Source organism: Lygodium microphyllum, chromosome 17, assembly GCF_053477565.2.
Source record: "Lygodium microphyllum isolate KBCC chromosome 17, Lygodium_microphyllum_v1.1.10, whole genome shotgun sequence".
Taxonomy (NCBI): Eukaryota; Viridiplantae; Streptophyta; class Polypodiopsida; order Schizaeales; family Lygodiaceae; genus Lygodium; species Lygodium microphyllum.
In genome coordinates, this window is record NC_141151.1 from 2,299,609 (window position 1) to 2,371,697 (window position 72,089).

The window sequence follows — 72,089 nt, forward strand, 5'->3', positions numbered from 1 at the left end:
TTTCCCAATGTCTAGTATTTTGCAATGAAATATAATGCAAAGTTGTTTTTGAATCATAATTTAGTTTTAAATGCAATCTCCTTGTTTCAAAGCTAATTAATAATTTTTACAGCTCATCTAAATAAGATTATATAATTGCTACAACTTATTTGATCTATTTGTTTGTCATGATGGAAAAATCCTTTAAATAACAATGGATCGAAAGTCCATCCAAATTGATTGTGTCTCATCACTGTCACGATGGCTTGTTGGACCTAAAAAATTGCCCCAGACTAGTAGGCAAGAAAACCCTTTTGATTGGACCTCTATCTAGAGTACTAAATATTGATGACCAAACATATTGGGTGGGTATATCAACAATCAAAGAAGTCAAGCTAGATCTATCTATTATATGGCAGTTATACACATGATACTGATACATCAACAATTAAAGGAATTGAGATAAGTCTATCTATTCATGCCATGATCATAAAGGGCATGAAAATGCCTAAATAGTGTTACTGTCAATTCCAAATGATTTTAATGAGACGAATACTCATCACTAGATAAATTGTTCAAAAGCTAAGATAAGAAGCCAAAAACCTTCAAGGACAGGTTAAAAATTTTCAAATAATATTTGGCCACAATTTGTAGGATATTCAAGGAAAATTATAGATAAAATTCACCACAAATTCCAAGGCTATTAGATATTTAAAGTATATTTCAAAGGATCTTTGAAGTATCTTCTATATGTAGATACAAGTAAAGATGTTAAAATGTTCCTCGAGTGAGTTGTTGCAACTTTGATACCTCTATAATCTAGAGTGATTCAAGATTTGATATATCTATAGATTCTATTCCTTATATGTTTTTAATATATCTATATCTTGTATACCTTACATGTTCTTGATACCTCTACATCTTCTATACCTTATATCTAAATCCAATCACAAAGGATTTATGGTTTTGAAAAATGGAAAGATGTTAAAGTTATCTTGCAAGTGTTACTTGTAGGTTTGTTCAACTAATCCTTGAGCAAGGGTGTTCTTGATCTTAGGAGATCCCAAGAAGGCAAATCAGTTGTTGATTGTTGTTGGATGAAAATCTAGCATGTGTGTTAATAATATATACCACATGGTAAACAAAATGTTATTATGGTTTTTGCACTCATTTGCCAACCCTATGGGTTGACATATCATGGATCCTCAACCATAGGAGTATCTATCTGTTGATATGACGCTTAGTATATGTTTGTAGGTATACACAAAAATAGTATACATCTTCACTCTTGCTATGCTTACTATAGTTTCACGATATCTATAGGTATACAAAACGTAACATACATATTTTGTCTTGCTATGATTGTATTTTCGTCTAATACAAAACTAATAATATACATATTTATTCTTGCTATGATTATACTTTCAAGATGTTTCTTGGTTCACACAACCAATACCACTCATCTAAATTATTTTTATGAGGACATAATGATTAAAATAGCTACTAACAATAGTTAGGCTAATAGTAGCTAACTTAATATTCAATTCTACTTGGTCTAATAGTTAGGCTAATGACTAGCTTAATATGTGGTTTTTAAAATAATTGAGTTAATACCTAGCTAATGTCTAGATCAATCATCACTAATAAAAGTTAACAAATTCCCTTGGGGATGTGATTGTTTTATTAGTTGGCATTTAACTATGCAAAAGGCAAAAGTCCAAAGTTGATATTAAAAGCTTGATGTTAGCTCTACTATAGATGATAACGTATATTTTACTATTTTGGTTTATAGTTACTATTGGCTATTAAGAATTATTACATAACATTATTGTGGTAGTAGATCATCAAGCTTTCTTATTACCCAACTTTCTAGAATTAGTTCAATAGATTGGCACATCTCACCCCTACCAACATGAATGGTAAGTAGATCCCTAACTAAGGAAAGTATTGCAAAACATTATGAGCTTTAAGTATTTACTAGTGATGCTAATTTTTCCTTGCTTTTTCATAGCGTATTGTGTGTGCGTGCACGCGCGTGCGTGCGTGCGTGCGTGCGTGCGTGCGTGCGTGCGTGCGTGTGTGTGTGTGTGTGTGTGTGTGTGTGTGTGTGTGTGTGTGTGTGTGTGTGTGTGTGTGTGTACCCAACCCCTATTCACATTGATAGAAAGTGGTCCCAAACTTACTTGAGCATTGAAAACCATTATGAGTTATACCCTTAACTAGTGATGCTACTACTTCCTTACTTTAGTGCACCTTGTCGTTACTTTTTTGGTAGAAGAAAACTAGCACCAATATTATTGTTAGTAATCAGTAGCTTGATTAGAATAAGTATAAGGCGTTTAAATTGGTCCCATGAAGGACTAGATGAAAAGATAGATGAACTAGTCAATGATAATCAAACAAATGCCCACATGCAGTCAGTCAAAGTAAAGAAAGATCTTGATATTGATCCTCCCAAGATTGAGGATATTTCATCAAATTGCCCAACATGTCACTAGTTCCAAACTTTTGTAGGATCAAAAATTTATCATTCTTGACCTTAATGGGCTACTTATCAAAAGAGAATTTTCAAGAAAAAATGAAAAAAAAAAGGCAAATTACAAATTCAGCACCTTTGGTTATAGATGCATTGAATTTATAAGACTAACAAAGTGGTTGTGCATTTAACTTTGCAAGATGCTTAGCAATTTCTTTGGGATCTCAAGTAAATAATAGATGTCATGATTTGAAGCTCTTGCTCTATACACAATATTAACTTCATCATGAAGTCATGCTAGCCAAAGGTTTTCATGATAGGGCTTATTATTTTCCAAATATTTTCTCTGATTGGAAATGTGAGAAGACTATAGATAGGCTACTGTTATTTAAGCCTCTTTTTCAAGTCTAGAGCAAGTTCTCTCAACACAATGCTAGTCACAATTGCTAGTTGATAACTATAGGTATAAAACCCTATGTAACAACTAGGAAAACCATTAAAAATCTACCTGCTTCTGATCCCTTGGACAAGGAGCAAGACATATTGCCTCACAGACACACTTTTTCCATGGTTGTGCCAATGGGCAGTAGCCCCAAATTCCCTACAGTACACAACCCCAAAGGTGCATTTGTCTACTTTGGTATATAAATTATCACAGGATGGTGAATGAAATGTACTATGACCTAGACTAGAGAGCCTGTAGTACACTTCTCTGTAAATATATATACTTTTCTCATTACATATTTTTGCATTCTCCATGTTCCTTGAAACATAAATGTTTAGAACCACTTTTGGGTGGTTCTACACAAGTTTTAAGTGATGTGTTGGTAATTTAAAAGCTTTAATATTTTTTTACCACTTGAAGTGATATAGCACCACTTTTCAGTGGTACAATACTAATTCTATATGGTACTACACTATTGAAAAATTGTACCATTGTATTTTTTACCAATTTTTGGTGGTGTGGTATAAGTTTTAGATTCTAGACTTAATCAAAGTATCCAAGAGACAAATTCTCAATCATCTAAGTCCATGGTTTGCCATAGCTAGCTAAACCAAAATATCTAAAGCTGGTTTCAACTCCAAACAGACTTGAATGTGTCATATATATTCTTGAAAGTCTAAATAGGATATTTAGCAACTCCTAAGATTTAGTCAAGGCTAGGGTTTAGTATGTGCATTGTTTGTGTAGAGAGGAACCTATATGCATAAACTAGAGGTGATAAGAGTGTGATGTGTATCTACTACCGCAAATGTGAACTTCTAGTCAAAGTGGTTGTCCCTAGTGTCTGGACACTTTTCAGGGACACTTTTCGGGTACAAGTACCTTGAAATCCCTTCCAAAAATACTTATTAGAATGGGACGATATGTGATATAGAGAATATCTATAACTATGAGGCTACATGAGTGGACTAAAGGTGTTGTAATTACAATATACATCTAGTACTTCAAATGTCCACTTGAGGTGTATCTCCACTCATAGTGTTTGTTTCAAGGTGATGGGCTAATCACCTTAACTAGGCTCTTGGAGTGAATTTGGAATGTCATTTAAGGTGTTTTAACCACCTTGAGTAAGTTTTTTAGTCAATGTGTCCTATGTGGACTACGTTTAGATCACCTTAAGTGAGAAAAACTCAATCAAGGTGATGCTCACTTTGATCTCTAAGTGATCAAATTCTAGGAAAGGTGATTCGTTAGGACCACCATAAATGGTTGAGATGTAGTCCAAGTGTTGAGGTGAAGTAAGTTGATGGATTCTAGTCAAGGTCATACCCACCTTGAGTGGGTTTAGTCAATCAAGGTAATGGATCACCTTGATCAATTTGATCAAATGCAATAGAGGTGGTCCAATCAAGGTGATGATTACCTTGAGTGGGAGTAAGGCAATGCAAATATTATGAGTTCTAATCTAAATGAATGCATTCAAGATGAACTTTTAATTTGGAGATGGTGTTAGTTCACCTTGATCAAGGTGATGGATCATATCGATTGAGGTGATGAGGTGGTAGTGAAGATCAAAGTCACTCAAGATGAAGACCATCTGGAGTATAGGTGATGATTAGTGTGCATTGTATAGGCAATTAAAGTGCCACCTTGATTAGGATGCTTCAATCAAGATGAAGGATCGCCTTAAGTGGTGATCCCAAATTTTTTGTGATAGATACCAAATTCTCTGCCACCAAATTTTTAATATAACAATGACTTCAAAAGAGGCAGGGATATTCTTCCCTCTAGCCTAATAGATCTTTCTTATATATGAACCAATCATGTAACTCAGGTGTCTCTCCAAAGTTTTTGCTACATCTACATACCCAAAACAAATGATAAGTGTCATCATCCATCCAACATATACATTAAATTTTTGAAAATCATTGACCTTCCAGCTAGCCATGATTAGATATCTTAGCTTCTTAACAATTATGGTTTGTTGCATCCACTTCAAAGAACTAGCCCTTTTGCATAGGACAATACAAAGTTTTAAATTTTCGAGATATGAATGCCTTTGTAACTAAAAAATCAATCTAAATTAAATGATCACATTGGGTAAGAACATCAATATTCTTTAGTTTTTTTTAAAATCCTAGGTAACTAGTCTACCTCTTCCAAAGTCCATGATAATGTGTGTTGTATTTCTTGAGTCAAATACCACTATATAAGCATGCCATCCTAGATGTTGCTCTAGGTCTTAAGTCCCTTATAATAGATTATATAGGACATTCTAGGATTGATGAAAATCAAAGAAACACCATCATTAGTAATCGCACAATTGAGTTTGATTAAATAGACAAGTGAAGGATCACCCTTCCCTTTTGCACCTAACTATTCCAACTAGCTAACCAAATAGTCCCATCATTCACAAAAAGATTTATTTTAGAGTTTTCGATCCCAATATGAAAGGCATTAATACCAACATATCAAACAAGTGTACTTCTTCCAAGCTCCTCCCTTTATAGGAAGCTTCCAAGATCTAAATCTCGAGAAGAACAAATCAAATTATATATTTATCAACTACTTCAAGCTAAGCTTTAGGCCCTTAAACAAAGATTTCTCACCCCTAAACCTCCATCATTTTACTTACTATCATCTACTTCCGTCCAATGGAATGCCAAGAATGATGCTCATTGTACTTCCATAGAATGTCCCTAAATATTTTTGTGCCTTTATCAAATGAAGCTTTAGAGAAGACAAAGATATTAGAGACAAAGACTATGTGTGATTGTAATACATGCTTCAAAAATCCAACTTCCTTGAAGAGGAAAGTTTAACAAACTCCCAACTCCCCATTTGGTATTGATATTCTAAAATAGCCATTCAAATCTCTTTTTGAGTATCACAGCTATCCCTAGGCGATAGCCAAGATACTTGAATGCTTTTCTAAAGCCAATATCTCTAAGTCTAGGATTGGATGCAACAATAAACTAAGTATTTGTTGAAATTTCGAGAGTTTAAATTTTACCATTACTCACCATCCAAAACCTATCATAAACTTTGAAGATATCCTCTATGTTTTCAACATGTTCCTAATAATGTTTGCTCTGCCGTTCACAAACAAGGCTCTAATATATTGGGATGCCACCAATTTGTCCAAATTCCTCAACAAAGGGATGAATTACAATAGCAAAAGAACAAAGGGATAAAGGAAATTTGTGTCTTATGAATCTCCAAAATTGGAGGGATTCATGCAAATGTCCATCGATGGACACTCTAGTAGAGGCATTGGTGAAAAGAGAATTAACCATCTTATAGTTAACCTTCTTAAAGCCCATTCTTTCAAGGGTCAAGACTTTAAAATCCCATCTAATGTTATTGGATATTTTATCTAAGTGGAGTATGTGTAATCAAAGTTTGATCTTCTAAGAAGATGAAGTTCAACATAACCTCATGAACATTTCTTCATGTACAAAACCAATTAATTTTGGATTGAGTTTTTTAGTGAAAGATGTATTTAATCCTACTAGCCAAAGCCTTCTCAAGGTCTTTGTAGAATCATTGAGCATGGTGAGGCCCTTTAATTCTTGTAGACTTGTTTATTGGGATTCATTGGAATGAGCTTTATTACCCCATCATTCAAATCCAACGATAGTCTTCCACCATTCCTAGTTTCATTTAGTTCATTGCCAAAGCTCTTGACCACGCACATCCTACATCTCTCTAGAAAACACTATTGGAAGACCATCAAGCCCAAAAGTTCTATTCTTTTTCATGTAGAAAACTACATGGTTTACCTCATCCATAGAGAAGGGACTCGTGCAACCGTTCATCTCTAATTGGCTTCATTGCTGAACTCTAAAATAAGTTTTCCATTTTGTACCATTTGTACAATGTAATTATACTCATAGCAAAATACTAACATGTTAGTTTGTATTTCTTGAAAGTTGTGGATGAATCATTGGCACTTAACGTACCATAACATGAGGAATTCCTTTCAATGGCCTTGATAGTTCCAAAGTAACTTTAGTAAGTAAGAATTTTTAACTTTAGAAGACAAACCACATTACAATAATTGTTTTTAAAAGGAAATTGTTGAGACCTAAGAGAAATCATTGGAATCTCTCAACATTCTACTTCCTTATTATATACTCCTACATGTTATAACACTATTGGTGTTTAGTGAATATATGCCTCTAGAATGAAAGCAAGAAGCAATGTGAAAACTAGCTCATACTATTTCCACATTGTAAATGTAGCACTAGGACAAAGGACTAGTATCAGCTCCAGTTTCCCCTACAATGAAGGCATGAAGCAATGCGAAAAAGAGCTCATACTACTTCCACCTTGTAAATGCAATACAAGGACAATGCACAACAATTAAACATTTCCATAATATTGAGCTTCATTTTTCTCCCTATTTTGATCATTCAATCACTTAACATTTCCTTGAATGATTCTTTCACTTTACATCAACATTTGATTTTGGCTTGCCCTTGTCATTACACCACTTGTTAAAATCAGTAATGATGATTGAAGGTGCACATTATCTCCTCTTTTGTCAAGGTAGGAAGTTGAGATTAGTTCTTATCATTGGAGTAACATTTGGCCTATCATCATTATACGACAACATTTGTATAATAAATGCTTATACAAAAGCTAAGAAGTGGGGCCCTAATCCAAACTTGTACATAGGTAAATGTGTTTGGAAAGATAAGAATGATTCATTGTTTTCATTAGAGAACAATCTAACATTCGTTGCATGAATGTTTAATAACTTTGTAGCAACTTATATGAGTTGATTCTCTCAAAGATGTCAATATTTGGTATTAGATAGCTACCATTCAACACTCCTTGAGCAATAAAGTGACAAAAGGATTCAACTGGATGTATGGAGTCCCATATAATATGGGATGAAGGATCATCACAACGCTTTGCTTCTATGTAACTATCGTTCACATATTGAGGGCCTTTACCACACTCGGCATCTTTCATGTAGTTATACTCCCCACCAGCTCCACAACATGCTTGAAATGGATACTTCACCCCTATGACAAAAATAATAGAAGAAAATATTCCATCAAAAAAAACCAAGAACAAATTAGCACATACAATTGCCAAATTACGTAAATATTATTGCTTGTGGTGACCTAGAGAGGCACAAAACATGCTTTTGATAAGAACCTATTGTAATATTGAATTCACATTATCTTCATTACCACAAACTTGGTTACTTCATAAAGTTATTTCCTAATGGAAAACAAAGATGTGGAGAATGAGATCAAGATCAATTACCATATTTAGAGGGATTGTGATAAGCATCCAACATGATACTATAAGCATCAAATAAAATCCATTCAGCAAGTGGATACTCCTCTTGTAGTTCATTCAAGAGATCCACCACATGTTCATTATGCATGTTCACCAAGTCTAAGTAATCCACTTTACACCCATATTCATCCCTATTTTCAGTCCGATATGGGTTACTCAATATAGAAGGAGCACACCCCAATGGTGTGACATTCATGACCAAAAATGTCCTTGCACCCAATGTGTACAAAACCTATATAGCATAAAAAATAAATTGATTAAGTGAGGTAGCCTCATTGGTTATACAAACAACAATGAAGAGAGATGGTTTACTTACTTCTAATGCTTTTCTCATCGAGGCAATTGTCTCCACTACGGTTGTAAGAGGATCAAAGTCCATTGACTTGAATGCCACCTTGAGATAATCATTATGGGCAGTCTCTAAGAAGTATATAGAGCTTTCAAAGTGATGCATCAATTCTGATTCGTTTGAAGAATCTACAAAAGAAATTAGTAAGCATCATACTCTAGTTCAAAAATGGAAGAGACTCATTGCTAAGCTCAAGATTGAGTCCAGAAAATGTTTATCCCAATTCAATGAAGTCTTCAAAAGTTTTTAAAAGGTTTCAAACCCCATGTCATTGTTGGTAATATCACTCTTATATGTTTCATAATAGAACATGTACTTGTCGATATCATTAATGTGTTTCTCCATGGAACATATAAGCTTTATTTGCTAGAAAAGGGAGTTTTGGTAATAATAATGAACCTTCAAAAACATGTGATAATCTTTCCTAACGTTCACAAATAAAAGCCTTATTAACAAGCTTTTGGGTTTTGGCCATTGAGTTCACTCTTAGGTTCCTTACTCTTGCTTAAGTGTGCAAGCTAAATGAGAATATTTTTAAAAATTATATGGGTTAAATGTTTAAGATATTTATAAAGAGCAATGATGTTTTTCAATTTGATTTTTGGTTTGTCTATAGGCAAGGCTACAATGTTTGTTGTTAGGTTTCATGTGTCTCCATACATGCAAGGTTTTCATAGCAATTAATGATATCTTCAATATCTTATTGGTTAGATGGTATAAACATCCAATATAGAGTGAAGAGATCATATACACTTGTCAAGTTTATGGTGCTCTCAAATATTACCTCTTATCTATAAGCTCACTAATCTCTATTTTATTGTGTACATCTTTTAACTAAATGGTTCTCTCTCTCTCTCTCTCTCTCTCTCTCTCTCTCTCTCTCTCTCTCTCTCTCTCTCTCTCTCTCTCTCTCTCTCTCTCTCTCTCTCTCTCTCTCTCTCTCTCTCTCTCTCTCTCTCTCTCTCTCTCTCTCTCTCTCTCTCTAACATGTTTCCATTCTCATAGGCTCCATCACTTATGGCCTAGAAATGTACAAAACTATATCTAAATATTGTGTAGATTGTTTTGCTTACACATTTTCAAACTATATTGTATATGCACTTTTATGTATGTTTAAATTCAAGACTATAGGAAGTATTGCTTTTTTTTAAACCTAGTTGAAAGGCTAACTAACATACTCAAATAGGGCATGTTTTCCACATCCTAAGAGGCAAGGCATAGACCACCACCATGGGTATTTCCATGCCATCATTGTTGGATTGATGCTCAAGTGTAAGCACACACACTCACACGGAACGGTGAACGACAATAGAGAGAGTTACTACTAGAATGTCATCTCCACTAATGTGAGAATGAAGGAATGAAGGTAAAACTCGAAGCTACTACAATACCACACTGTAATGGGTGTTCACACCAATGAAAAAACCCTTCTTTAGCAAGAAGGTAGAAATTGCTAATTAATGGAGTCCAACCCTAACTATATTGGTGCCATCAAATGCTCACTCTATAAAGCATCCCCAAAAGGGATAGGTTCTTCATTGCAAGAAGTAGCTACAAGTGCATGCACAACAAAGTGACCTTGCACATGGCAAGTGCTGCTTTGGTTCTACTAGGGGAGTGGAATGGTTTTTTGCTATCTTGGAATGTGTCCAACAACCATCTAGAGTCTATTTTTTACTCTCAAATATTACTCCTCTCAGTGGCCACTACCTTATTAATAGTACCCTAATCAATGGGCTAAAAATAAAGTTGTTGGCTAGTATGTAAATATTGCTAGTTTTGTTGCTATATCAACTAAGTAGGCTATTGAAACTAACCAAAACTAGGTGCACCTTACTGAAACAAAAGTAACAAACTATCAAACATGTCCATCATGCCCACAAATGACTGACTTTTGTAGTCTATTGAGGACTAACCTAGATTTTTAGCAAATGTCGTATGTCTATCCACACCCAAAAAAAAAAAACCGTGAAGGGTTTGCACAAATGATACCATTTACTTTCTATGTTATATTAAATGCAAATGCATTTGATATATTTATCTTATAGCGTGTGTCAGCATGCATGGGAATCTCTCTCGTTCCATCTAAAATGATCAACAATGGAATGAGCATTTGGAGGTGAAATAGATGAGCCACTAGTAAGAAAGGACAAAGTGGATGAATACACAACTCTCTAAACAACATGGGTTGTTGGCCTAACTTTGATGCCACATACATCTCCTAATAATTGTTTTGCAACTAGCACATGTAGCATCATATACGCCCCCATTGGTAGTTGGTACGATCCAACTTGTCATTGCCCCAACATGTTAAGAAGGTCACTTTGAGCTATCATTTTGTTACTACGTGTGTTGGACAAATACAACCATCTAATGCCCAAAAATTTTGAATAGATAGAGCACAAGAGACATATAATGCAAAATGCAAAAAATTATTGATTTTTTGCCGAAACTAAAGATGAAAGAACTGAGTGTCAAGAAAGATGCTGCCATATGAATGTGGAGAAAATTTGCTACCAATAATGGTGACATCTAGATGTCACGTAAAAGGCTAAAGTATGCCTCACTCAACTCAATGAATTCCAGCAAATTTCACAAGAAGCATTGAGTATAGAGAGGAAATCTGGAGAGATTTGGCTGATAATTGAAATGCCCCAATTTCTGGGATAGATTTTTGGGATTTGAGCAAAAAGCCCAAAAATTTTTGAATGTGCAAAATTCAAGGTGGAGAGTGAAAACCCCCAAATGTTGTAGGAGCTAAATAGTTTGAGTAGCAATGGCGAAGGTTGAGGAGATGACTAAGGTTGGGGGACCCTAGTGTGGCAATGGTGAAGGTTGACGAGCTGACTAGGTTGGAGATCCTAGTGTGGCAGGTAGTGTATGAGAAGGCGGTGAGATCTTAGAAGCAGGCAGATTGGGCAGAATCAGTAGGTGGAGTAAAGGTGGCAACAGCTGACTAGAGCTATTAGTAGCGATGCAGCCGGCAGAGGCGGCGCTGTGCAAGCGAACGTGCAGGAGGAGCATCAACCAGGTGTTAGAGGGGAGGCAAAGAGCAGCAGCAAGGCGGTGGCATGGCAGGCGGTGGCGATGTTGTAGGAAGAAGAAAGGCGGGGGCAGCAGCGGTGGCTACCTAAGCTGACTACCCTTCCTATATCGGAGGTAGGCTCGACAGCAGGTGATGCTGAGGAGAAGAAGAAGCCCAGCTTGAAGCTCAATGGCGATGGTGGCAACGGCCCACGGCGATAGCGTCTCTGATACCATTGTCGCATGGCGACAGTGGCTCTGATATGGCATTGCTGGATGAAGGTCGATGCACGTCGGCACACTCGCAGCCATCAATGACGATACCATCAATGATACCACACTCTAATGGGTGTTCACACCAAAATACCCCCCCCCCAAAACAAGAAGGTAGAAAATGCTCATGTGCATAGGGAATGTTCCCACCAGAACATAAGACATCCTATGCTTTGGAGTGTAACACCACTTGTGTCATGAGTGAGGATGACATATTTGCCATGCTTGAGTGACCCATCTACTCGAGTCAATTTCTCCCTAAGAGTACTTTTTTTCCCTTACACCATTATGCTCTGTCATGAGGTATCTATATGCTCTATTGCTACCTATCATGATTGTTAATCCACCGTTCTTTTAGCCTACTTTTATTGGTTTTGACGCTTTCGCTTTCACTTAGTAACTTTTCCTTTCTTTTGTCATGGTGTTGTATGTATCAAAATTATGGCATTATATTTGTTGGGTTTTATATGCCACTTTGGCCTCTCTAACCACACACACACACACACACACACACACACACACACACATATATATCCCCAAGGTTTATGCATTTTAAAAGACTTTAACAAAAAAAGAGTGACTTCTGATGTTCAATCAATGCTATCCAAACACACGCATGCGTGCGCACACACGCACACATTTAAGCACCTACATGCACATGCACACAGATATATACACACATACATTCGCATGCCTATACACACATACACACACAAAGTAAACATACATGTGACTCGCATACAACAGCATCTCTATGTATGCATTTAGGTCATGGAGTTGTACTCTTTTTCCTTGGCCAAACTTATATTATCAACACATACTAATGGAGCAAATACTAATCGTTCATTACAATGTCTTCAAAGGTTAACATTAGATAGGATACAATGACTTCTATCAAGGTTTTGTGCTTATCCGCATTAAACTTCATTTAATCTCTAGCACAATTTGTAAATTGTGATGTATTTTTTAAAACCTAGTATGCACACAATGTGCTTCAAAATTTAAAGTTGAATCCCAATTTCACTTTTTTTTCTTCTAAATTTTTCTGAATAGACTTACTTGGGATGTTGCTTCCTCGAGATGGATCATTTAGGCAAGCCTTTGGGATTTGATTACCTTGTCTCGATCATTTAGGCAAGCCTTTGGGATTTGATTACCTTGTATTCTATATACCTCTGTGTGTGTGTGTGTGTGTGTGTGTGTGTGTGTGTGTGTGTGTGTGTGTGTGTGTGTGTGTGTGTGTGTGTGTGTGTGTGTGTGTGTGTGTGTGTGTGTGTGTGTGTGTGTGTGTGTGTGTGTGTGTGTGTGTGTGTGTGTGTGTGTGTGTGTGTGTGTGTGTGTGTGTGTGTGTGTGTGTGTGTGTGTGTGTGTGTGTGTGTGTGTGTGTGTGTGTGTGTGTGTGTGTGTGTGTGTTAAAATGCCATAATGCTCAAAATGGTAACATTCAAGGCCTAAAGTTCATTCCCATTGCGTTCTTTCTTTTTAAATATGTCTTGTATTTATTCCCATTACATTTCATCTAAGCACGCCCTTGTGGTCTGGTTACCTTCTCCTAAAACTCATTCAAAACATGCCCAAAAGAAAATACCTGATGATAAGAGAGATTCTTGATACTCTCGAAATTGGTCAACTTGAACAAGCAAAGAGAACAAGCCACCACTATCATCTCCTGTAGCTGAAGTGTTTTGAGCTGTAGAGCCAGACGAGGCAAAGTTCACACCAAAGGTGAAATTGGAACCAAGGGATTTGAGGTAGGGAGACAAGAGGCCATATCCCAATCCTTGACCTGCAAAAGCAACAATACACTTGCATATTCAACATCTATTACGACATGAAAACAAATAGAATCATATCCTCTTTTAATCCAGTTTAAGGAGCATAGATGAATATAGAGTGAATGTGAAATTTAGACCAAATTCTACTTCATTAAGGTAGCAATAAGAAATAATTTATTTCATAATTTCTCTTGTCTCAGAGAAAAATGGCTCCACATTCTCCATTCTCACCGAGGAAATGCGGTATGTTTCTCTGTCTTAGTTATAGATTGGAGAAAGATATATTCATAGACAGTGGTACATGTCACTTCTATTATTTTGCAAAAGGCAAGTTTTGACGATTCTACCAAGAGTTCTTGAAAAACACTTTTGTGAATGGGTACAAAAGCCTTCAACTTTAACTTTATAGGTTCTCTCTAAGACTAAGGTCAGAATCTTCCAAAAAGTAAGTGGGATAAGTGGAATTTTCCCGATTTTATCGATTGGAAATCTCGTCTTCCAATATTAAAAGCACCTCAAATTTATTAATTTTAAAAGATCATCGAAAAAATGTAAAAATTCTTTCTCAACTTTTATAATTTTCTTAACGACCAACCTTGATTTCTCTACCTACTTAATAATCAACAATGATTTTCAATGAACATGTCGTTTATCTTTATAAAAGAGATGAGCATCTTTCCATTTTTATAAAGGTGATGGGAAAGAGACAAAGTAGAGAGGTGTCATCGTCCAATAATGGAGAAAAATGCTAGGAGCTCTTTCATGCAAAACCAAGGTTGGAACATTACAACTTAGTGTAACTATCAATCATTCTTAAAGTTCTTTGTGAGTTCTAGAGCACACAATTAGAGTAGGGCCACTTTATAGCCTACTAGACTTTCTAAAAGTAGAACTATCTCGAGTTTAGTGAGTGGGACAAAGTATATCACCTCCCTATGTCTAATGAAGATGATTACCTTTACTTTGAAAGACTAGTCAAGTAGTTAGGACGGTTATATATTGAGTGATGGATGCCCAACCCTTGCCCAAAGTGTGGCACTTTTTGAAGGTAGGCATGGATATGGATACGATACATTTACACATCAATAGGGCACATTTTGCCCAAAAAAATAATAATAATAATAAACATATAACTGTTTTGGTTGGTTGCACGCGCCAAAAGTGCACCCTTTTTTATTGCTCTAGAAAGTGGGTAGGGGAGACTCTTTATCCAAAAGTAGGCAAGGAGTTTACCAATTTAACGGGTACACATTAGGTCACCTCCTCTCCAATGCATAAAGAGAGATGGATACCCAACTACTAAATATACACTTTGATTGGTTAACAACTATAAGTGGGCATCTATCACTTAGTGTGCAGCTAGCCTTAGATGTGGCATTACATTTAGGTAGCATTGCACCTAGAGACTTGACTAGACTTTCAAAGTAAAGGTGGCCATATTTTTGGTAAGCAAAGAGGCTCAAGGACCTGTTGCACCATGCTCACTTTACTTGCAAGGCTCCCACAAAACATCCTTACAATACGTTAAGAGCTTTATGGTACACAATTAGAGTAGGGCCACTGTCTCAACATGCTAGACTTTCAACAAGTTTAGGTGGCAGAACAAGGTATTTTGCTTCCTTAGAGTGGTCACCTTTGTTTTTAAATGCAAAAGGCAATATGTTACCAAATGACGGAAAAAGATTTTGAGCTTTGGTACATATTGTGAGAAAAGTGATTGGCTTTACCTCTAGTTTGGCACACCATTTGAGTAGTTAGTTTAAAGTTAGGTGAGGGAGCAAGAGAGGAGACTATTTGTATTGGCTAGGAAGTGAAACCCAAGGTTGGAAGCTCACACACCCGGGGTATTCAACCCACACTCAAACCACTACGCTAGGAACCTAGTAACATGGAACGGCACTCTTACATGGCTACAACCATAATGCTATACAACATACAACCCTATTGGCATGTATCACCACTCTTACATTGGCATGACAAAGTTACCAGCACCTCTTACACTGATTGGCACGACAAATCGTGGTAATTGCTTCCTTAGTCTGTTGTTTTGGAAGCCATAGCCCGGGAGAGAGAGAGAGAGAGAGAGACACACACACAGAGGAGAGAGAGAGAGAGAGAGGGACTGACTGATGAGGTCCATGAAGGTGCGGCCATTGCTCCATCGGCCCACTGGCTTCGAGAAGTAGTCCATGCCGTAAGGCCGGAACTCGGCCTGCGACCTCAGCGGCATCGCCACCGCGTTCTCTCCCGCGTCCACCATCGACGCCCCTATCACGTACAGCCCCGGCACAGGCCGCCGCACTCCCTCTCCATCCTCACACCTCACCATCATCATCATCATCATGCTGCACTGCAGGCACAGCAGAATAGCCGCCATACGCGCCGGCGCACGCACTGATCCAACTTTCGGGGACGCCATAGCCATGAATCGCAGGAGATAAGGCTCCCTCTCTCTCTCTCTCTCTCTCACAGATTGTAAATACAACCATCCCGCAAGTTTTGATCCTGTCTATCCTTTTTATTCGATATTCCGAATAGACCTTATGGTCTCCATAAGCATCGTGGATCGCTAGAATACGTCTTTTAAATGCTACACCCCCACTATTTCCATCTTAGATGCATCTCTCGATTGAAATCGGGAGCCTGCATACAATATACACCGCATTATTAGAAGAATTACCCGCATGACACAAATTGTAATCTTCCATAAACTATTCTCTTTTGATAACCACCTTAACGTCAATACCTACCTCTCTCTCTCTCTCTCTCTCCACACATAGACCCCCATAGTCCAATTATTGTCACATCACATATCAATCAATCCTTCTATGCGCTTCAACCCCCTATACACTTCCATGCTACTTTTTGTTTTTTCTTCGGTGCTTTGTGTTTCTTGTTTCTTACTTTTCCTTTACAAAATGCTAGGAAAAGGACATTGTCAAGGGGAAAATGACAACATGCTTGCATGGGATTAATCAAGTCTCATGACTAGTGTTAATACATTAAAATCAATCACACACACTCTCTCTCTCTCTCTCTCTCTCTCTCTCTCTCTCTCTCCATTGTACCACCCTTACAGTTGCTTTAAAATGCAAAGTCATACGTATTAATAAATATTTAGAAGATCATCCTTTTACTCATTTGTCTCTAAGGCTTCCTGGTCACTTGCCTCTAAAGCCACATGATATTGCTTTGCAAGCTCATCTTTTTACCCATTTGTTTTGCACACTTATTTATTAAATACCTAAACTAGTTGCCTATCTTGTTCTTAGCAACTTGGCAATTATATGCCTTTATACATGTGCTAGTTCATGCCTTCACCCATTCATTCCAAACATTAACTAATAAAAGACCAATCATTAGTTTTATATCTTGTTCTAATGACTTGCAATTCTACGCATTATCCATGTGCCTATTTCAATGTTCCCTAAGAAATTTTAGAGTCTTTCTCGCTCCCTTTCAATGCCTATCAATGTTACAAACAAAATAACTTATTTGTATATACTCAAAGAACAACCTACATGATTACCTACCTAAACTCAATAAAAACTTTTTGAGCATGTTGATGAATCATACATTTGTATATCTTTCAATGCAAAAGATATAAATGGATGAATTTAAGGTCCAAATGGTCTTATCAAAGTTCATGTAGTGTAAGCAAATTGAACCTTGACAAAGTCCAAAGAAGTCATCATAAGAGTAAACTTCAAAATATGACTTTGATACCTAGATCGATCCTTCCAAAATGTAATACTTTTGAGCACGTTGATGAATCATACATTTGTATATCTTTCATTGCGAACGATATTTAAGGTCCAAATGGTCTTATCAAAGTTCTTCTAGTGTAAACAAATTGAACCTTGACCAAGTGCAAAGAAATCTATCATAAGAGTAAATTTCAAAACATGATTTTGATATCTAGATTGATCCTTCCAAAATGTAATACCATAGTAATTCAACGCACACAAACATACATATCTTTCATCAAGCTAACCAAAATAATATGTACATTCATGAGAAGTTAACCTCACTTTTTAATTCAATTTCTACAAGCGTCAAAATGTTCACATTCATAACATTAGTTGACTAGTAAGCTTGGCAAGCCAATGCATGGTGGGCCATAAGATCAACTTATTTAAACATGTAACCCAAGAATCATGACATGTCAATACTCGTGTAAATAGAAATGCATCAAAATATTTATTGATAATTAATTCACTATCAAAGCTTGTGGATGATTATGATGAAAAAAGGAATATATGTATATAATTGAATAAGTAAGAATGTAAGTAAATGTAGAAGCTAATTTTTTGTCTTAAATTTTGGCAACTCCATTCGCTTATGTGTTTATAATTGAATAATTATAGATATAGATGTCATTACACTCAAATGTACAAGCTAATTTTCTTGTTTGTGAAGAATTGCACAACTTCATGATGCAAGTAAGTTCACAAACAACTAGCACACTCCTTTAGACAAGTGTGCTAGCCAACCACTTCAATATATCCACTAATATTGCCTTCTTGTATGCATATACACTCTTAGTTGGGCATTATTCATTAGGGTGAGGCAAATTGTGAAATGGATGACAGAGGAAAAACACCTCCAAGCTAATAATGTTCCAAAACGAAGGGCAAATGCTAAGAATCTTGCTTAAGTGTCACTCTTTGATTTGCCAAAAAAGTGTTCCATCATTAGTTCTTTAAGTGTACCACTACCTCCCAAATTTGTATTTTTAAATTGTCTAGAATATTTTAAAAATAAAAAATTCAAGATTAGATTCATTGAATTCCTCTTGATATCCCCTATATGCTCTTATATTGGCTCTAAAGCATTCATTATTGGCACTCAAAAGTATACCACTACCTCCCAAATTTGTATTTTTAAATAGCATAAAAGATTCTATAGACAAAAATTTCAGTACTAAACTAGCTCAATTCCTCTTGATATCCCTTACATGCTCATATATTCACAATCTCAAAAAAACTACAAAATGTGAAATCCCCCCCCCCCCACCCCCCAAAATCCCCGAAAGGATATCTTTTTCCTTGGGTGTTCTATAGTTGATTCCCCTTACCCTACTAGGACTCTTTATTTTCTTTAGAGTGGATCCTTTGGTCTAGCAGAGTTCTTGCCCCAAGGATTAAGGGTCTGGTGTGAAAAAATGCATGCCAAAAATTGGGTGCATGCTTTCATCCAATTCGCAAGCTGGAAGCAAAGATACCAATCGTCACATCATGCATTCGATGCTCATATCACACCTACGACATGAGCCACATCGTGATAAATTGATAGCCAGCATGCCACAGCCATCCGAGCAGCCTCTCTTGTGCACCCACCTTTTGAACCTGAGTCATTGGGTTTGGGACATTCTATCCCTGACAGCCCCGTACAAAGCACAGTAGTTTGCTGACAGAAACCCACCAAACAGACATGTGCGTAGAAGAATTGTAGAACTCTGTTTATCTTATCCAGAAGGGCCAGGAATGGCTGAGCGGTAGTTCTGAACTTGTGATCCCTTTCTTGCGTCCTATCAGCAAAAAAATGTTTCAGCCAGGCACCCTGCACATAAGACAGGTATGTATTAGTGCCTCTTCACAACAGCAGAACTGCAAGTTCATTCTCGGTGATCTACTCTTCACTAGAGATTTAGATTTTAACATCGATCACACATCCCTTCTAGCACAAAACCAGGATCCTGCTATAGACTTGTACTCACTGCCGTATGATCCAACTGCTGCTGCAAAATCGCATTGCAGTCCTTATCGGCTTGCTTCTGGGCTGCTAGAGATTTCAGCAACGACATCTGAAAATCATTGTGAATTTGCATGGTTTGCAAGATGAGACTACAGTGCAGTAACAATGACTTGAATTTACATAGTTTGCAAGATGAGACTACAATGCAGTAACAATGGCTTCTCAATTAGTTTGAACACTTTTAACAACTTTATTCACCCTCTGAAATATAAAGAGCTCTATCAAGATAATAAGTAACAAACTAGAAGCAGATATCTGTGGAGTTAATACCTGAAGTCGTACTAGTGTGTCCCGTTTTTGTAAAAACAACTCAATGGAAGCCAGAATATCATCAAGACCCTCATTGTCACTGCTAGCTGCCCCCTGAGCAGAGAGCCATGCATTGTAATCAGGTGCAATCAATGTGTTGACCAACCGTATCATCTGAAGGGGAAGGCCCCTTGCTGTACAATGCACACAAGCACTCACTACACGTGCATGACAAGCCTCGGACTCCTTGTCATGCAGGGCTACTTGTGTATGTGCGCACAAAGGATATGATGGAATATTCAAATCCTCTGATAATGCCTCTGCACAATGCATCAAAACTAACTGTTCTCGGCAGCGCAACAAAACAGCCTCATTCACCAGTAATTTGTCCGAGCAGAACACTTGGCACATACCACCACAGTGATGACAGCTGCCTTCCATCTGACATTTTGGGAGCAGCTCTTCTGAGCCAGGCAATTCTCTTTCTGGATCACTCGTGGGTCTGGCTGCCACCATATGACAAGAGCATTTGTTGGGAACTGCCAAACACTGCAACACACAATCAAAACTCAATTAAAAATCCCTCCCTTCCTCCACCTCCCATGTCTCTTTCTGGATCACTGATGGGTCCACAATCCAAACTCTCAACAAATAATCCCTCCCTACCTCTCCCTCCCATGTCTCTTTCTGGATCATTCATGGGAAATTTAAGCTCACAACAAATAATCCCTCCCTCCCACCTCAAAGCATAGAGCTTTGATTGGGTCTCCTCTTCATCTCAGACTTGAAGGAACCTGATATTGCCTACAGTGTTTATATATGCAGTTTCTTCAACAGGTACATGTGAAGCATTGGCTTGCTGCTTTACAATTCCTTTGCTATTTTTTGAGGGTACAGCGAGTTTCAGCATCAGTTACATGCAAGGAATTCAACTATTTGAATCTGCACATATCAATTGGGGCATAAATATTGATTCAATAAGTCTATCATCAGTGATTATTGGTTCACTTTTCAATGAGTCCTCACTTATAAATCCATCCACTAGGGGAGCTTGCCCCTTAACACCTGGATGCGTGATTGGTCTAGGATCAAGAAACCTGGATCACTGGAGCCTCAATGCCCACTTTGATATGCCAAAAAAAAAAAAAAATCATCCTTATAAACAAGAATGACCCACTTAGACTGCATGAATGAACACACACACACACAGAAAAGAGACCAGCACACCAGCAGGCATTAAGCTTTGTGGCTATCCCAACTTTTCGGAGAGATCACGGCTGCATTTCAGAGGTATTCAAGACTTTTCAGTGTGCCTTCCAGACCTATCACGACTGCATCTCATGGAATTACAACTGTCAGAATCAGTGACTGCTGGTTCAAGGTTAGCATCTGCTCTTCTAGAGTTTGGGAGTGCTGTTCTATGCTTTGCAGGGCTTGGCTTCCCCTCTGTTGAGTTTGTGGGTTTGCAGCAGCTGGTCTCTGCAGTTTACTTTCGCCCTGCCCTGGAATGTCCATACCAGCATCCTGTGTGGCCAGCTTGTGAACTGCTGCAGCTGTGCACGAATTTCTCAGGGGTTGGTTCTGCATGCAGCCATGCTCTCTACTGAACTTTCTTGCTGTTTGCTGTCATCCTGCATTGCAGGTCATAGTATGCAGGGCAGTACATAGATTCTCTCTGCAGTACACCGGCAATATGTTTCCCAAGGTTTCTTGTAGGTAAATCTGACACACTTGGAGTTTGGACTGGTTGTGTGGCTGAAAGGCAAAGTTTGGAGGTATAGATATGGAGTTCTTGGACTCAAATGGAAAAAGATCCACTGGATTCATATGTCAAGTCCCGTGCAGGGGGGATGGTGAAGATGTCGGCTAGTGGTAGCCCTCTTATGGGATGTGTTGCAATAAATCATCACATCCCATAAGAGGGCTACCATCTTTCATCTCACAAGACAGACCCCCTTGGTTGCACGGCACACACATCCAACCCGGATTGAAGGCTCTGGTTTAAAACAGCACTACTAGAAACAAAAACGTGCACACTTAAAATTTTACTATGGCCTTACAAGCTACTTCAAGGTCTTGTTTCGTAGGTTGCAAACTTCTTCTTGGGTATCACAGCAAGTTCTTTGTTGCTTGATGATCAGCTAGTGCATACTGTTCCTCTGGAAGAATTTCAGGAGGCACTTCAACAAGCAACAAGCCTGCCCAACTAGGTAAAGGTGGTGAATTTCCCAACCCATCGTGCCACCATCTTCCACTAGCTTTGTGTTCACTTGGACAGGTTTTGGTGAAGCCAAGATCGTCTTTCAAGAACAGACACAGAGCTTGCCAGATACGGGATACATGCAAGCCTCATCCTACAAAGCTATGTTTTAGGTTTCTTGGATTGCAACCCTTGGTACATGACTTGAAGTGGGGCACATTTGTACCAGCTGGGTTACTTTATTTCTGAACGTCCCCAAGATGTGTCACCACAGATATCTTCAGAGCATACTGACCCTCCTGCACATACTCGGCATGCTGTTTTACAAGACTTAAGAACATGCCTTGAAAGAAGCTCCTTGGGTGTTTGTAGTGAAGCATTGTGGCCACCAAGACCCCTGTTCTGATGACGCTAGCAAGACTTAAGAACATGCTTCGAAAGAAGCTCCTTGGGTGTTTGTAGTGAAGCATTGTGGTTGCCAAGTCTGCTGTGCTGGTCCATTGCAGCCTCCTGCAACAAGTACTGTCACACAGATGTCTCACCAGAGGCAAGGGATTTACTCTAGGCCCCAAAATCTAGGTTGCAACTACTTAAGTTGGCCAATATAAGTCAATCTACTTTCCCTTTGAAGTTGGATGCATGGGATGGACTGGTAACTTCCAGTGACACTTTCTTTTCTCACAAGCAAGCATATCCCTCTCACATGAATGTTATGGGTATGCAATGGGCTGATCTTGTAGATGTGATTGGATTTCAAGCGGAGATGTTTCAAGCGAACAAGTTTGCTTCCACAAAAGGCAAGGCCATGAGAGAAAAAGGGAGTTTCACCCTGTATTAAGCAATACAAGATGTGGCAAACAACCTTTTAGAAGATCTTTCGTGTCAAAACCCCAAAATGGCTATAAATTTACCACTTGTACACACACTCCCATTAAACATATACAAGCACAAAAAGGACACTCCACATATGCAATTAAGGTTGCGTACATTCATATAGCCTCTTATTACTCACAGATTCACGGTAGCTCAAGAATAGTCAAACTGTCTTTTCTCCCATCCAACATAAACATCATGGGAAACACCAAAGTACCCAATGAGCAAGACAGTTTTGCAAAGTTACAAATAGAGCCACATACATGAACAGATAGGCTCATTGATCCATCACGGAGCTCTAAGGTGGTTGTCTGTACACCATTTATTAATCCTTCACTTTGAAGGAATGGAAGTTGAGCATATTGGAAGTTTGGTTCATGCTTCTCTTGATTGTATTTCAGACAATCAGAATCTTCATTCAGAATTGTTTCTTTTGTGGTGACAGGAACTTCAATACAGTCTTTTACAAGAACCTGTATTTTTATCTATTAGCAATTATCCCAAAACTCAAATATGTATGAGTGCATGAGAGAGCTTTCACTGACCTTTTGGACCAATTGAATCTGAGCATGAACAGCTGATGCACAACCAGAATGACCGACATGTGCCACAAGCACCCGCCTTACCTGCTCGTTACCTCATAAATTTTCCTACAAATTATTTTACTAAGTTCTAACAAGGACCCAAAACAAGACACAGACCATAGCAGTTGGAAGGGCTAAAGCAGGTGGGAAACCCAAAAATCGACGCACTTGTTCCTCCAAAGGGTTGTTTAACTTACAACTTTCGCAAGCCAGCCTAATCACAACAAGACAAAGGACAAATAGAGTTAGAAATTCTACATGTAATACCTTTATATTTTGCATAATCTCCCAATCAAAAAGAGCCAAAATCTAAGATAGACAATAAATATGAATCAATAAAGAATTTTGATAACCCCTTTGCGTTGTTGATGCCAACAAACATTCAGTCCTAAGAAGTTGATACACAAAAAATTGTAATCGCACATACTACACCTCAGGCACAATGATAATAAGTTGCAACCAGCATATATAGAAGTTGGAAAATTTTTGCTTCAAAACTCAGGAAAATAAGAGATGCTGACACTTTGACCTTTACTTGGCTCATTTTGTACTACTAAAATAACCCAGAATCCATAAACATGCACTAAATTGAATTCGAGTAGAGACAAAATGACAAATGTTCCTACTCTACAATAATCACAATCAACTAGTATATGATCATGCTATTGATGATAAATCTCTTTTACTAAGCATATGAATGTTCAGTTGCATTTTAACATATGTAGGTTAGATGATGCACAACCTTAGAAAAACAAAGAGAACATGGTTAGTTATCCAATGTCCAAGTGCTATGAAAGAACTACATTAACAAGTAAGGTGCAAGTAAATGTTCACAAACCTCAACAGATAAATTTTCATAAAAAGGTGATGGACAGAACCTATCTATGTATAGCTACCTATGGTGTAAGACAATATATTTGAGCAATCAGAAATAGGTGCTCCGATAGTTGTGGGGCCCGTATGAAGCTCTAAGATACAAGTGGGGACTGCCCAACACACCTAGAGGAGCTCCACCAAGAGCAAGCAACCTTTGATGGCATTACAGAATCCCTGTCCTTTTGGCATCTGCACATTCCCTACTCTTCAACTCTCAATCCCACATTAACATGGGAAATTTACAAGAAAAAGATTCCTTAATGAACACTTGTTGCTGAGGATAAATTCAAAGGGCAATGCAGCATGCTATGCTGCCCAAAAAGTACCCATCACTTTAGTATGTGAATCAATCACTACATGTGAGACTTCACAACCTTCAAGTGGTGCAATGAAAAACTCTTCGCTATCCACATATCCTTGAATGTGCAAGTGAAGCTTCCCAACGAGCAGTGCGACAAACTCTGCATGGCCCTTGCATACAATACCAACTTCTACCATGGGTCCCATCTCATTCTGTCTGATGCCTAGACAAGTTGCCATGTCTCGCACCAAGGCATACCAAGCACAACATCACAACCCTGAAGCAGTGCAATGAAAAACTCTTTCCTATCCACATATCCCTGAATGTGCAAGCGAAGGTTCTCAAGGAGCAGTATCACAAGATTTGCATGGCCTCTGCATGTCATATGAACTTCTCCCACAAGTCTCATTTGTCCGTGGAGATACAGTTGGCTTGTGCCCCATTATTAAAGAAGGTCAATACAAGTTGGTCTCTAATTTTACCCCATGCTCTGCATAACTCAATAGCATCATCATGGGCTGATCAATAACAACATCTAGCACCAAACCAATGGATGTTTTGTAGCATCTCCCTAATTTTTTATTTTCCAGCTTTCTACTTATTGGGACAATCCTTAGCCACGTGACTCTCCTGTTCACAAAACAAATCATTTATTTGCAACCCTTAATTCCCTTCATTATGCAATTTTTTTCTAGCTCTTTACTTGCTATTTTGACCTCATTTCAACCTAATTTTTAGATCCGCCCCTTTTATTATCCCTTGAAAACTTCTTATTCAACTTCTCATCTATGCCTTGGAAGCCCAAATCTTTCCCATGCAACAAATCATCAACCATACTAGTTGTTTCTATGAGCTAAGACATGCTAGATACTGTGGATTTGATACAAAAATCCTTGATTCCTTTAGGTAACCCACATACATACTTTTCTGCTTGCTCATGAAGAGAAATTGGATGATAACAAGTCACTGGCAGCAAGGCATCCCAAAACTTCTTATTCTACCAATCCAAATTCTTCAAATGCATTGTATCAAGCTTATTCCAAGTTGTCAGTGTTCACCTCAAATGTGCCAGCCAACCAATTCGAAGTAAACATTTTTAAACTATACCCATGTTGATAGTGCTCTACCTTGCATCAAGAGCATAGACCACAATTGCAATGCATTCTCCTTCAAGAAAGTGGCTACTTTTTGAATCTTTGAGGATTCAGTAAAGTTGCCTTCCAAAAAGACTGCATTAAACTGTTGAATAAAAGTCCAAGCTTTCAACCTATCTTATGCCCCACTGAAGGCCTCAAACTTCACCACCTTTCCCCCCTCATCATAGTCCTTTGTTGCCCCTTTGGGAGTCAAGTTATCATACATTAGCTGTTAAAAAGAATATATTTGTTGTGCAGCATGACTAGTACCATACGAAGCATTTGAGCCCCAAAAGCACTAAGGGATACAAATGTATTACCATGCATGCCACTTTGTATCCCAAGTATCATGCCAATGCTGCCATACATTGAGTTATGTAAATTACCACCCATACCCGAATACATTGGCCTTACACACCATGCATTGATTACTACATACCATAAGGAGTTGTCCCATACATTCCCATATGTGGTCCTTGACCCAGGATAGCATAAAAAGTAGTATCTCTACCAAAATATCTTAGCTGCTCCATACTTACATACATACCCAACTATCCAAATCCCATTGGATTGGCACTACCAAGATGGCCTTGCATTTGTGTATCAAACCCAACTAGTACCATTTGCTTTTGCTTATCACCAATCTTTGATGTATCTTTAGGCTGCCATGGTTGTCCTTAAGAAGCTTCTTGCTGCCCAAATGCCTTTAAAGATGACTTCTTCTCGCCCTTGCTGTCCTTTTTGGGAGGATTGAAAAACGGATCTTTGGCCAATTAAACAAAGATATCTTCACCCGAGCCTTAAACCGGTCATCATATTCTTCACCTCCTCATTGGTCATTAGCATCTTGTGGGCTAGAAGGGCCCGCTTATTGGTCAACAACCACATTTTCTCCTTGCTGTCCATACCATAAGCATGTTCCAAGATTACGCATTGCATTTTCCCCTTCATTATGTGCATTTTCAAAATGAGAGAGGAGAAGCCTAGAATAAGTAGACACAAATAATGCCACAAAATATGACAGGTCAGCCAACATTTAATGCTGGTCGGCCAGCAATAAATGCCCAATATGACCATAAAATGACACAATAAAAAATGCCTAAATAACCTAAACATTGTGCCCAAGCCTCTGCAACTCAGACTCACACATGAGCTGACGTATCTACTAACACCCTCTCTCAAATCATGGGTGATTTGATACAATACAATGGTACAATGAGAATGAATCATAAACCATACAACATAGAACCACCAAGTAGAACCATGGATACCCAAGCAGTGGGTGATCAAGCCACCACCAAGGTATCTCAAAGAGAACCTGATGTCGATGTCGATCGTACTAGCTCTTGAAGATAGAGAAGATCATAGTAGCTCTCGATGTCTGTCAACAATGCCACTGATGTAGCACACCTGACCAACCTGTCACCAATGCCACAACACATAAATGACCATGGATTCCCCTTCTTTGGCCAAACTGCCAAAGTGTCCCCTCATGTGAGCTCTAAAAAAAACCATCCGCTCTCTGTCAAAGAACCAGCCTATCATGAACCTAGATGTCAATCCAGGATTTGAACGTGCCAAACTTCGATCGATGTGTCAAGGATGTCCCTCTCTGGATCCTATGCATCTGTATAGAGATATAGATGAGGCATGGCTGCCCCATCTCACCACCCTCTCACTCCCTCTCTGACACTGGAGAGTCGTGAGGGATAACCTCATCACCACCACTAGAAAGCAGCTGAGGAAGGGGTCACCAAGCCCTTCCCACGATCCAAAGAAAAGGATCCCTTCTGCGCCTTGGACTTCGCCTTGGCCAGAGGATCTGAGCCGGAATCTGAGACAGATGATGACTCGTCGGAAAAGTCCACATCTCGCTTCGTCTTCTGCTCTTTTTTCTTCTTGGAAGCCGCTAACTCTTTGCAATCCTTCCATAAATGGCCCTTCTTGCCACAGTGGTAACACTAGACCTTCGACTTCTTCGTCTTCGAACCCCTCTCTGAAGCTATAAAAGCCTCACCTGAACCTCCATATAATGCATCATCAGTGGATGAGCACGGAAAAGCCATCTGTAGAGAATTTAGAAGAGTAGAGAAAAGAAGGTATTTGGAGAGGGAACACAACCAAAACACAAGCACAGACTGCAAAAAACAAGAGTTCACATACAGTATAACCCAAAATCTGACCAAAAGAAGACAAAAGCTACTGCAAAAAATCAAAAAATCAATCAAAAACAGCAAAAACGGCTTGAAGCGATAGTCGCTCGGCCAAGGAGTCAGGAACACCAAAACGCAAGCTGAATACTACCACAAACAGGATGGAAAACTATCGCAACAGCCTGAAAACTGAAAATGTAGGTAGCAGAGGGGCTGTGGACACCAGGCGATGGCAAATCTTCAAAAAATGCAAGTAGAACAGGTTGCTTGTATGGAGGAGTAGTCACCTGATCAACAAGGGTGAAAACAGTCCTGAAATCAACAAGAAAACACAGCAGGAGCACAAATCTTGAAATCTGATACCATGTCAGAAGTGGTGCAGCAATGGAAGCATAAACATAAGCTGTAATAAACTGCTGAAACACAAGACAAAAGAGAAAGGGAAAGAAGAAACACAATACAAATGAAAACTCAAATATATGCTCATGAAATAGAATCCATATATCAAACATGAGACTGTCGCATACAACAGTGAGTCACTGGCTGTGTGGGCACCAGCACCGGCTCCTCTCTTCACGAGACCTCCAAGTGGTGAACTGACCAACTGAGAAGGAGGAGCCTAGAATAAATAGGCACAAATAATGCCACAAAATATGTCAGGTCGGCCAGCATTTACTGCTGGTCGGCCAGCAATAAATGCCCAATATGACCATAAAATGACACAATAAAAAAAGCCTAAATAACCTAAATAATGTGCCCAAGCCTCTGCAGCTCAGACTCACACATGAGCTCACATATTTGCTAACAGATTATAGCTTGCTCAAAACAAAAAAAACCAACAATAAATAGAAGAGAAACCAACTGTAAAAAGTGAGACATCCAAGGATACGTAGAGTTACAGTTTACTAAAAGCAAAGAAAATCATCTCCAAATATTGTTGATAGCGAAGAATGAAAAGTAGAGATTTCAACAATGAGGTGAAATAGGCAATGAGAACAACAAATCTAAAGAAGAAGATGCAAACAATTAAAGCAAACGGGCGAAATAAGACAAACAATCGAAGCAAACAAGCAAAACAATGAGGCAAAATGCAAAGAGTAATCATGCAGTATCGAAACTACCCAGGAAACCCCAATCTTAAAACACATGTCCCAACCTGTCCCAATATATGTTTCAAGATGAAAGAAATATTTTCATTTTCTCATTTCCATTTAAAATTTCTAAAATGCCCTTTTAAACAACTACGTTCTTGAACGAACATATGATGTACTATGTTCTTGAACAACTATATGATGTGCAATATCAAATCATGATCTCAAAGGAGTTAAAAGACACGGGTGGAGAAGAAGCTACTTACTAATGTAAAATGAGTCAAAGCCATTCAACAACTTTGCCTAAGAGACTGCAATGTACAAGCTCAAATCATACTAAGTATCCACTTGTATAGAGTACTAAAACCGGCCAATAGATCTAATCTATAAGACAGTGAACATAAACTTACAACACCAAACCTATTTTTCAACAAAGGAAATTAATAATACAAAGTAGCTAAGAGCTAAAGCACTCTTGCATTGTAGTTGATACCAGATTGGCCCTTAAGGTAAGCACACATTACAATATCTCTTTAATACTGAAAATGAGTCCTTACACGAACCACTTGTGATCCACTCCAGCAATTAACATAGGTTTCATAGAGCAACACTTTTGCATATCAAGCTTTTCAATGGATTAGATTTTCAATGACCAACAAGCTTCAAATCCATCTCAATTATACACTCAAACCAATATGTCTCGAAGTAAACAAAGTTGTAATCACTCCAATATTAGCCAATATGATATTGAGAAATGCATCAATAGTCTCATTATTGCCACACTGTTATCAATGAGAAATTCACAATAATTTCAGTCCCAAACCGATCTGATTCGTCGGATGAGACCTCAATGCCAATTGTCCAACAATCTTAGAGCTTTGCCTTGATCAATGAACCTTCAATTCACTATCAAATTGAAGTAATTCAAACCTATAAACCTACTCTCCATAAACTTTAATCCCTAACATGCATTCACCTTGAGATTGAAAACTGAGTTTAATGCTTTCAGTGGCTAGAAAATCAAACATACATGTTTAAAAACATTTTCCCTAATGTTTGCCCCTAATTTCAATGATTCGGTGAACCAGAACAAAAGGCAAATTAGGGGGTTTTAGCTTGAATATCTTCAATAAACAATTCCATACCCAAAAAGATCGATTTCTACAAACCCTAACCACTAATCAACTGTAAACAGCAAATCCTAACTCTGATCTACTATAAAACAAAGCTTGCACAATCCAAGGGACAGAAAGAAAAAGAAAGAGATTGATTTCTCACTATCCAGCACCTCAAGATGAATGCAAAGCACTCTCCTCTTGTTGTTCATCACAAAAATCAACAAGCATGCATCTCCTTTTGCTACTATAGCTCTCTAAACTTGGGTTGCTCCAAAAAAAGACCAAGGTTACTCCAAAAAAAGAAGAGAAACAAAGCCTCAAATAGCCAAGATCAAGATTTCAAATAAATAACTAGATGCTCCCTCATCAAATCACTTTTTTTATTCAGATTTTTTATTCAAAGATAATTAAAGACTTTATCATTAATTATAAGTAAGCTACTCACTAGATAAACTTAACCTCAAGGCTTACTTAATAACTTGAGTGCCCTAAGAGAGCTACTTACTAGGCGAAACTTTCAATAGAACTCAATTCTAAGGTGCAAAGTTTCAATTTTCTAAGAGTTTCACATTGCATCTTGTTCCTTTTGCCTTGTTTTTGTACTACATAGCATGTACACTTGTCCACTATATGCTCGATATCAAGTTTTTCACTATTAGTACAATAGTCACCATATACAGAGCTAGAAATACCAAAATTAGAGTTCATTGAAATCAATTCACTAAGTCAATTTCTCATTCTAGTGACAAATACTATACATCACAAGCATTGAGAATGTTGCCTTAAGACTATTCATTTACTTTATAAAAGAAGCCATCAATAATATCAAGGCCTTCAAAGTTTCATTTTTTTAATTTGACTCATGAATTTTTTTTAAATTTTCTTTAAAGTTTCAAGCATTTTTTTTTCTTTTGTAAAAACCACATTATTGGTATATCGGATACTACACCCAAGCATGATAACATCCTTTTAACTTCTAGAGTGAATAAATGATGCCTTCTTGTATTGCACCTAAAAATGCCCTTCTCTCTTCCCCTCCCTCTATTTTTTCCATGGATCAAAAAATAGCTACAAATATAAATTATATCTCCTTAAGGCTTTGATGCATTCCTATAAAAACTCATATAGCATGGTGACCAAAAAGAAATTAGCTTATTAGCGTAACGTACTAAAAAATAATTCTCTTTGACCAAAACATTATGCTAGTGGTTATCATATAGGTATAAACTATCCAATGTTTGCAAAGTAGCCCCTAGAAACCTTACACATATACGTTGTGACCAAGGTTGTCCACGTCCAACAGATTGATCAACTCATCCAACCCGTCTTGTTCTATCCACAACGTTCGATCCTCTCTGGACCCATCCAGTTTGATCCCCACCGAGTCGCAACTCACCCGACTGTGCCCTGTGACCTATTCAACTCCCGACCCCCGAGTCTCGATGGTCGACCATTGCACGGGTCTTGACTCCCATAGGCCTGGGCCCTGCAGCCAAACGGTCACTTTTATTGAGCTAAAACACGCTTTTCAATTGATTAGCATTCTTAAACAGCCCCAAAACACACTTAATTAATGAAAAACCCTACAAAGAAGAGTGATCCGTTTCAATGGCCTCCCAAAAACCCTAATTTTTGGAGCGCCCTTCCACATCTATAAATAGACAAGCTGCCCCCATTCAATCTTATTCCGTTTGTGCAAGTTTCACACTCTCCAATGTAGATCTTAGTCATCAATCTCCCACTACGTGGCAGTCCAACCTTCGCAACTGCTGCCATCACCTCGTTTTACTGCGGCGTTTTACTGTTGTGTTTTATTGTGGTGTTCTACTGCCGCGTCTTATTGCAACGTTCTACTACTATGTTTTACTGTGGTTTTCTACTGCTACGTTTTGTTGCTTCACCCATATCATCAGGCATCATCCTCTGCAATCACCTCAGTCTCCTCACACTCTGGTGATCAGCGTTTGGTGTTTCTCTCACTTCGTTACTCCGATTGGTGGTCATAACACTTGAGATCTATCTTCGATGGATGTCACACTCCGATATTGCTCTGCCCTCGAGCACACTATACACTCTTACATTCATTTATAGCATTCATTTACTTCAGAGTTGTGTTCTCTCTCTCCCTTCTTCTATTTGTGTTTGCGTTTTGAGTTTTGCGTTTAGATTTTGCGTTTAGGGTTTGAGTTTTGCTCTCTGTGTCTACGTCAGTCTCTTTGTGTTTCTATCGTGGTCGTACACTTTGTGTGTCCTCAGTGCGAACCCTAGCAATTTTCTTCACATGGTATAAGAGCCGGTGCTCTTGTAAAGAGTATCCTGTGTATATTATGGAGAGCTAGTCTTTGTGCAAGGCACACAATACAACTCGTAACCGAATCACAATGTCCCAGACACCTTCTTCTCCAGTTCCTATGATGTCTTATCAAGCTTCTCCATCATTGGAGGCCCTGAGACGGCATTATGGACTCCGTGAGAAGAATGACACTCCACCTTCACCAGATTTCACTAACATGACAGAGGAGGACTTTAAGGAGTACTATCGCAACAAGTACGGTGATGTTTACACCCCTACTACTAGTTTTGCTACCACATCCAGACCGGTTGGTGAGATTGGCCACCTCTTCGATCATGGAGGACATACAACATTTGAAACGTCTAGCAATCCATCTTCATCATCTCAACCAAGTCCAATGTCAGACTTGTACAATTCTTTTGTGTTGCATGAATCAAAACCCTCGCATGTTTCTTTTTTTGAGATACAAGATTCGAATGGCTTTGCATATGTGAACTTCAATAGAGGGGACTCACGAAGCAGACGAAATTCAAGTACATCTACAACTTTTGTTTCATTTGAGCATGTCACACACACTTCTCACTTCCCTCCCATCCCACCCTCTTCTATATCACACCTTGATCACCTCTCATCATCTTTCCAAAACGTTGGATTACACTCCACATTTGCCTCACACACCCTAGGAGTTGTATCTTCCATCTCCGCTCCTAGCACCTTTTCCTTCTCTACCCCCTTCTCTACCTCTTTTGCACCATGGTACTTCATTAGGGAAAATGCTACCCTTTAACACAGTGCCTCTCACCTTTCAGCAAAGGAGCACAACCATAACTCCTGGGCCGACTGTGATGGGCATCCCCCTTACTATCCCCAACTTCACATCACATGACCACTCATACGCAAGGGTTTCCATCCTCAGCTTATGGTGCGTCTTTCCACTCTCTTGGGTTACACCTACGCAGGGATTCCCATCTTCTGCTCCCCGTGTTCCATCCCATCTCCTTGGGGTCCTCATGTGGCTACCATGTCTATGCCTAGTCAACCCATCCCTACTTATGGATCCACCTTGCACACTACCCGCATGCCTAGTGGGCACTCTGGGGCCCATTCCCAAGTGTACTCCACTCCCCCATCCTATCCACACTACACTTTTTCACACTATCCATCTCGGAGCACTATCACTCCTGTTGCAATGGTCATAAATGCCTTCACGGATAAGACACATTTTAATGGGTCAAATTTCACCACTCGGTCTATTTTCATGCAACAAGTGCTCGAGTCTTAGGGTCTTTCGGACCTCATCATTGGTTTAGAGCCTATGCTAGACTAGCTCACCCTGACTACATCCGTCAATGGAGAGCCTGCAATGCCACAGCCAATGTTGAGCTAATGCAAGGGTTGCTTCCTGAGTTTCACTCTCAAATGCAACACTTCCCGCTCGCGTCAGAGCGTTGGAGTCACCTTCTCGACCACTATGCGACTCGTGATCATACTCAACGCATCAATCTCGACTTTGAGCTTCAAGAGTTCTCTATTAAGGAAGGGGATGATTTGAAAGTCAAGCTGGCTGAATATAGACGGTTACTTGCCGAGTTAGCCACTACTAACTCTCCAAAGTTAGATGACGATCAAGTTACATTCTTCTTGAATAAGTTGCCCGAAAAGCACTTCAATTTCATTCAACACATCATCTCCCAACCTCAATTGCCAACCTTCTACGAGTTTAAGTGCCAATTCTTGCATTATGCAAGGCTGCATGATCAAGTCCACAAGAAATCCTCATCCCAACCTTATTCAAAGCAGAGGGGATTGGTTTACCTCTTTTTCAAGAGAAAAAACCACCAGTGGCAAGAACTCAATAGATGCAAAGGCAAGCCAATCAAAGGGTGACTTCTCTTCCTTAGATGGAACCAAAGAATCTAAACCTATCTGGCAGCAACTCCCTAAGAAAAACCAGTTTTTCACACTGCCAGAGAGCAAGCCATGTGGACGAGGAGTGTCGCTCCAAGACCCAAGGTCTTCCACCTAAAAAGGCTTAGCAAACCACTGCAACTGCACAGTCCAGTGGGGCTACGCCCTCCACTCCTGCTTCATCTACTCCTTCAAGACCTGTTGCTGCTACTGGACATGTGGCTCGAGTACAGGCTCAACAGCCCCTCTCTTTCACTACCCCTGAGGGATTGGCTGATTGGTCTGCAGGTTCCAATCCTGTTGCCCTTCATGCATCTATCTCAACTTCCTCCCCACCTCGTCAAGCGTTCCCTTAGCAACGCCCTGCTACTGGATGTACGTGATGGTGGCCATCTTCTTAGACTAGGATATCTCTAGGTCCTTTCGGATACCCTAGGTCAGTCTAGCATTCATTTTTTCCACTCTTAAGAGTCGGACCCATAGGATTCATTGTCCTTAGCTTTTCCATTCTTTTGTCTTCCGCTGCATTTACTCACACATCCACATCATTGCATTTCCTTTGAGTTAGATTTTCTTTATGTTATGTTTTACTTTGGAGTATCTCACCACTAACCTTTGTGTTTGCAGATTCTCATCTCTTTTGCAAGGTTTTGTCTTTCAATATAAGGCTAACTTGCAAATTGTTTTATTCCTATATGGGCTAGAGACATGGAGATGAACATCGTTCCTTTCATGGTTTTATTATCCTAGGAATGCTTGCTCTTCTTCTAGCATGGCGGTTTCCCCTCCCGAGACGGATCGTGCAGCATCTCTCTCAATGTTGTCATGGTGGTGACTTCTACCTTGCTCTTCTAGCGGGGCGCTTCATCTACTTCAACTTCTTTCATTCCTTATGGTTCTCAGCACCACACAAAGACCGACATTAGACTCTTCTTCCTTCCTCGACATCTACATCTAGGTTGAGAGGGGGTTCCTATCCTTCTTGGTATTCTACAAGCTTCAACACTTTATCTTCGACATCAGCTTCTCCTCCTTGTTGTACCTTACCCTTTGCATTGCATAATTTCATTATCTTTATACTAGGGCGCTTGGACAAGTGAACAATTTTCCCATGAGAGACACTGTCCAAGTGGCACCTGTTACATGAGCATTCTTCAGCATATAGCCTACTTTGCCTCTCATTGTGCAGAGCACCACTTAAGCGGATCCTAAGCTATTTTCACCGGCAACTGTTGTTACCACACCTCCATTCTCCATCACATGAATACCTCATCACCTATTTTTCCTCGTCATCAACACCTTGAGTGAGTGGGTTAGCTTGTCCTATTTTGTGATGTGTTGGGTGTACTCTCCGTACTCCTGTCTTTTGGATCACTATTACTCAATCGGCCGCATCCCATAAAATTTACCTCACTCTTTTTTTTTTAAAGTTCAATGTGGTTCCATCCGCCTTTGTAGGGCTTGGTAGGCCACTGAGCAACCGACGTGCACCCTTTGTCCAATGCCCTGTTCTCTCTGGGGTGACTACTTGGATTCCCTTGGTAAGATAACCATCGCCTCTGTAGTCTTGGTAGGCCACTGGGCAGCTGACGTGCACCCTTTGTCCGATGCTCTGGCTGCTTTGGGATGGGACGCCTTGGGGTAAATACACATCACAATGGTTGGGCTAACCTTTTCGGCTCAATTTTGGGCCTGAGAGGGGATATTAAGCTAAAACACGCTTTTCAACTAATTAGCATTTTTAAACAATCCCAAAACACACTTAATTAATGAAAAACATTAAAAAAAAGAGTGGTCCGAGAGAGTTTCGTTGGCCTCCCAAAAACCCTAATTTTTGGAGCATCCTTCCACATCTAGAAATAGACAAGCCACCCCCATTCAGCCTTATTCCGTCTGTGCAAGTTTCACACTCTACAAGTGTAGATCTCAATCATCAGTCTCCCACCACATGGCAATCCAACCTTCGCGACTGCTACCATCACCTCATTTTACTGCAACGTTTAACTGATGTGTTTTACTGCGGTGTTCTACTACCATATTTTACTGCGACGTTCTACTACTGCGTTTTACTGCGACATTTTATTGCAACATTCTACTGCTACGTTTCGTTGCTTCGCCCACATCATCAGGCATCATCCTCTACAATCGCCTCAATCTTCTCACACTCAGGTGATCGACGTTTGGTGTTTCTCTCACTTTGTTACTCCGACTAGTAATCAAACCACTTGGGATCCGTCTCCGATGGACTTCACACTCCAACATTACTCTGCCCTTGAGCACACTATACACTCACTTTAAAGTTGTGTTCTCTCTCTCCTTTCTTTTGTTTGTGTTTGAGTTTCTGTGTTTGAGTTTTGAGTTTTGCGTTTAGGTTTTGCGTTTAGGGTTTGAGTTTTACTCTCTGTGTCTACTTCTGTCTCTTTGTGTTTCTGTCATGGTCGTACACTCTGTGTGTCCTCAGTGCAAACCCTAGCAGTTTTCTTCACAACTTTTTTGACCGTTTTCAGACTCGTTTTTCTTTTCTTTCTTACCTTTCTTTTTTTTTTTCTTTCTTTTCTTTCTTACCTTTCTTTTCTTCTTTTCTTTCTTGAATCTTCTCTATTCTTCTTTTCTTTCTCTCTATCTTTTCTTTCTTTCACACAAAGACTCAAGAGAAAAGATTAAAGATTAAAGTTTTAAACTAACAAGTTTAAAAACTCTCTCCTTTCCTCTCCCTCTCTCATGATTCAAATTTCATCCATCTCTCTCTCTCATATACACACAATGGATTATGGCACAATACAACCATCCTCTCCCATGGATGATGGGCTACCATTCAAATTTCAAAATTTGAAATCCCCCCCCCCTCTCTCTCTCTCTCTCTCAAGGGCCAACCCTAAACCCCAAAGCACTCTCCCTTTCTATAAAAATCTCCTCTCCCCACCATCTCATTCATCCTTTCAAGTTCTCCACCCCTCCTACTCCTTTCAAGCTCTCCATCCTTCCTACTCTCTCAAGCTCTCTCCTCGAGTCCTCCCTTAATCTCTCAACCCTTCCAACCTCCTCCTTCATCAAGCTATAGCCTCTCTATTCCCTCAAGCTCTCTACATCTTCAAGCTCTCTACTCTTTTCAATCCTTTCTTCAATCTCACCCTCCACTCGTGACCCTCTAGGCTCTCTCTATGCATCATCAATGGTATCCCCTCTCCATGAAGCCTTTTGCTTACATTGTGTCTACTTCGAACGAGTGAAGGAGAAATCCAACACTTGCAAGTGGCAGTGCAAGTATTGCCCAAAGCTCCAAATCTCATCCGTCACTCGACTTCTCAGCCACCTTTGCAAATAAGAAGGGAAGACCACACCATGCCCTAGTATTCCCGACGATGTCTAAAGATTATTGTCGAAAATACTTGTCGTTGAAGTAACGCAAAGGCTTTTCAAGGGTAAGTAAGGAGGTGATCTCTCCCGATCATGAGATCTCGGATGCGGAAGACGATTCCTCTTCAATTGTCTCGGTTTTCTCCGTTGGAGGAGCCTCTTCTATGCCATCTAGAAAAAGCCATTCAAGTGGTACACCTATGCCCAAGAGACAAGCCACTCTTGCCCAAGCAACGGGGCAAGTTTCCAGTCCTCTCTCCTTTCTCAAGGAGAGGCAAAGGCAAGAGAAAATAGAGATTGCATGTACCATAATTGAGTATGATCTCTCTTTCCATATTCTCAAAGTGGATTGATGAAAGCGGATGGTGAAAGCCATTGTCGTCATTGGTCTATGCAAGGCATGGTACAATGTCACGTACAATGACATGCGTACCAAGAAACTCGATGAGGAGAGAGAGAGGATTGATAAGTCCCTTGAGCCCATGCATGCTGGTTGGGCAAAGTATGGATGCTCTATCTTATCCAATGGATGGAGTGACTGCATAAAAAGAGGGATCATCAACATCCTCATCTCTTGCTCAGTTGGCACATGCTTCCTACAAGCGGTGGATGCGAGCACAAGGAAAAGGAGAACCACAGACTTGTTCATGTATCGGCACATACGACGAGCCATCATTGAGGTAATGCTTCTAAATCCATTATTTTGTAATCTCTCTTTTCTTTTAACCTCCCAAATTTTCTAATTTTATCGTGTATAATCTTGTAGGTTGGGCCGCAAAATATGGTACAAGTTGTCATGGAACAATGCCTCAAATTGTGCATTTATGGAGCGGAAACTTAAGGCCGAGTTTCCGTCCATAGTATGGATACCATGAGCTACACATTATCTAGATTTTCTTATGGAAGATATAAGCAAGTTGGAGTGGGTGGCAAGCATTGTCAATGATACTTGCACAATCGTTGGCTTTGTCAACTCCAAGGTCCGATTTTTGCGATTTATCGCTCATACTTGGACTAGTAGTTGAAAAAGCCCTTGAAGACTTTGTTTGCGATCATATGGGTTCTCCTTGAGCGTCTCTATGACATTCGCAGTAAGCTACAAAAAACGGCCGTGTCACATGAGTTTAAGAAATGGCTTGAAGGGGAGTCCACATCAGACCAAATGGAAGCAAAGGTTGTTCAAAGACTTTGCTTAAAGGAGGAATTTGGGATGGATGTGAGAGGCATTATCATTTTCATCACTCCTATCTACAAGGTGCTTCGCATAACGGACATGGAGGGGGCTACTATTGGCCTCCTCTATCATCTTATAGCGGATGTGATGGAGGAGATACAATCATCGACCATCTTGGATGGGGAGGCCTCTTCTTCATGATATTGTTTTTATTTCTTTTTTTTAATGATTCATGCTTCTTTTTAGTTTTAGAATCTATATTTCATATTGTCTCACACTCTTTCTTTTCAAATTTCACCTCTAAATCTTTATCATCTTACACCTATTGTAGTGATATCTTGGATACCACCCCTAAAAGAGATAATATTATCTTTTTGACAAAGAAAATATGGGAGTGGATGAAACAACCCATACATGGGTTTTGCAACACTTTAACATCCCGCCTTCAAAAACCCTCTCTCTTCAAGGATACTAATGTCCTTGTTAATCATGATGGCTTTCTTCCAAAGGCTTTGGCGGAAGAGCATCATGGTGCCTTCCTCCAGGAGCTAATTAATTATAGCGATCAAAGGAGCACCACTTTTACATCTACCATTTGTTAGAAGCGGGAATCGTTGGTAAAGCTCCTTCTTTGTAAGAGTCATTTGGCTACCAATTGCCTCAACTCCAAAGAGTGATCTTACGCATTCTTACATAGATTTGAAAATCTATTCTCTTTTTTCATTCAATTCTAGCTACAACTTACTACTTGCAAGTTGAAAGTTTAAACTTACTTTTTCTTCACATGGTTAAGAATTATTCGTCAAGTGCATATGAGAGAACTTGGTCCATCTAGTCCCTCATGCACACAAAAATTCATAATGAGCTTAGTATACGAAAATTTGTAATAAGCTTAGCACACGACAATTGAAGTGACTAATTTATTGTCGCTCCAATTAACGCATGCTACACAATATGCATAAGATATCTATGGCAAGATAGGTAGCGTATATCAGATTTTTATACTTTTTAGTTCATAACTTTATTCATAGATTATGAAATATATTTAAAGAAGTTTTATTTGTTTAATCTAAGTTTTTCATTCTTTGAATATATAGATAAATATGAATTCACTCAAACTCTCTGCTAGCACACTTAAAAGTGTGACTCGCGAGAGAGACTTGGAGAAAAAGTAAATATTTAGGAAGCTTTACTTGGAGCCCGAGGAGATAGACCGACAAGTCTCTCGCACTCGTGCATGGCATGCCTGTGTTGTTATTGTTAGAGTGCAGCGATGCAGAAGCGTAGGACAAAGACTGAGAGAGAGTAAACACAAAGAGAAGAGAGAGAAAAGGAGACAGTGTAACGAAGAAAATCAGCAATATAGTAGACTATAGAAGTGCAGAAATATACACGAGTGCAGAGAAGATATATGCATGTGTATTTGCCTGGAGAATCTCGATCTCCGTTAGTCCGCACACTGTCAATCTCAACAGACCAACTCTATCAGATGTCAAATCAAAATATCTGAAAGTGTGTCACAAACTGACTATAAATAGCCAAGAAAAATAGTACCCAGCACCAAGTCGGCTGTAGTAAATACAGCCGACTGCATAAAATAATGATAAAAACTATCCAACTGCAAGCTACCACGTGGCACCTGCTTAGACTACTAGCATGGATGCTGACGTGTCCTGTGCGCTGTCCGTACTACTAATGTGGTACTCTGCTATCTAGAAAATGACTCTCTAACATCCCCTCAAATCTTGGACAAGTCAAAAGACTAAGGGATTAGTTAATCCTTGAAGTGAGAGAAATCCTCCGACTTCAATGTCAAAAAATAGACCCAAGTCATCCTGTTGTAGTCATCTACGATCAACATGAATGATGAAGTATAAGCTCCCCTTCCGAGACTCGGTCCTCATCAGGAGGCCACAAAGATCCGTAGATACAAGCTCCAAAGGTGATGTAGACCGCCTCAAAGCTTTGTTGGGAATCGCATCCCGATGCAATTTTCCACGAATGCAGGAGACACATGGTTGATGGCTCACCACTATGTCCGGCAAACCACAAACAAACGATCCTCACAATGCTTTCCGAAGGTACTCATAATTCAAGTGGCTAAATCAAGCATGCTATAGCTCAGACTGTGTTTAAGAGATGAGGAGAAAAGAGATAAGAGCTATAGAAGACTTCAATTTATAGATGCCATTCTCCTCATATCTAAAACAGAAAACCTTTCTCAATCCACGATCAAGGACTCGAACAGCATCACTATCAAACTCCACCAACAGATTAAGAGAACAAATCTTATGGACCGAAAGCAAACGATAACCCAAGCTTGGCACATGCAACACCTCGGAAGTGTGGATACGACCACGTCCATCTAGAAGTATCTCACCCTGCGCAACAATAGACACAAAAGAGCTGTCTCCAATGAGAATTTGCCCATGCGAAGGTCGCAAATGGGCAACACCAATGGGAGGAGCCATGTGCCATGAGGCACCACTATCCACGATCCACTCTCGAGTCTGGGGAGCTGGCATCGCAGCATCAAAAGTCTTCAATGTAGAGTCTTCAATGATTGCTAAGTGTAGAAAAGCAATTGATGAGGATACAGCCACCGCTCCAAGATCCTTCGTGTTGTTGGTGTCCTTGTCTTTGTCGAGGCAATCCTTCTTTCAATGACCGGTCTTACCACAAATATGGCAAGTTGATTCCTTCTCCTTGTCCTTCTTAGATTTGTTGTCCTCCTTTTGATCCTTTCCCTTTTTCTGAGAGGCTTGACCAACCAATGCCTCCGATTTAAAAGCATTCTGTTCCTTCAACTATTCCTCTTGGTCCAAGATCATAGAAACCAACTCTTCCCACCGAAGAGTCAACTCCCGTCCTAATGCAATAAGAGCAGAATAAAAGACACCGAATCGTGGCGGCAACTGGGACAATAAAGTGATCGCCATGTCTTCGGAGAAAATATACTTCCCCGCATTTTAAACCTGCATCTGAAGCTACCAAAGCTTGTTGATGTGTTTCCAAAGCGAAGAAGACTTATTCACGGACAAGATCCGCATTTGCACCTCCAAAGAAACTCTTCATCAAGGTTATCTGATTATACATTTGATCAAGCTCCAATCATATCTTTAGAGCCACCATCAAGTGCTCAATGTAAGCTATTACGACTATAGTGCAAGACAGATAAAGAAAAGAACAAATCATGGCATTCAATTTGTCCCAATGAGACTGGGCCTTGGTCAACTCTGCATGAGCATTGGAAGAGAGTTTGGACTCATTTCTTATCTAGGGCCTATTAATCTCCTCCATCACAAGCTCTGCTAAATCATAAGACTCCAAAATGGCCAACATCATCACTCGCTAGATGCGGTAATTATCAAGCTTCTGATCTGATGGAAAAGCCAGTAGAACAGGCACCTTCCTGTCGCTTGGAATTCCAAATCAATCTTTATAAACATATTCAACAACAATGCTTGCACAAACACAATATCAGTCCCCTTTGACTATGTAAACACAGCCTGTTAGGGCTATTTCCTCCGCTTCCCGAACCTTCTTCAACCGTCGGACAGCCTTCCTCTCCTTCGAACAGCAATAACCTCCAACAAATTCACCATCTGAACTCCTTTCCTGCAAGCCCACACTTACTTCAATCTTATTCTGATACGCAGCCCTCCCACTCGCCCTCAAATGCTGAAAATGCAACCTTGTGTCACACTGAAATCTCCTCTTCAAGTAGGTTCTTCAATCAGTCCGTCCATTTCGGCTCTAATACCATGTCAGAGTGCAACAATGCGGAAGTGTAGGACAAAGACTGAGAGCAAATACAAAGAGAAGAGAGAGAGAGAGAGAGAGAGAGAAGAAGACAGTGTAATGCAAAAAATCTGCAGTATAGTAGACTGTATAGGAGTGTAGAAATATACACGGATGCAAAGAAAATATCTGCGTGTGTTTTCGTCTTGAGAACCTAGAACTCCGTTAGCCCACACATTGTTAGTCTCAATAGACCAACTCTATCAGATGTCAAATCAAAATATCTGAAAAAGTGCCACAAATTGACTATAAATAGCTAGGAAAAAATAGTGTCTAACACCAAGTCATATACAATAAATACAACCGACTGCATAAAATAATGATAAAAACTATCCAATTGTTGCAAGCTGCCACGTGGCACCTGCACAAATCATTGATGTGGCTACTGATATATCCTACGCGTTATCCGTGCTGCTGCAATGACACTCTACTGTCCAAGAAATGAATCTCTAACAGTTATTCGCTCTCGCACCGGTAGCGTTGAAGCTTTCACTTTGGCATCAACATCAACTATCCATGATACTTGTGGAACTCTTAGATGCTACACGAGACATGGGAGTGACTCAAGAAGTACTCCTAGTTTGACCCTAAAGGACATATTTATCACTACCTCGCACCTAGAGCTTAGAGAGCCTGAGTATGATGACAAGAGCAATGTCATTAGTAAGGGTAATTTTGTTGAGGAGGATGATGGCTCCTCAAGTGAAGACGAGGATACTCCCACCTTCGATGTGGAGAGTGATATGAGCACCTAGAGTAATCATGTATCTTGATTCAGATTAAGCCATAGATGACGGCTTTTATCTCGATCCATTTTTGTATACTTTTTGTATGAGATTGCACATCTGGCTCATAATAAAGTTATTGGTTTCATTATTCATGCTACATAGTACTCTCGAGTCTTGTTTCAACTCTCTTTTGCACTTTTGACTTGAATCTCTAAGTACAAGTCCAAGATTTATTGGTCCGATTAGTACCGTACTAGCATCAAACTATACTAATCAGACGTCATCGAACGTGACAACCCTGGTTGCGACGTATATGTTTAGAAATATGAAAATATGTAACTTAATGTAGGATTGCACATTTAGAATATGTGAGAGAAACTAGTCTATATAACATACTAAGATTCCCAATAGGCTTAGCATACGCTACTTAAAGCAACTACTTGTTGTTGTTCTAACTTGTGTATAATACATACTACACATGAGATATCCATGGCAAGACGAATAGCTTAATGCATTGTACTTATTAAATAAACTTTAGCATAATTGTGAATAAGATTTAATGTACAATCTTGCAACTTTTAAGTGGATGTAGGCAAGGTAAACCATCTTCAACAAGGACCTCCACATGAAGCTAGAAGAGATTAACCATTGAATTTCACATGCTTGTAAGGAATGTTGAGATGTTGCTCAAGTTGCAAGCATCACACCAACCACCACAATCTCTACAAGGCAGGGCTCTTGGAGCTCCTCAAGCATAGGATGGGCTCGCTCTTATTTAAATAGGATACATTGGTGAGAGAAGAATGTGATGACAACAAGACAAGAATATCGATAGTCATGGTAATTTTGGTAAGCCTGCTAAGACTTTCTTTGGTGAGGAGGACTCTCTTCCTTGTAAAATATGTGAGCGTAGAGACTCGACTCTACATGATTTAATGATTGGCTTTCACCTTTAGTATCTACTCTTTTCCATGGTGTGATGAGTTTATGTCTCAACTGCAAGTTGAAATTTGCCTGTGTGAACCTTCTCACACAAGACTTTGAGATAGACTATGACGGATGAGATTGGACTCTTATGCTGGTAGCCTTAGGACTCTTTGAAAGCTCATGATATTTGAACTTTCTAGTGATAAGTTACATGTCCTGAACATTTCTTTTATAGAGTATTCTACACGTATACCAAGTACTCTGATGCTACGAAACAAAATTTTCTCTGGACAAGGGATACAAAAGGAAGGGTCAGGGAAACAGACGGAAAGACAGAGAGGAGGAAGGAGGAGAAAACGGACTTACCAGGAAGAGGAGGATGACGCACAGAATGGAAGGAGGCGGGCGCACAGGAGGCAGGGCGTGACTCGGCGCCTGCAAGAAGCACAGACCAGGCATGTCGTGGAGGGGGCTCGTTTGAAACCTTCCATCTCCATCTCCATCTCCTAGGAGCTAAGGGTTGTTGGCGCCAAAGACGCAAAGAAACGTCTCTCTCTCTCTCTCAGCGCCTTTCAAATGACTTACCTTTCTAGTCTTTCCTAGTAGACCATAATATGAAGCCTTTCACATCAGGTGCTTATGTAGTATTCTGATGTTGTCATATAAGAGCAGGTTGAATCTCATGAGCTTTATGTATATGTAAGGTAGTTTATACTTTTTTGATACTGCAAGGAAAAAGCAACAATTCATCATCACAAACATCATTAGCTTATAACACTGACAATGTGATTTTGTTGTTATAATGTCTTGTAAGTAATCTAAATTTTCTACACATAATATGAAGTGAGAAACGGTGAAGCAAACTTATTACAATTGACCGACGAATCATAGTGCCATGGTCAAGTAAATAAAGAAGAGGCACAATCAACATCCATAACACCTCGCACAAGAAAGAAAACAATGTCAAAATAATAAGAAATGTGTGCATGTAGTGATGAGACTAGGCACAAGCACTTCACACACATGGAACATGGAACCATTCTAGCATGGTGGAGAGTTGGCACAATACTCTCCAAGAATTATAATTATGGGCAAGAGTGCCCTTCCCTTGTCAATGTAGCATTGTACTATTTGTACTATATATTAACAAGAGGTGCCATGTCGCACATAAAGAGCCCCTCCCACACTATTTATCTAGATTGCCACATGAAGTGCTGGGTGCACCCACCCACCCACCAGCATTGTGACCCCCACCTAACATGCACCTACTAACAACCTCCCGATATGCACCCAGAAACAATCCCCTGACTTTTGCGCATACCCGCCTACCCCCCCCCTCCTCGGGTGACTTTCGCGACGTGCAATGTTTTGGTACGCAAAGGAGGAGGGGTGTTATAAACCTTCACACAACTTCTAATCATAACCTGTCATGAGGCATAGAAATGGCATAGCAAAAAGGCACATAAGATATATCGATAAGCAGTCCTTTGTATTCGTGATATAGAGAGATACAACATTGAGGCACATCTCAGAACTCCACCCTCATGATGCCGCACATGTGAGTTATGTTTTGCCCAAAATCTGGAGCTACATGGAGAAGAAAGTGTAGAGGTAAGTAGAACGCTCAAAACCCCAATTACTCTCAGCAGGGAGCTTCAATTGAGATGAAAATTCACGAGTACAAAGAAGAGAGAAAAAGTAGTATGTTTCTCAACTTTTAGGTCAATTTGATTCTGTGAGAGGAAAAAAAACCAAAATTGAAAATTCTCCAAAAAAGGGGGGAAATACGAGATTAGAGAAACTCAAATTTTGTGTACTATTCATTCTCCCTTTTTAAATCCCCCACTACCCCTTTTTTTAATAAAAAAGCCCCTATACAATCCACCCTCGACTCAAACATTTGAGGGGTGGAGGCTTCAGAGTCTTGACTTTATGTGGCTTGGTGCTTATAGCTTTGCATGCCAAGCTTTATAGGCGCAATCCCAAGTTGTCACATTGTTGGGGGTCAAGGTGTGGTGGTACAGTAGTAGCCATGTGCTGCCACACTTTAAGAAAGGCAATCCATTGAGTTGCTCACTGCACCATTCCTCCCTTTCTTATTGCCATTGCCTTGGGCCTTGGGGACTTCGGTCTCTTGGTTCATTTGCCAAGACACTTTGCCCTCATCTCCAAGTCAAGAACTTGAACTGTATTCCTTGGCCTTTTGCCGAATCTTTCTTGTTTTGCCTTGAACTTAGACAAACTAGTTGGTTTAACTTGCCTTTTTGCATAGAAGGTGTGGTCTTGATACATGGCACCTCTTTGGCTCTTTCTTAGCCTTATTTGGAGTTGAAGTCCTTGGGGAAAAATGGACTAAGTTGTCACACTTAGACCAGATTTTGGGTTGCAAAAGTAGAGGTATCATTGAAGTTCTTGGGATGATGCCCATATGTGGAGTGCTTAGTGTATCATGGACCCATATGATTGGAATAATAACTCCTTGCACTGTTGGCCTAAATGCCAAGATCTCAATCTTTACCAACATTAAGTACGGTCCCAACTAGTGCCATAGTCCAAAGACATGCACCTTAAGAGTGAGTTGGAGAGTTGTCCAAGACTCAACTAGCAATGTTCCCTTCCATGGCACTGAGTTACCTTAATTAGACCATATTGTGAGCACTCCCTCATGCTCTTCCTTCTTTAAGGCTTTATCGTCTAACTCATTTTGTCTAAGCTTGTAAGGATTTGCCTCCTCAGGTTCAAAGGTGTAGCCAATGACTCCATTTGCTAAAGTGCACTTGGTTCCTACTTTGATCCAATTTGGCTAGGATGGGATGTTGCCATGGATCAAAATCTTGGTTTGCTTCATCCTTAGCCACGAGTTTAGCTTGGGGGGTTTTTGAGGCATCTTCATTCGCATCTCTCATCTTGGCTCTAGTGGCATGCTTCCGTTTCTTGGTGTTTGGTTTCTCCTTCTTTTTCTTCTTATTCTCTACCTTTCCCTCTTTTTTTCTATCTATTTTGCCTAGGCCTATCTTTTGCTTATCTTATTCCTTCTTGTTCTTATCCTTGGCCTTCATGCCTTGATCTATCTTTTATTGCACTTCTTGTTCAAGCTTATATTCTTGTTTTGGCTTCCTACCTCTCCACACTCGTTCTTCTAGCTTGGCTCCTTCACCTTTTTCTACTTGCTCCATCTTTTTCTTAGCTTTCTTCTTCTTATTTCATCATATCTTGCTCTGTTTTTTGTTGAAAAATGACAAATGGTGTATGCTCTAGGAAGAGTTGTCCTGAATACCATATGCACAGTGAGGAGAGTGGAACAACCTAACTTCTATAAAGCATTGTACTTGACTATCACTTTCACATGAATGAATGCATGATGATGCTTTTCTTTATCAGTTAGTGTCATTGTCACTCCAATACACAAGATTGTGTTTATGAGTCCAAGCTGCCATCTTGGAACCTAATTCACTTGTTTAACAGTTGGTCTCTACTTCTCTATGTCATCATGAGTTTGGTCTTCATCTTCCATCCGCCATAGCTTTTGCCATGCTCTAGATCCGCGTCTTTTGACACGGTATTAAAGCGTAGCTGAGCATGGCTTAGCATGTCTCAGGTCTCCTCTCTACTCTTTGAGCTCCTCTTCATCTTTGGATAGCTCGGGATCAGTGTATGGCTCCATTTCCAACTTCATCCTCACCTGACCTTGAGGCTGCCATAGCCAGATCTGCACCTACCTCTGATTGAGCTTCTTGATCTCCCCCTACAGAGCATAACTCCACTTGCTTCCTTCTAGAGGATTGCCCCCTGGCTTTGGACACTACTGCCTATCACATAACAACATGATATTGGTCATCATCCTACCCGGCATTCTGGAGATTGCGCTTTGCTGTCCATTTCTGCGCCTAACGAATTGGTTGTATGGTTGTGTGCTCCGCTTGCTACGTGCCCTATCCTGGAACCATAGGGCTTTGATAGCCCCTTACCTAAGCTACCTCTATACCAGATATTCGACCGAATCGTCCACTCCATGTGCGGCTGTGATGAAAAAAACCAGACGTGCTGCAAACCCTAGAGTGTGGACTCCATAGCCAAAGCTCCAAATTTCATCCTTTACACTTTCTCAAGCTCACTAGAGCTCCTTCCACTCAAGTCTACTGCATAACCGGACCAACAAATTAGTAAGGAGGGGAAATCTTGTAGACTTGAAAGATTTGGAGCAAGCAACAAGACATTTAAGCTCAACATCAAGTTCAAGCATAGTACCTACATGTCATCCACAAGTTCATGAGAGCAAGTAGATCAATCCATTAATACTGAACTAGTGTCAATTTGATACTGATCTTCTTGTGTCTCTTGATACATTAAAATACAACTTTTTTGCTCGTTAATTAAAGCTTATCAACATGGCAGAGCTTGAACAAATAGCTAAATTCAATGGTGAAGGTTTTCACACCTGGAAGGAGAAAACCATGTACCATCTTATGAGGAAAGACCTCTGGGATCTCTTTGAGGAAGATAATGCAGATGTTAATGCTACAGAGAAAGATATTGCAGAAGACTAGCCTAAAACAAAGACATGGAAAAAGATGAACAACAAAGCTCTAGGTATTATTGCATAGGGTCTATCCGATGATGTATTACTTCATATTTCTAGCATTAGGGATGCAAAGAAGGCATGGGAAGAACTTGACGAAATCTTTGGTACACAAGCAAAGAACTCAAAGGTAAAATTACTTATGCAGTTTTATAAGTTGGATGTAAAAGACAGTTCATCTATGATATATCAATAAGTTCAAGAGCCTTAAAACTCAGCTAGTAACTCTTAAAAAGAGCATTGATGAGAATGAGGCAATAGCAGTGCTGCTTGCCCCAATATTGATCATGAACCGTACGAGAACCTTGTTTCAACACTAAGTAATGTTCCTAGTCTCTTAGCCAAAGACATTGAGCACTCACTTCTTGATGGAGAAAGCAAATTTAAAAGCAAAGATGTAAAAGAGACTAGCTCAAGGAAAAATGTTTACCGCAGCACAGAGGAGCGGGAAATGGAAAAAAGAGAAAAGAAGGAAAATGCGCCTTAACTGGCAACTAGACCCTGGAAAAAATTAAATGCACAGGCACGATCCTCAAGAAGTCTTAGAGTCGCCCAAGGAGAGGTAAAGAATAAAAAGCGCACCATTAAGTGCGAAAACACTTCCAAAACCTTGTAAGAGAGCGCCAGGCTCACTCATGTGCAAATTGTATGCATTAGTTGGGGATAGGATAGACTAGAATGGTGGGAAATGAGAAAATGGGTCTAAGCTAATGGCCGGCCATGTAAAAAAGGGGGATGACCGCCCATGAAAAATAGGGCATGTATATAAAGTTGAAAAGTGAATGCGAAGCTCATTCTTGTGTGTGGCCAAAGCTTCTTCTTCTTCTTCTCTTGTTTCTTGCCTTCTTGCTTGTGCTTGAGAGAGGGATTGAGAGAGTGTGAGGGAGTGATTGTGTGAGAGTGAGGGATCTTGGGGAAGAAGCTCTCCATCTTCTCGCTTCATCTTCTCCTCCTCTCTTCTCTTCTCTTGTGTCGCGCGTGGCTATGGAGGATGAAGCTCATGGGAGAGGGATTGAGGTTGCTTGAGCTTGCCTCAAGGATCATGGAGCTACCGGTGTGCAAGAGGAGGAGGGTACTCGATCAAGCATCAAGGTAAGCTCACTACACCCGTAAGGTAGGCATTGCGCGTCGGCTATGTGAGAGGTAGCCATGGCCGCTCGTTTTGAAACACTTGAGCAATAAGTGGTCCGTAGGTCTCAGGGTAGAGCTCGAAGCTCCCCTCCATTTTGGTTCCATTGCTGGGATCGTCGGAATCGAGCATTGAGCGCCGCGCGCATCAGATCGAGCATGGAAGTAGGGTTTGCAACCTGAACCAGTGCTCAAGATAACTAGGAGATTTAGGAGGGTTTAATCCGTGAAACAAGTATTTGGGTTTGTTGGAAGCATTAGATTAGGACTACTGTTCTGCATTTCTGTTTTGCATATTGGCTGCACTAGATTAAGGTTAGATTAGGGTAAGAAAAGAGAAAATAGAGGTTCTGGCTGCTGCTGGAAATAGGAAAACAGGGGACCATATTCAAGTTTCTAGGTGAAACAGGGACATGGAACTGGCTGTAAGGTTTTGTAGTGCTGGGAAAGGACCTTAAGAGGCTTGGGAGGCCAGGACAAACCTCATTTCTTTGGTTAGCCTTGTGTGTGTGTGTGTGTGTGTGTGTGTGTGTGTGTGAGAGAGAGAGAGAGAGAGAGAGAGAGCTTCTGGTTTACAGGACGAGGAAATGCTACCCCGATTCTAGGCGCCATCGATTCGTGCTGCTCCAGGTGAGTCTGGTGTTTTCCAATAGTGCTCTAATCAGATATGGGAAGCTTGTGGTGATTGTGTGCAGCAGACATTAAGAAGGATTCAAATGCGCCGGAATCGCACCCGTCGCCGACACAGTCAGACCAACTCGCAGTGGTCCGATTCCCAGAATCAGACCGTCCGATTGAGAGAGTCGGACCAGACCTATCCGATTGTAGGAATCGGACCAACCCGATTGGATGTGCCATGTGGCACTCGGACTGCCCATTAGAATCGGACCATCGTAGTCAGACCATTGGAGTCAGACTCGGACCAACGGACCACTTTGAAAGTAGGACCACCCTCCTGGTCCAGACCACCAGGGTCGGACGAGTCCCAGAATCGGACCAACCCTGTCCGACTGTTAGAGTCGGACCAGACTGGTCCGATTGTAAGAATCGGACCATCCGGCTCCCAGAGTCGGACCAGCTCTATTCGATTCCCAGAGTCGGACCATCCTGCCAGAAGAAAAAGATAAGAATCTTTTGTTGGCCTTGCCACAGACCTGACCCCAGAACGCAACCCTGAACACCCCCAAGACCTAGTTTGACCATTAGAACCTCAGAGACTAATCAAAGTTAGGGTGCGGAAAGACCGTAGAATAGCCGGGAACTGAGTTGAGAACTCAAATTAGGCTGGGAACGTGGGTAGAAACAAGGTGGAGTTTGCATAAAACGCTTCCTGCATCGGCACTACACTCTTGTGCTCCGCTAAGTCTGCTTAGCAAGAAAAGAGAAAAGCATGTTTTCGCACCAAGCACCACGAAAGCACTAAGCACAACGTGTGAGTAAGGATCGCAGCTGCTTTCGAATAACAAGGAACACACCAGGATATCTAATAACATTAAGGAACCCACTAGTAGGAGAAGACCCCAAGACTTAGACAGGTGTTTGAGTGCCCTACTAGTAGTACCTGGAGAAGACACGAAGACACATGAAGCAACAAGATAGAGGAGTGGAAGCTACCGGAGCTGATTGGATTCATTGACAACCTCATGGAGCTGGAAGTAGAAACAATGTCGAGATCAAGAGGCGAACAAGGGGAAGACCAATTAGACTTAGGAGAATTTCCAACCTCAGTCCAAGAACTGGTCCACGACTACGATCTGCTCACCAGGACCGTGATCCAAGGCAGATCTGTAGAGGAAGTGGTAGCTAACCTGGAAGAAGAGAGAAGAGCTATCAAGAGAGCGCTGGAAGGCATAATTGCCTACAACCATGAGCAAAGGGCTAGAAGGCTGCAGCAAGACGTGGATATGTATGAGGCTAGACGAGTACTAGACCTAGCTGGGGCAGCCAAGTCCGGACCGAACATAGAGAGGGAACGGGCAGCAGAGGCTGGCATGACGTTGAGTGAACTGGTGGCAAAGCGACTCATGGACAATACATCCGTGGAACAGAGTGCTATTGCCCTAGCCACTGCGCTACTGTCAGGATTGGGAGTCACGCAAGGGGCTAAAGGGCAAGCTAGAATTCCCATAGTAGCAAAACAACTAGCTCGATACGAACCTAGCAGTGACCCGTACAGCTTCATGGAGTAGTTCGAGCAAGTATGTGAGGCGAATGGTCTTACTGACCCTGCGCAGTGAGCTCAAGCCTTTGGCCTATGCTTAGGCGACAAGGCGAGGACCTGGTACTCTAGTCTGGATGACGCAGAACGTACAAACTTCGCTCACCTTAAGGGCCTCTTCATCAAGAGTTTTTCGGAGGCGGGGTATTCGGATAACCTCATTGTTAGGTTGATGAATATCGGTCAAAGGGAGAAGGAGGACGTTAGGGATTACGTCACTCAGGTGCATAGCCTCTACAAGAGAATCCCTGCCAATGAGCGACCTACCGAGAGGGCAGTGTCTATAGTGTTCATGAACGAGATTCGGAGTGAGTAGCTCTACAAGGCTTTGGCCAGTAACTCCACATTACAACGAGACGTGCTAGCTCGAGTCTTCGAGGAGGCAATATGCGTAGATGATCAACTCAGGGAACATAGCATGAGGACTACCAACAGAGATAGTGCAAGCCAGAGGGACCCTGAGAGATCAACCACCTTGGGGGGAAAAGCAATTGCTAGCGTGCAGGATAAGGGAAAGAGTGTAGACCATGACCAAGGGATGGCAGAGATGAGAATGAAGATTGCACGGTTGCAAGAGCTCGTTAGAAAGCCTGTGAGATCTCACGTACAATGTGTGTACTGCGACGGCAATCACCTCCCAGTTGAGTGCCAAGATCCTAGATCTCGGCCATGCTCAAATTGCGGTAGATTCGGGCATGATGCAGCGCATTGCAGAATGCCGAGAAGATTCCCATACACGCAGCAGTACAACCCTCCATACTTAGGTAATAGGCCACCTAATTTCTTTGGCAGGGGAGCCCAGTTAGCTTTTCCAGCACCAATTGACTCAAGACCTGCCGTGCCTAGGCTGGAGATGAACCCAACTGGTATACCCAGGCCACCAGGACCTTTTGTGACTCACCCATCTAGCGATGCTCCTGTTCACTTTGTGGAGGAGCCTAATGAGGAAGAGACATTTGTCAATCCGTACATATCCTACGACGAGGAGGGAAACCCAGTCCTGATGGACTATCGGCCAGTGCCGGTGATGGCTTTAGGAAGAGGACGAGGCAGAGGCTTTGGAGGGCCGCCAGGATCCAGTCACATGCTGGGCTTGCGGCCACCCAGGCCACATTTCATCACGCTGCCCAGAGCGAGAACAAGCTAACAAAGACAAAGCGGATCTCCGATGCGCAGACTGTGGAATCACACATCTGTTTCCTGACTGTCCTTGGCGGAAGCCATCAACTAGCTCTGCCAACATGCCGTCGGTCCCTTTGGGGCTCTTTGGAGTGGAAACTTTTGGTAGTGAGGATATGCCCATCCCACTACATGCTATGATGCGAGCTCAAACGAAACAAGCAGGCATCTCCTTGCCAGGGCCAAGTAACCTTGATGCAACCTCAATGGAGAAGAAAAGCCGGAGGAGACGGAAAAAGAGAACTGATGCAAAGATAACCCTTAAAACCGAGGAAACGACTATGCTAGTAGCGGGAAAGAAGGTCACAGACGCAGATGCAGAGACCTCGGCTCCTAAGACAGCAGAGCTAGGGAGTGCCAAGTTAGGGGAATACCCCCACCCCAAATGGCAACTCGAGGCTATAGCCAAGGTCAAGGAGTGGGTCAAGGACGCCCAAAAGCACCTCGAGGATGCTGAACCCATATTGGAAGACCCTATGGATGACTTCTCCAGTGTTAACACACCAGTCTCACCCTTAAAACCACAGGCTGGGAGCATACTTGCACCACTAGGAGCAACTCAGCAGCAAGGTCGGGGGAAAACTTACCAGGGCAGACAAAATGCATGGCCTAGAACTGCTAGCCTTAGAGGAAGACAAGGGTCTAGTAGCCTCCTCACAACCTTGCTGTCCACTCCAGTAACTCTAAGCTTGGAGGATCTGCTTAGGCAAAATCACTCTTTGTGGCAGGAGTTAAAAGACTTGATCGAGGGACACACAGGACTTGCGGGTGCTGATCCGCAAGATCATGATGCTGTTACACAGATCCCAAGTCTAACTCTACACTCAAATCCTAAGTCTTTGCACATCAATGCTTTTTGGGAAGGCATTGAAATGCACGCAGTTTTGCCCATCCTAGCCTTAGGAGACATGACTCGAAAAGGAATTGTAAACACAAGCGCTGGTGTTAGTGTGCTAAACCATGCAGTCCTAGAGGCATGGGGAAACCCTCCTGTAGAGACTGCTAGATTCAATGTCACGTTAGCAAATGGAATGAGGGTAAGACCATTTGGGGTCTTAAAGAATTGGCCGGTAAAGATTGCCGGTGTGCAATTTTTGGTAAACTTTATTGTCATGAAGGGAGTGGATTACGACATACTATTAGGCCGACCTTGGATGAGGAATGCATGAGTCATAGAGAACTGGGGCAATGGATTGATTTTCCTAGGGAACAGAACTAGTGCAGTGAGGGTAGAGATGGACACTTGGACGACGACACCTGTTGACCTAGCTGCCATCTCAGCTATGCTAAAAGGCGATACTCAAACGACCAAGCCCTATGGATCGCTCGCTAGATATATTCCTTGCCCTGAGGATGTGAGGGATTGGATGCACGTTTTGGCAACCATTGACCTACCATTCTTGGATGTGAAAGGACTACATCAGCAAGCTGCTAAAGCTACAACCATGCCAACTGAGGAGCCAGTTGTGCCGCTTTGCATGATGGCAGGAAGCTCACTCAACCCGGGCAAACCGGCCTCATCCTGCATCCCCAACAACAAATTAGAGCTTCAGGAAATCGTAGAGTATCTGACCAATAAATTGGACAGCAATTTGGCTGCTAACTTAAAACCTCTACGTGACCTTTTAGCTAAACCGGAATGGAAATGGACCAAGGTCCACGACCTGAACTTGCTTTATAACTGGGCTTTAGTTACTGATGACAAGGAGATTGAAGAGGGAAGCTTAGGGGATGACGAGTAGTCAGAAGGACAAGACCCGGATGATGAGGAGTATGAGGACTGTCACTCTACAAGAGAAGAAAGTAAAGAAGAGATAGACACAATAGAGTACGACACGGAGGGAAAAGCGATAGAACAAATCAGGGCAGACTTGAGGCCTAGAAAAGAAGGGATCAGTCGGAACGAAAAAGGAGTCATGCTAATGGAGTGTGATAGATTTTGGCTAGAACGCATAGGAGCCGTGGATTACGAGCAAGCCGGAGTAGCACAACCATGGGTAATCCCAGTGCTCAAGACAGATGCACCTACGGAACTACGACCCCCTGGGGAAACACCTTCCTTAAGTGAGGGATGCGAGTTCAACTCAGAGTCGAAAGTTAGTACTGAGAGTGATCCCGAGATACCGCAACCCTCTAAGGTCAAATGCACCAAGGGAGACTTGCCAGTCCACCTGAGGCGCAGGAGGCTAAAAGAGGAGGCCAGGAAGCAAGCAAGGGACTCAGAAGTGGAAAGGCAGAGGAAACCACAGGATCTGCCCAAACGGTTTACAAAATTTAAAAAGGGTGACAGAGTGGTGATTCTATTAGGTGCAAAAAGACAAGGTCAGACTAGTGAACCGATCGAGGGACCCGCCAAAGTCAAAGAGGTTAACTTGGCTGGGAAAGGTGAAAAACCAAGACCAATGTTCGTTGCAGATGACTTGGTGGAGGATGAAGAGACCAAACTCGTTGTGCTCCTGCAAGAGTACATTGACGTATTTGCCTGGACGAACTTAAGGGAGTCGACCCTAGGGTCGTGACTCATAACATCCCAATGGTCCCAGATGCAGTGCCAACGAAACAACGACCTTACCCCATAAATCCCAAGCATGCCCGTGCAGTGAAAGAGGAGATTGATAAACTCATGAAGGCAGGCTTCATATATGAGATCGAGCACACAGACTGGGTATCACCTATCGTGATTGTCAGGAAAAAAAATGAAAAAATTCGAGTGTGCGTGAACTACAAAAAAGTGAATGTCGCTACGAAAAGGGATAACTGTCCTTTACCTTACACCGAGCACATGCTTGAGAGGGTAGCAGGAAAGGAAGCCTACAGTTTTCTGGATGGTTTCTCGGGCTACAATCAAGTGCAAGTGCACCTTGATGACAGGCACAAGACTGCCTTTGCCACGGAATGGGGCATGTTCGCCTACATTGTCATGGCTTTTGGGCTAATGAACGCACTTGCAACTTTCCAACGCCTAATGTGCACTATCTTTAAGGACATGCTTAGGCGCGAACTGGAAGTGTTCGTAGACGACCTATGTTTACACTCTAGTTGGGCCGAACACTTGGAGAAATTGAGAGCTGTCTTTGAAAGGTGTAGGCTGTACCACCTCTCATTGAACCCCTTAAAGTGCCAGTTCTGGGTAAAACACAGATGCATCTTAGGGCACATAGTGTCAAGGAACGGCATTGCTACTGACTTTTCCAAAGTCAGAGTCATTGTTGACCTACCACCACACCTGATAACTACAAGGGAGTTCAGTGCTTCTTGGGACACACTGGATATTATCGACGATTTGTGCTAAATTACGCACTAATAGCTAGACCATTGTACAAGCTATTGATAGTGTTTGAGTGGACGGAGGAATGCCAACGCGCATATGAGGAGTTGAAAAAGGCTCTTACGACTGCACCAATCTTGCGAGCCCCAGACTGGAACGTAACGTTTCATGTGCACATAGACGCCTCTAAGTTCGCTATCGGAGCCGTGCTATGCCAGCCTGGTGAACATAACTTGGATTACCCGGTGAGTTTTGCCAGCAGGCAGCTCATAGAGACCAAGATGAACTATCCATAACAGAAAGGGAGGGGTTGGCCATGGTATTTGCGGTAAATAAATTTAGGCATTACCTGTTGGCCACTCCCTTTGTCTCCTTTGTTGACCATCAAGCCTTGCTGTATCTTGTGAACAAGCCTTGCGCTACGGGGCACATAGCTAGATGGTTACTCCTCTTACTGGAGTTTGACTTATCTGTGGTTGTACGCAAAGAAAAGCAGCACTACATGGCTGACCACATGTCCCGCATAACCACAGGAGAAGCCGCTGGGCAAGGCGTGCCTGACGATTTGCCGGATGTCCATCTCTTTAACCTAGCTAGTGAACCAGAATTATTTAAAGCTGATCTGACACCGTATTGGGCTGATGACATAGTGCAAGTGCTAGAAAATGGACTACCAAAGCGACCCATTGAGAAGGCCATGCTGAAAAGACTTATCTTGAAAATTCAACCATACCAACTGGTAGCTGGCCAACTCTACAGGTTGGGACAAGACGGTTTATTGCACAGATGTGTATGTGAGCACGAGATGCACGATGCATTGAACGAAGCACGTGGTGGAATATCTGGAGGACACTTTAGCGGGGACACAACAGCCTGAAAGGTGCTACAATCCCAACTATGGTGGCCCACCCTCTTTCATGATGCAGCTAAATTTGTAAAGCACTGCGATGAGTGCCAAAGGACCCAAGTGCCTGTGCGAAAGGACAAGATGGAGTTGACCCCTGTCATAGCCCGACAACCCTTTGAAAAATTAGGCATCGATTTTATTGGACCTATCAGTCCTGTAGCACAATATTCCCAAGCTCGATACATCATAGTGGCGACCGACTATTTAACGAAATGGAAAGAGGCACGAGCCACGAGGAAGAATGATGCTAGGACCACCGCAAAGTTCTTGTGGGAGCAGGTCATTTCACAGTTTGGCTGTCCAATCGAACTTGTAAGCGACCAAGGCACACACTTCATTAATGAAGTGATTGCCCACTTGCTCTCTACTTTCCTAATAATTCATCGGAAGTCCTCCCCCTATTACCCTCAGGCTAATGGCCAAGCCGAATCCACAAATAAAATCTTAGTCAACGTGCTTACAAAAGTCGTGTCTACTTCAAGAAGTGACTGGGACAACAAGCTAATGGCGGCCTTGTGGGCCTATCGCACAGCTTATAAAACGGCTGTGGGACAAACGCCTTTTAGGCTGACGTACAGAACTGAAGCCATTTTTCCCTTAGAATTCTTCATCCCTAGCTTGAGGCTAGCAGTCCAGGAGCGTTGGGAGGGAAGAGAGGCTTGGACCAACCGCTTGGTGGAGCTAGAGCGCTTAACGGAGACCTGACTCCTCGCCACTCACTCTCTGATTTGTGAAAAGGCTCGACGAAAGATGTGATTTGACAAACATGTCAAGCAGCGAGACTTCGAACAAGGGGACCTTGTTCTGCTATACTCGGTAAAAGGACATAAACAGAAGATGAAGTTTCGGGGGCTAGGGCCTTTCAGAGTACACATGATCAGTAGGACCGGGAATGTCGAGTTGGAGACACTTGACGGTGAAGGAATAGGCTTTTTTAACGGTAGCCGCATTAAGAAGTACTATCCTCCTTCCCATCCATTACATGAGCCACCCATGCTAGAACCCCCACTAAACGTCCGCATGGCTACTGTAACTGACCTTATAGATCAGGACGAAGAAGTAGTGGCACCGGCGTACCTACAAATCACAGTTGCAGCAGGAGCAGTGTATTCTTTCGAAGCCTTGATTGATGAAGGTGCCGACTACAATATCTTGACTCATGACCATTGGACACGCATTGGTCAACCGAAACTACAGCCCACTAACGCTAAACTCACCCCATTTGGGGGTACCACTTATTCACTCCTAGGGAAGTGCAAGGTGGTCATTTCCATCGAGTCTGAAAGTTTACCAGCCTTCTTCCATGTGTTACCTGACACTAAAGGAGCTGGTAATGTGTCACTATTGGGTCGCACTTTCAAGAAGCAAACAAACTGTAACGTGGATTACAACCTAAACCGTATACATCTTGCTATCGGCAATGTGCGTATAGTAACGACCTTCAGCAAGGGCTGTCTTAATTCCCCCACCTTTACGAAGCCACCAGTAGAAACCCCTACGACCACGCTTCAGCCCAAATCTGAACAAAAGGAAACTACGGCCTCGTGCCGAGCTCTCGACCCCAGGTCTAAACCCACCAAGAGCGCTCACAAGGCCAAAGAGTCCAAGTTTCTATGGGTGCCAAAACGGCAAAAACCACATCCGGGTAGACCACCCAAGTATGATCCTAAACATCAAAATTATCAACCGTCCCGACCTAAGAGGCAGTCTAGGCGCTATCGCCATAGACACACAACCACGCCGCGCTGGATTCCCAAAGATCTCTTGCGGGCACAAGGATACTACAAGGGCAATCCCTAGATTTGGGTGCCTAAAAATGGCCGGCTAAGAAGCTCATCTACAAGCAATCTTACCCTAATGAGAGAGGCTTGCACAAGTGGCACCCAGAACATAGTCAGCAGGCCATGGCTAGCTGTGGCTAGCAAGTCTCAGCTCATCTATCGACCAAAGCAAATGCCACATGCCTTAAACCTACCTAATCCAGAGAACTTAAAAATCACTATGACTGCCCACTTAGAACCTAGCACAACCCCCATGTCTCCGGAACTTCCTACAGCACCTCAACGTGCTTCAGAGTGCAAGGCCCAACCCGTGACACTGATGAGGGAGTCACCACTATCCAGTCTAGTTGCACCACCCCCACCAACGGGTCTTAAACCTTCATACGCAATATGACCTTTCCTTTCCTTGTCTAAGGACCTTGCCGCAACTTCTGGGGATGTTCAAAGGCTATGAAGAATTGATATTATAGAGACGATTGTGTCACCAGCGTTGATGCTAGAGGAACTGTTGTTGAGCTGAAGAGATACACTTGAGATTTTGCAAACCTCTTTGTAACATGTGAGACATCGAACAATTGAGGTAGCACTTGAAGTGAGCTGTGCATGGACAAGGGCAGAGCATCTTGTGAATTGAATCCTGGATGATGAAGAGACTTTCGCCCTTGTTGAGAGCGTGGCTCCTGCCTGAACATAGAGTTTGGCCAAGAAGGAGGAGGTAATCGATGATTATGCTTTGGCCATGCTCAGTTGCAATATGTGCTTTGTGCAGAGGTGTCCTTGGGTTCTCATCCAGTGGCGTTACCGTCATGGCTTTTGTTTCTTGGTGTTCCTATCACTTCCTCCATAATGGTTCTTTGTGGGGTTGGTGGTCTTGTGGTGACTTGGATATTAAACGCCTCTAGACCTTGACCTGTGTCATTCTGCATCCACTTATCACTTTGTGAGAGTATATGCTCACTTGCATTAAGTACATTGAACCAATGCAATCATGTTAAGACATAATTTTTCAGAATGCTATGATGCCTATCCCATTACTTGTTAAGATCGCATACATTAGCGATAGGTGAAGGAAGTGTGTAAAAGTGGGGATCTTGCCCCTTTACTCATCAAGAACAAAAAGTTATGGCATGATGACTTGTCAAGCTACTTGTACATGATAGGGGCTTAGTCGATAGGTACTAGGTGGGGTGAGTCCGGTTGACTAGGCGATTGTGCTGGTGCTGGTGCAGGGCTCACGTGGGGTTGGGCAGGGAACATGTCGGCCGGGACATAAATGGTGTAGTCCCGGGCTGCCATCGTTTCCAAAATGCCTTTAAATAGTTCATTGAATTCTTCCCTGTCCCAAGCTACCCTTTCTGCCCTTGAGCATCTGGCCCGCGGCTTCTTCGGCCTTCGTCTGGGGCAGTGTCGCTTAGGGCCATGTTTCTTGGCGTACCTTTTAGAGTGGGCACGTAGCGCACCGGCGAAGGGGCGTGTGCTGCATGTTCTCATCGGCTGCGGAGAGCGTCCTTGCAAGCTAACTGCCCTTGGTTCTCCATGTTTTCCTTGCGGGGGGCCTGTAAGATGCGAATCAAGGATTAGGATTTGTTACATGATAAGACCGCAGTTCTTGGTTCACGCCGAGTTACGTCGGCTGGCGGTCATGGATTTAGGCAGGGCTCCTCCTCAGAAGGATAGACCGGAAAGGGAAAGTGTGTAGAGAGGGACTGCGCCCTGCTTACAACATAAGGGACGTTGGCCATGGTTTTCCATGGTGGCAATGCGAGTGCATGCCCTTTGCTCGGAGGCGGACATGATCTGGTGAAAGGGGGACCGGCTTAGCGTAGCTTGTTGGCCCCAATTCTTCTGTCTGCGCTTGGGTTTTTATTGCTTGTGTGTGTTGATGATGTTTATACAGGGTCATAAAAGTCATTGTTTATTTATATACATATCCATGAATCCATGTCGCTTTATGAGGATAAAAACCAATTGTAGAACTCAGGATTGTACTGGAGTGTGGCACACGCATCCAACACTCGTGGCAGCTTACTCAGTACCAATAGATATTTTGCCACATCGAGCAGCATGGAACCTTGTCCAAGTCTACTGGCAACGTGTAACTCCTCCTCGGTGAGAACCTTGTTCATCAAAGGGCTCTCTAGGCTAGTTCCAACTAAGTCCGTACCCCGAATGTCAGTTATCACTCGAAGGGAAGTTGGTGCCACATAGGCTGGGTCTCTTTGGGATTGCCATTTGGCCAATCGCTCCTCGGAGACTGTCATGATCTGGGCTCCTAGTTCGGCCATTACAACGCGGTTTTCACACCAACGCTGTTCAAATTGACTTCGGCCCTCTGTTAGTCGCTTTAGTTGCTCTATCTCTAAGAGATTTGGTTGGCAGAGCACATCATTGAATGTTACAGTTAAGCGTAGTTCGTCGGCTTCCTCGTCAGAGATGAGTCTCATGCGTTCATGCAAGATCTTGTTATAGTGCTCGTCAATATGTTCCTGCTCTTCCCAGGATAAGGGAAATGGCAAGTACTCTTCAAGCTGCTCTTTAGGGAATGCGCCCATGTCTGCCAGGACATAGACACGTGCAAACACTTTGAGCTTAGCATTTAACTCGGTTAAGCATTCTGTGACACTTCTATGTTCCGCGTGGGCTTGCTCAGTTGCCATCTCATGCAAGGTTCTAGGAGTTTGCCTAGGCCTTAGCATAGCTGGGGGCTCAGGCTTAGATGAGCAAGATTGATCAACGCCAGGATTGCTTATGCTCTCAGGGATTGTGCGTTTTTCCTGAGGTTTTGCTGCTATTTTATCAGGGTTCTCCTCAGATGTGACTAGTGAAGATTTGTCATCCTATTGTGATAGCATTGTATCCACTCTTGATTGGTCGATGTGAGTTCTATTGTCAGTGGATTGAGTGTTGAAAGCAACTGTTGATGGCAACAGTTGCTTTGATTTTTCAGAGCACACAGATGTGATTGAGGTTTCACCACTATTAGGAGAGACATCAATGGGTTCATTGGTGGATGGACTCGATGCTTTATTCCCCAACTCTCCAGCGCTCTTGGTCTCAATGCTCATGGGGTCCACAACCACCTTTGATTGCTGTTGTCTTCGTTGTTTTCTCCTCTTTTTCCTGGTCAGTGAAGGTGCATCTCTCAACGACTCAGGACCCTGGACTAGGTCAACCGTTGATGTACTTGGTTGGGCCTCAGCATTCTCTTTCTCTAGTGTGTCCTTATGGGACATAGCCGTGGCCTGATGAATAGCCTCGCTAGGTTGTGAGAGCACAACTACCTCCCTTTTCGGAGAGTTTAGCTCTTCAGCCAACTCCCTTGTGTGTAACTCCTCCAGCCTAGGCTTTAGGCACTTTGAAAGTACTGGAGTTGTCGAGGAAGTTGGTTGTGACACCTCCTCCACAGGTAAACTTCTAAGGACATGTTCCACAAGGGGCATTGTCACGACCAAGGGCTGTGACTGCTGTGATCCCTGATTGGAAGTAGTAGTAGCTAGTTTAGTGGGCTAGCTACCCTTGGTGGATTGCGGTGTCAAGTCCCTAGGGTGATCAGAAGTGGTTGTGTCTTTTGTTAGCCTTTGAGCACTCATCTGTGTAGATTGAACATGAGTTGATCTAGTCACATTAGGTGGCTCAGGCATATCCTTGGGTCGAGAGCTACAGATGGCGTGATGTCCCACCTCTTGGACGGTTGGAAGCTTAGATGGAGATAGAGATTGGAATTGAGCAGTCACCCTTGACAACTGTTGTAGTGCTTCCTGTGTCTGTTTGGGAGAAGAGGGCGTAGGAGATCTAGGACTCTTAGGTGGACTTGGCACTGGTGGCTGAATGATTTGCTCGAGGCTATTAGACGATTGTGCCATTTGCTTTGTTGAGCGATCAGCCTTGCCTTGAGCAATGTTGTGCCTATGATGCTTGTTCTCCCCTTGGGAAATCAAAGGCTCTTTGGGCTCTAATGATTTTTGTGCATGCTCAATGGCTACATATGACATCTGTCTATTTAGCATGCTAGGATGAGGCTCTTTCTTTTGAACAATCATGTTTGGTTTGTTGCCTCGAGACCTAGAGTTTCTCTTAGATTTCCTCATGTGCTTCATTGCTTTTGATGCACTGTGGCCTTCATGATGGAGGCGGTTTAGCAAGGGATTTTGGTACCCAAATCCATTGGTTACCTGGGTAGTACCCTTGAGCACATAGCAACGTTTTGGATATCCATCGCGGCATTGTGCTGACCCTCCATCGATGCCTGCATCTATAAGGCTTGGGCTTCTTTTGGGGTCTTCTACGATATTTGTAAGTACAAAGCCTGTCCTTGGCATTATCTCTTAACCTTCTTGTTTCAGGCATGACCTCACTCACTGGTTCTCGCTGTTCGACCTGTGCTTGTATCAATTTTTCCGACAAGTCCTTGCTCTCGTTAGTAGGCTTGATTGTTACGTCAGTACCTTCCTTGCCTTTCCCTCGAGGTTTGCTGAGGTCACCCTTGCTAAAGGTTGTGACTATCCTCACACTCGGTAGTGTCAGGTGTATCCTCTGTGCTACATAGTCGGCCTCACACTTAGTCGCCCTCTTGAAGGGTCTTCCTAGGAGGGTTTCTTTCCCGCAGCTAGCACTATTTAGAGGAACATGAAATAGGATAGGCAAGCTTTCTGTTTCAATTGTCGCAAGGATTTTGCACTTCCCCATGAGTGTTTGTGGGTGTCCCCCATAAGGGCTAAGAGTTGCAGTAGTCGGTGTGAGCTCTAGTTGGCCTAGTAGGGTCCATGATTCATAGGTCAAGATGTTAAAATCTGCTCCTTCATCAATCAGAGCATCGATAGTATGCTTTCTTTTCACGGTGAGTTTGACCCTAAGATAAGTAGGTGGTACTATGTCTTCATCTTCCGGGTCTTGGCTTGTAAATTTAAGCCTTTTGACAGATGCCTTTGAGTCCCTAACTGCACAGTCAGACGTGGATTCTCTACTGAGGTCTTGGGTCGTTTGTGCAGTGCTGATCAAGGTACATCTATCATCAGGACTGTCATGTCTAGTCATCCTCGCATTGATAGCTTGATGATGTTGCATATTACTTCGACTACATGCAGTTTGAACACAATGTACATGTGTTCTTGTGGTGTGGCCTTTTTGCCCTAGATGGCTAGATTGGCCCGTTGAGGTTCTAGGGTCTCTGCTCTTTGTTCGGGTATGGGCTTTTGGTTGCTCTTTTACAAGTGAGGATCCATGCTCGTGTAGAGCCATTACTACACTAGGGTCTAATTTGGAGGACCTGTCACGACGCGCATTTTTCCTCCATCCTACTTGGGGGAGGTGCGGAGGGGGCAGAGCCCCCTCTGCGGGGGTCCAGGGGGGGCAGTCCCCCCGGCCCGCAGGGCCATTACAGTAAACGCCATACGCAATTTGGAGGACCGTTTATAGCCAAATTTTGAATCACGTGCTCTAAATTTTAGCCGAGTGACGGATCTGTGATGTGCCTTTAGCTCTATGTAGCCTTTGGGGTCAATTTCGGGGTTTAGATGTGTCAAAATTTGTGTTTTAGATACCTGTCCGATTTTGACAGTTTTCTGTCCGATTCTCAGATGTCTGATTTTCAGGAGTCCGATTATCAGAATCGGACGTCCGATTTTGGGTTGGTCCGATCGGATCAGTGGTACAATTTTAGTCATGTCCGATTCTGGGAATCGGATTGAAAAAGTGGTCTGATTTTCAAAGTGGTCTGATTCTGGGAATCGGATCGGACAGGGTGGTCTGATTCTAGTAGTCGGACGGGTCCGATTCTGGGACTGGTCCGATTTTGAACTGGTCCAATTCTGGGACTCGAAAGGCCTGGTCCGATTCTGGACTGGTCCGATTTTGAACTGGTCCGATCGGCCTAGTGGTCCAATTTTGCACTGGTCCGATCGGCCTAGTGGTCCGATTCTGGACTGGTCCGATTTTGCACTGGTCCGATCGGCCTACTGGTTCGATTTTTGAAGTGGTCCGATCGACCCAGTGGTCCAAGTCCGAGTGTCCGAGTGGTCCGATTTCCAAAATCGGACAGGTTGGTCCGAGTGGTCCGATCGGACAGGATGGTCCGATCAGACGGTTGTACGAGTGTCCGATTATGGACTAGTCCGATTTTGGATGGGTCCGATTTTGGGACTCGGACGAGTTGGTCCGACTACGCGGTCGACGGCCCACCAGTTGCATGCGATGCCTCTAGGCTGACGTCTACTACACCGAATCGTCCAACACCTTCCAGATAGGTGCAAGACACTACAAGGGAATGCCAGACATGCCTGGAATCACTATGGTGCTCGAATCAAATGGCACTCCAAGGATCTGTGCCCCTATTTCCCTGTTTTAGCCTGTTATACAGCAACAGAAAACCCTACTATTTGCTTCTTTTTCTTTGTTTTTTCCTATCCTAAATGCATACAAATCACAAAGTAAATACCTACACTACTCCATGTCACAACATAAATCTCAAAAAAGCAAAAAACCTACTTGCCAAGGAGATCGAATACCATCTTCAACCCCCCTCACTTCCTACTTATCTCAAGCACCGGTTCGGGGGAAAAACCTTACTTTGATGCTCGATTCGAAGCGTGCAAGCGTCAAGGCTTGAATCCGTTGGTCCCGACAACAACGAAACCAAAATGTGGGAGCTTTCACTCAACCGCGAAGACCCACGGACCGCTTATTGTTTCAAGCGTTCCAAGCCGAGCACTAATGGCTACCTCTCACATAACCGACGCGCCATCCATACCTACGGGTGTAGTGAGCTTACCTCCATGCCGTTCGAGTTACCTCCTCTCATGCGCACTCCGATAGCTCCACGATCCAAGTGCAAGCTTCAAGCAAGCTCCATCCTCAAGCTCCACGCTCCAAGCTCCATTGCCGCGAGCAAGACAAGACAAGAGAAGAGAAGAGAAGAGAAGAAGAGAGGAGAAGATGGAGAGCTTCTCCTCCTCGATCCCTCACCCTCACACACTCACTCCCTCACACTCTCACACTCCCTCTCTCAAGCACAAGCTCAAGCAAGCTAGAACAAGAAGAAGAAGAAGAAGAGGAGAACTACTTTTGGCCACACACAAGAATGAGCTTCTCATTCACTTTTCAACTTTATATACAAAACCTTAAATCCCTTTTGGGCGGTCATCCCCTTTTCCCATTTTTTACATGGCCGGCCGTAGCCTAGGCCCTTTTTCCCATTGTCCTTCTATCTTCCTAGCTTCCTTTCCACTGCCCGTCTACATTTACAAATTGCACGGGTGAGAACCCGGCGCTCCTTGAATTAAACCATGATGCGTTTGCACTCTTTTACAAAAGTTTTAACTTGCGCTTTTCCTTGTGCGTCTTTCTCCCTTGTTTAGGACTCTTCCCCTTGTGCGTCTTTGTCTTCCGTTTCTCTTTGCCTTGGCCTTTGTCTTTGTCTTCTGCTTTAGCTTTTTCGGATTTTCCACCTTCGTTTGTTTGAGGGTTAACATTTTCCACCTTTGTTTGTTTGATGATTGGAAAATATGGAGAAATTATTTCAGTTTTGTGCTTTCGATTCTTGTTGCATTTAGAGTAGGTTAGGATTAGGAAATCACACCGGAGAAGGGTAGGGTTTATTGTTGCAAAGTAGGGTAAAACAGGGTAAAAATTGTGCAAAACATGGCAAAAAGCTCACTTGTGATGCCTAAGATCGGCAAGTGAGTGATTGGGGGCATCAACACCATACCCGGATAGGGGCATAAGAGCCAAGAGGCCAAGGTAGAGCTCATTTGTGACCATTTCAAAGAGAGAGAGAGAGAGAGAGAGAGAGAGAGAGAGAGAGAGAGAGAGAGAGAGAGAGAGAGAGAGAGAGAGAGAGAGAGAGAGAGAGAGAGAGAGAGAGAGAGAGAGAGAGAGAGAGAGAGAGAGAGAGCCACGCACGATTCGATCCGATCGCACCATCGGCGAGCCTACTGCTCTATTCAGGTATATGAACCCCTTTCCCTATCCCCCTAGATAGGATCTGGAGGTTTGTGCTTGCTACAATTGAGTAAATCGCAAGAAACGAGCGAAATCAAACTCTCGTTATCGACGTTGCACCGCTTTCAGCCCGTCCGAGCGGTCGCTTCTGGGCCGAATCCCAGAATCAGCCCTCGACCCTCTTTCACTCGGCCCACTCGGCCCGAAACCCTAATCGACTCTTGGCCCAGACCTACTCGGCCTGTCCGAGTCGACCATTTGGACCATTGACCAATTCGGCCCTCTGCCATGTGTCAAGTTCGGCCCTCGGGCCAAGTGCCTCAACTGTCCAAGTGACCTCGTCCGAATTGACCACTCGACCCATCCGAGCCAACCTATCCGAGTGACTTCGTCCGAGTCTACGCCTCGGCCCGTTCGAGTCTATCCTATCCGAGTCCCAAATTCGGTCCTCGGCCCATGTATCTCGGCCCGTCCGAGTGACCCACTCGGACCCTGTAATTCGGTCCAGCTAGGCCGAGTGAAAATTTTTATCAAATTCTCAGAAATTTGACCTGGCTGGAGCTTAGCAGCGCAAACTGTCGAAAGTCCTTCTGACGCTCAGAACTCGATTCTGACACTTGGAATAGACGGAATTGTAGGGAGCAGCACTTGGCAGCTTGAAGTACGCAACAGCAAGACCCAGAGACCTAGACGCAAAGTGCTGAGCAGTTAAAACCTGATTGGCCAAGAACAAATGAGGTAACATACTAGAAAGACCCTGAACCCTGTCAAGGCGGCTAGAAAATTGACCAACAAACCTATCAGGCTCGAAACAAAGCGGGAGTACATAAGATGCTTCGAGTTTGTTTGCTGCACTCACCTTGAATTTTCGCACTTGAATGCACTTAAAGAAATGGAAAGCCTGGTTGAGCACAAGTGCACGAGGAGCGACACGCACGTTGAGTGACCATAAATTGAGGATTGTATTCAATAACTGAAGGAACTCACTCAAGGAACCCATCAGTAGGAGAGGACCCAAGACGTAGACAAACCATCAACGAGCGAAGTAGGACCAAGCAGGTGGTGTCAACGACGTGGATCTGACAAATCCACTCAACTTGATCAACAGCTTGGCGGAGCACGACAACGCGACTATGGCAGAAGAAGGCTCAGACCATAGGTCTAATGGAGAACTCGACTTAGACGTCTTCCCAGAGGCTATTCAGCAGTTGGCCAGCGACTACGATGCACTCGCCCGGTGCGAGCACCGCGGTAGGGTGGCAGACGCTATCATCGCAGACCTAGAAGAAGAGAGGAAATTAGCCCGCAAGGCTTTGCAAAGCATAGTCAAATATAATAGGGACCAGTAGGCTAGGAGCCAAAGGCAAAGCACAGAGTTGCGTGAGGTACAAGGAATGCTGAACTTAGCAGGAAGAAATCGAATAGATCACGAGAGAGCCCTAGAAGGAGACTTGACATTGAGCGAGCTTCTCATGAAGCGGCTGCTAGATAACACGACAGCAGAGCAAAGTGCTGCGGCACTAGTGACATCTCTGCTTGCGTAGGATTAGGAGCGAACCAAGGCTCAAAGAGCCAGTCTAAAATCCCTATCATTGCCAAGCAACTTGACCCCACGACAATCCATACAGCTTTGTAGAGCAGTTTGAACAAGTCTACAAAGCCAACGGCCTCAACGACCTGACTCAACGCTCTCAAGCGTTCGGGCTCTGCTTAGGTGACAAGGGAAGGACTTGGTATACAAGCCTAGATGCCGCAGAACGAGCTAACTTCAGTGGCCTCAAGGATCTCTTCATTAAGAGATTTGTCGAGCCTGGATGCTCCGACAATCTGCTGGTACACTTGATGAACGTCAAGCAGAAAGAGAAGGAGGACATTCGCGACTACGTAACCCATGTGAGAAGTCTCTTCAAGAGAATCCCTATGGGCGAGCGACCGACTGAAAGAGCAGTTTCGAAAATATTCATCAGCGGAATTCGAGACGAGGAGTTACATAAGGCTTTGGTAGGCAATTCGAGCTTGCTGCGAGATGTGCTAGCTAGAGTGTTTGAGGAAGCCATCAGAGTCGATGATCAACTGAAGGAGTGGAGCTCCAGGAGCTCGAACCTAGAAGAGACCAACTCGCGAAGCTCAGAGAGAGCGTCAGCCTCTAGTGAGCAATCGGTCCCATCATCCCAAGATAAGGGAAAGGCCACCGAGACAAACCAAGAGTTGGCTGATGTAAAGATGGAGTTAGCCAGGTTGCAAGATATGTTGAGACGACCAACGCGCCCACACATCCAATGCGTGTATGTGGCGGAAACCACTTGCCAGCTGAGTGTCAAGACCTTGTGCTAACTGTGGTAGGTTCGGTCATGACGTCGCACATTGTAGATTACCAAGAAGACTTCCATACTCGCAACCTTACGGCCAGCCCTACCTCTAGCGAACAGGCCGCAGCCATTCTTCGGAAGGGGAGCCCCATTAGCCCTTTCTATGCCTAACGACATTAAGCCAGCTGTTCCTAGGATGGACATAAACCCTACTGGCATACCCAGACCACCTGGTCCTTATGTGACCCATCCACCGAGCGATGCTCCAGTCCACTATGTGGAAGAACCAAATGAGGAAGAAACTTACATATGCCCTTTCGTCTCGCATGACGATGAGAGCAACGTTGTCCTCATGGATTATCGCCCCGTGCCGGTGATAGCGTTAGGTAGAGGACGAGGTAGAGGTCTAGGAGAGCAGACGCAGGAGCCAATCACCTGCTGGACTTGTGGTCACCTAGGTCATGTCTCATCATGCTGCCCTGAAAGGGAGCAGCAAAACAAAGACAAGGTTGAGCAAAGGTGTGCTGAGTGCGGAATCACTCATCTCTTCGTCGATTGCCCAAAGCAAAAGCCGTGTTCTAGCTCAGCCAACATACCATTTGTCCCATTGGGACTATTTGGAGTCGAGAACCTTGATGGGAAGGCGACACCTATTCCATTACAGGTCATGACCTGTGCCCAGACAAAGCAGGCCGGCATATCACTGCCAGGACCTAGCAACCTTGATGCAGCTTCAATAGGGAAGAAAAGTCATAGGCAGAAGATGAAGAGATCGGAAGCTAAAATCTCACTAAAAATGGAGAGTGCTACAACTCTGCCTGCTGGAAGGAAGGTCTTTGATGCAGAGGCAAAGACTTCAGCCCCTAAGACGGCTGAAAAGGGAAGTGCTAAGGTAGGGGAATACCCAAAGCGATAGTTAGAGACCATAGAAAAAGTGAAGGAATGGGTGAAGGAGGCTCAAGAGCATCTAAAAGACGCTGAGCCCATCATAGAAGACGAGATCGATGATCTCTCCAGCATAAGCACGCCAATCTCACCTCCTCAACCAAAGTCGGGAGAAGCAACCGCACCACAAGCAGTGCCGCTAAGGCCAAGCCTTGGTGCTACAGGGCCGCGGATCAGTCACGGCCATTGGTCAGGACGATCCAGGTTAGAGACGAGCACCCAACGATCTCCTGACCATGTTGGTGACTATCCCTGTAACACTTAGCTTGGGAGGTCTGCTTAGGCAGCATCCCACCCTATGGCAAGATCTTAAGTAGTGGGTTGGAGGGTCACGAGAGTAGGTCACGGCAGATCCTCGTGACCATGATGCAGAGATGCAATTATCGAGTTTGACGTTGCACTCTATGCCTAAATCCTTACACGTCAATGCGTTTTGGGAAGGTTCTGAGATGCATGCGGTCTTACCGGTTTTAGCCCTAGGTGATACAACGAGAAAGGGAATTGTGGACACAGGAGCTGGGGTTAGTGTGCTTAGCCACGCGGTGCTTCAGACTTGGGGAAACCCGCCTGTCAAAACTGCTAGGTTTAATGTCACATTAGCAAATGGTATGAGAGTCAAGCCATTCGGGGTGCTTAAGAATTGGCCAGTGAAGATCGCAGGTGTCCAATTCTCTGTGGACTTTATAGTCATGAAGGGAGTGGACAACAATATCCTATTAGGCCGACCCTAGATGCGCAACGCTAGAGTCATCGAAGATTGGGGTAACGGCTTGATCTTCCTTGGCAATAGAATGGACGCCGCGAGAATAGAGATGGACACTTGGGAGACCTCACCGGTCGACTTAGATGCCATCTTTGCTATGCTTAAGGGTAACTCCCAGGTTAAGAAGCCCTATGGACCCCTGACCAAGTATATCCCATGCCCAGAGGATGAGCGAGATTGGATGCACATTCTCGCTACAATCGACCTACCGTTCTCTGATCACGAGGCATATGAGCAAGCCATCAAAACAATTGACAAGTCTAACGACACACCCTCCGCACCAGTTTGCATGATGGCAGGAACCCTTCGGGGGAAACCTAAACCTGTCAACTTCCAAGTCCCAACCAACAAAAGGGAACTCCAGGAGATACTAGAATACTTAACGGACAAGCTAGCTGGCAATCCAGCTGCCAACTTCAAACCACTCCAGGATCTCTTAGATGAATCCAAGTGGCAATGGACCAGAGTGCATGACTTAAACCTCATGTATAACTGGGCCCTAGTTCCCGACCAATGACAAGAGATATACCAAGCCCTAGGAGACGATGAGCAGTCTGACAAAGAGAACTCTTATGACGAATATGAAGATTGCCAATCCTTCAGTGATGAAAGTGAGGGTGACGAAAGTGAGGGTGAGTATGACATTGAAGGGCAAGAAATAGAGCAAATACGAGCAGACTCCAAGCCGCAGAAAAAAAGTATATTCAGGATAGAGCGGGGAGTCATGCGCATGGAATGTGATCATGCCTAGTTGGAACACGTAGGGGCCATAGATCTTGAGCAAGTAGGCCTAGCCCAGCCAGGAATGACATCAATACTTAGGACAAAGTCACCGTCCGAACTGCGCCCGAACTGCGCCCACCAGGGGAGACCACCTCTTCTAGCGATGGCAGGGAGTTCAACTCTAAGTCGGA

At 42.5% G+C, this 72,089-nt stretch overlaps 2 protein-coding genes across 4 annotated transcripts; both read right to left on the reverse strand.

The window, feature by feature from the left end:
• Positions 1-7,364: 7,364 nt before the first annotated feature.
• Positions 7,365-16,235, reverse strand: LOC148021503 (GDSL esterase/lipase ENOD8-like). The gene is made up of 5 exons (XM_087696908.1): positions 15,765-16,235; positions 13,451-13,648; positions 8,533-8,693; positions 8,181-8,448; positions 7,365-7,933 (listed from the first exon to the last, which is right to left on the reverse strand). Exons 1-5 carry the CDS (start codon positions 16,060-16,062, stop codon positions 7,656-7,658), a joined length of 1,203 nt encoding a protein of 400 aa, XP_087553034.1. The 5' UTR covers positions 16,063-16,235; the 3' UTR covers positions 7,365-7,655.
• Positions 16,236-18,642: 2,407 nt separating this feature from the next.
• Positions 18,643-44,797, reverse strand: LOC148021504 (uncharacterized). Of its 3 annotated transcripts, XM_087696910.1 has the most exons (8): positions 44,530-44,797; positions 23,418-23,514; positions 23,262-23,342; positions 22,980-23,189; positions 20,057-20,192; positions 19,665-19,963; positions 19,357-19,443; positions 18,643-19,199 (listed from the first exon to the last, which is right to left on the reverse strand). In XM_087696910.1, the coding sequence occupies exons 1-8, from the start codon at positions 44,664-44,666 to the stop codon at positions 18,888-18,890; spliced, it is 1,359 nt and encodes a 452-aa protein (XP_087553036.1). In that variant the 5' UTR covers positions 44,667-44,797; the 3' UTR covers positions 18,643-18,887. The 3 variants fall into 3 exon arrangements, with proteins under 3 accessions (XP_087553036.1, XP_087553035.1, XP_087553037.1); XM_087696909.1 differs by having other exon boundaries at positions 18,644-19,199; positions 19,665-20,192; positions 44,530-44,795; XM_087696911.1 differs by lacking the exon at positions 22,980-23,189 and having other exon boundaries at positions 18,644-19,199; positions 19,665-20,192; positions 44,530-44,794.
• Positions 44,798-72,089: the final 27,292 nt, after the last annotated feature.

What these genes read in the sequence shown, in the direction of transcription:
- LOC148021503 (XM_087696908.1), bottom strand. Translation starts at nt 16,062, where the DNA reads ATGGCTATGGCGTCCCCGAAAGTTGGATCAGTGCGTGCGCCGGCGCGT. An exon ending in CACCTTCATGGACCTCATCA is followed by an intron (nt 13,649 to 15,764) that starts GTCAGTCCCTCT and finishes TTGCTTTTGCAG; the next exon opens with GTCAAGGATTGGGATATGGC. An exon ending in TCACAATCCCTCTAAATATG is followed by an intron (nt 7,934 to 8,180) that starts GTAATTGATCTT and finishes TTTTTGTCATAG; the next exon opens with GGGTGAAGTATCCATTTCAA.
- LOC148021504 (XM_087696909.1), bottom strand. Translation starts at nt 44,666, where the DNA reads ATGGAGATGGAGATGGAAGGTTTCAAACGAGCCCCCTCCACGACATGC. An exon ending in TAGCCCTTCCAACTGCTATG is followed by an intron (nt 23,343 to 23,417) that starts GTCTGTGTCTTG and finishes GGTAACGAGCAG; the next exon opens with GTAAGGCGGGTGCTTGTGGC. An exon ending in AGCAGTTGGATCATACGGCA is followed by an intron (nt 19,200 to 19,356) that starts GTGAGTACAAGT and finishes TCTTATGTGCAG; the next exon opens with GGTGCCTGGCTGAAACATTT.